Below are 72,089 nucleotides of genomic sequence, written 5' to 3' on the forward strand. Positions count from 1 at the left end.
ACTCAAAATATATTACAAACTTTACAGTGTCAAAAAACACAATGAAAACATTTATACATTTCTTCCTTGAACCAGGTGTTGTTTCTTTACCAGTAATTTAGTTAGATGTAAATGACAAAGCGTGTTTTACATAAATATAGCATCAATTCATCTCGTGACTTGTTTTAATTGGGTTAACATTTGTCTTTTCAGGTTTCTACACAAATCATTCGTTGAGAGCAACGTGAGCGACGCGGCTGTTTCGCTTAGGTGTAGATGAGCAGTTGATTGCTAACACACCCGGTCACAAGAGTAACGCCATTCGCAACTACAAGCGTGTCTGTACTGAACAAGAGGCGACTATGAGCAGGATAGTGCAAGGGGAACCAAGAAAGCGACGAAGTAAAACGGCATCCATGTCATCCAGTTCATGCGAGAAATCTAGAGCTTTACAAAACACCAGTACCGATGGTATCAACATCTCTGTCAACGTTACGGTCGCAAAATGAAACTTTGTGTATGTTCTGTGAATAAATACATTCTGCAGTATGCATTGCTGTTATTGTTTTTATTGTTCCATTAAACCATGACTGTTTTGTTTCAGTTCGTAGTCTAACCAACCCAGATATTAGACTACGACCGGGACTACTGTTTAAATGTTTGCTTTCATGTTGGAATCTGACCAGCTTTACTTCACATCAGCGTTTGCCAATTACAATCATCCAACCAAAACTAGGCGCAGATTGTTGAAAAGGTCTTATGAACAATTATATGCATTGCTGTTATTTTTTCTACAATCTTAGTTAATGACAATCTTAAAATCCGTGAAGATTCGGGTTAGAGTTGATCTTCAGTAACCCATCTTGCTTATCGTAAGAGGCGACGAACGGGATCGGATGGTCAGGCTCGCTGACGTGGTTGACACGTCATGGTATCCCAATTGCGTAGATCGTTGCGCATGCCGTTGATCGCTGGATTGTCTGGTCCAGACTCGACTTTTTACATACCACCGTTGAAAGCGCTCCATATCCGCCGATCAAAATGTTGTCTCCACTATCACAGTTATTCATTAAAAAATACTGTGTATGCGCATGAAAGAGTGGCAAGCACTGTCATAGACTTCAATGGCTGAATAAATGTGAAGCGGTATGTACATTTTGCCAATGTTCTGTTGTTCTTGCTGGTTTCCCAGACAATGAGTGTAGCTTAACAGACATAAAAGCCTCAGTTTACGATGAACAATTGATCAGAATATATTTAACGTTACAATGAGACATTGTAATACTTGCAGTGATTGTACTTTGTATTGATCATACAATGCTTTTATTGAATCCATTTCCTTTATTCTGAGTATCAATTATTTATGAGCCCAGTACAGAGATTCTTCTGCGCTATTCCTTAACGGTGAAGGAGTGAAATAATTACTGGAATTAATTCTTAAAACCCTTCGGAACATTGCATGGTTTAAACAATTAGAAGGCGAATAATTCATAAGCCTTTATGGGCGCAATGTTAGTCTTCACTTGATCGGAGGAATGAATTAGGACTGGACAGTTTCCACACGGAAACTAGCCATGAATACTATGTTTCACATTAGCTTGTTGAATTGTAAGCGCCATTGTCAACATTCGTGTAAATTGCTTCTTGAGATTCGATATTGGGCGTTGGGGTAGCCCAATGGTTAAAGCGTCTTCTAGTCATGCTGAAGACCTGGGTTTGATTCGCCACATGGGTAGATTGTGTGAAGCCCATTTTGGTGTCCCCCGCCGTGATATTTCTGGAATATTGCTAAAAGCGGCGTAAAACCCAGCTCACTGAGATGCGATCATCTTCAGAGCTGGTACCCTTTCACATCCTTTCACATGCTGTAAGTGCATTCGAGTTCTATACAAAATGCATTTAGACTTGATGTTGGGTTCATTACATTAGTTTCTTTCGGTCGATGCTTGTTAGGTATTATGTACCAATACACATCGGCGGCATACATGATATAGTGGAAATATTAGAGTGAGTGAGTTGTGTTTTACGCCGCTTTTAGCAATATTCCAGCAATATCACGGCGGGGGACACCAGAAATGGGATTCACACGCTGTACCCATGTGGGGAATCGAACCCGGGCCTTTGGCGTGACGAGCGAACGCTTTAACCACTAGGCTACCGTCCCTGGAAATATACTAGACACATAAAGAAACTGTGCATACAAAAATTTAAAATCTAAATTTATCAGACCTGTGTAGACACATAAGGATTTAAACTCAGAGACTAGTGACATGTATCCAACATGCATGCACGTGCCACGTTCCGTGACGTCAGTGGGTTCGTCCTTGAGACGTGCAATACGTTGTTGCACGTGCATTCCGGGAAAGAGAAACAGAGCAAATGAATGCCACACAATACTGTCACTTTGGAAAGCTCAACCCCTGCCCTTGCGATCGTTCCAAAAATTAAACGGCTATTGAAACGCATAGCATGCCAAGGCTCACGTCTGCACAACGTCATGAGGCCATTGGGATGGTCCGTGGGGGAATGTCTCAACGACAAGTGGTGGCATTTCCACTGCCACCGGAACACCATTTCTGCACTGGTGAGACGCTACCAGAACACAAATGACGTCATCGAACGGCCACGTTCTGGACGTCCACCTGTAACAACGCCAAGACAGGACAGATGGATAAGGGTGACCCATCTTCGCCATAGGTTTCAGACTGCAGTGATGACTGGCCGAACCATCCCAGGACTTCGCCGTATCCACCCCAACACAGTTCGACAACGTTTACGTCATCACGGGATCAGACCACGACGTCCCGCCATACGGCCTATCCTGACACAACGTCATCGACAAGCTCGCGGAATGTGGTGCCGAAATCATGTCCGCAGACCCTTGTTTTGGTGGAGAAATGTTGTTTTTACAGATGAATCCAGGTTTAACATTTCCCATAGTGATGGACGTCAACGTGCCTATAGACGCGTAGGAGAACGTTATGCACAGGCCTGTGTCTTGGAGAGGAATCGCTTCGGTGGTGGTTCCGTGATGATTTGGGGTGGAATAACAGCACGCTAAAGAACTCCTTTGGTGATTGTTCAGGGCAACTTAACTGGTGTGCGCTACAGGGATCAGATTCTTCGACCTGTGGCAATTCCTTTTCTGCAACGTCATGGCCCTGGGTTAACATTCCAACAGGACAATGCCCGCCCTCATACGGCAAGGGTTGCTATGGATTTCTTGCAACACCACAACGTTGACTTACTGCTTTGGCCTGCAAATTCACCGGATCTCTCCCCGATAGAGCATGTTTGGGACGAGATGGATCGAATTCTACGCCGTCTTCCACATCCGCCAGATAACGTCCTTGACCTTGCAACAGAACTTGAGAGAATCTGGCGTGACATCCCACAAGCCTTCCTTGCACGTTTGATAGGCTCTATGCGTCGTCGATGCACTGCTGTTCTCAATGCCGATGGTGGACATACCCGTTATTGCGCTTGTGACATGGTCGTTTGACCCCTGTCCCGTTTGTGGACTCGTGACGTCACTGTGATTGACTTTTCAATTGAAATTCTCCCGACTTGTTATGGTCTCATGATCCCTCCATTAATGTTTATATGTACCTTTGACATTGTTATCGTACTTATCAACTGGGATAATATTTTGACAATGCACAGTTTCTTTATGTGGCTAGTATATACAAGCATATTGATCGTCATTCTCTGCAAAATTTGACATATTGAGGTAGTATGGTTTACGCCGCTTTTAGCAATATTCCAGCAAAATCACGGCAGGGGACACCAGAAATGGGCTTCACACAATGTAGCCATGTGGGGAATCGAACCCTGGTCTGACGAGCGGACGCTTTAACCATAAGGCTACCCCACCGCCCCAAAAATTATCATAGATGGAGTGTAAACATATAAAAGATGTGTACTGGAATGAGTTTAGATCCTACAAGCAACACACATTCGTAGTGTTCTATATAAACGCGTTATGACCATTTTTTTTAAAAACATTCACCTTCTTTTACAAAACGCGTTCAAATCTTTTCATGACAGTTTTGTTTTTGTTTGCGTTTTGAGGCCACACTCAGCAATATTCCAGCTATATGACGGCGGCCTGTAAATAATCTAGTCTGAACCAGACAGTCCAGTGATCAACATTATCTACACAATTAGCACCTTTGACAACCAAGTCAGCGAATCCATGACTTTAGCTCCCAGAACGGTCTGATATTGAGGTTTTCGTGGCGTCGATCTTCACATCAACGCAATCAACGATCTCTGTTCTTGCGAAGTGTCACACAAATTGCTTGGATTGTAAAGGGTGCTTAGTTTCAACAACACGTTTTATGTCATGTAAGCAAACATCGATTGCCATGCCCTGAATCAACAATGTGCCATATCACAATATTGCGTGTCGCCGGAGAAGCAGAATAGAGAGCTCTTCAAAGAAGAAGACAATGTAAGAAAAGAACAAAACGAACAAAAACAGACGCCCTACATTTATTGATTGTTTTGTGTCTCTGGCAACTGCATTAGCTACAGGAGTGTACACACAACATGTAAATATTACACAAAACTCAATTGAATGATCACTCGAGTATCTACGGATTCCGTCGGTGCTTGAAAGGCATAATATTTCTCATTTCCGGAAATAAGCTAAGATACAAAGTGTTGGCAAATATATATATTTACCGTTACCTGGAAGAAAGATTATCGTTGTGCAAACAGGGCCTTTGGAAGGTTGATCTTTGGAATCCTAAAGCGAATGATTTTTCATTATCGCTTCTACAACAAAGATATAAAGAAAATGGCTAATCGAGTTGAACCAAAGAGCGACACCACCACAATGCGAAATGTGACAAATCGTCCCGTTGTCGCACTGTTGAGTTTTGAGTAATAGTTTGGATTTCCACAAATTAAAGTGAGTGAGTGAGTTTAGTTTTACGCCGCACTCAGCAATATTCCAGCTATATGGCGGAGGTCTGTAAATAATCCAGTCTGGACCAGCCAATCCAGTGATAAACAGCAAGAGCATCGATCTGCGCAATTGGGAACCGATGACATGTGTCAACCAAGCCAGCGAGCCTGACCACCCGATCCCGTTAGTCGCCTCATACGACAAGCATGGGTTACTGGAGGTTCATTCTAACCCGGACCTTCACGGGTTCCACAAAATCGAAAAGAAGGTCTCTTTTTGACTTGAACTCTACCATGGTTCCTCGTCCTATGGATCTGTGTGGGGACTACCCATTTCATAATTTAAGAGTGAGTGAGTGAGTTAAGTTTTACGCTGCGTTTACCAATATTCCAGCAATATCACGACGGGGGGTACACCAGAAAATGTACCCATGTGGGGACGTGACGAGCGAACGCTTTAACCACTGGGCTACCCCGCCGCCCTTTATTTAAGAATGAACCACTAAAGTTTACCTTTCTATTACATTTGTACAGGCAATCATGCATTTATCCAAACCTGCAGAAGTTATCGTACATTTACTTCATCAAATTCATGATATTTGGTCCAAGCCTCTAATTTTCTTTTATTACAATGTTCGACAACTAACGTGAACTGGAGGTGCAAAGACAAAATGATACTCATCTTCTAACCAATGATTCTTATCCTCTTCGTGGTTAGTAAAGGTTAATGTTAATTATTCTTCCCCCTTCAAGTCCCGGGGTAGAATGTCTCCTGAGCACTCCATTGTTGGCGCAAAAGGCGCCTAAATTGTTTGCCCAGACAGCTTGTAAAATGCGACCGGTTACATCAGTTGGCTGGTCACGCCATGCCCTGTGCGTGGGCGACTTGAATTTTTTAACAATGTCACAGTAATGTTTTGAACTCAGTGGCTCATGGGCCAATCTGGCAGAATCGACTTCCGGATTCTATTTGTCTTCAGTGCCTCATGGACCAATCTGGCATAATCAACTTCCGGATTCTATTTGTCTTCAGTGGCTCATGGACCAATCTGGCATAATCAACTTCCGGATTCTATTTGTCTTCAGTGCCTCATGGGCCAATCTGGCATAATCAACTTCCGGATTCTATTTGTCTTCAGTGGCTCATGGGCCAATCTGGCATAATCAACTTCCGGATTCTATTTGTCTTCAGTGGCTCATGGGCCAATCTGGCATAATCAACTTCCGGATTCTATTTGTCTTCAGTGCCTCATGGACCAATCTGGCATAATCAACTTCCGGATTCTATTTGTCTTCAGTGGCTCATGGGCCAATCTGGCATAATCAACTTCCGGATTCTATTTGTCTTCAGTGGCTCATGGGCCAATCTGGCATAATCAACTTCCGGATTCTATTTGTCTTCAGTGGCTCATGGGCCAATCTGGCATAATCAACTTCCGGATTCTATTTGTCTTCAGTGGCTCATGGGCCAATCTGGCAGATTCGACTCCCGGATTCTATTTGTCTACAGTGGCTCAGGGGCCAATCTGGCATAATCAACTTCCGGATTCTATTTGTCTTCAGTTGCGCATGGGCCAATCTGGCATAATCGACTTCCGGATTCTATTTGTCTTCAGGTAACTCTCTTGGGCAGAACCAGCTTGACGTTTCCTCTGTTTGACATCAATAGCAACCTGTGCACTTTTTGTTGAAATATTGCATCCCTGTAGACCTTGTGTTTGATGTCGGCTTCCAGTGAGTGAGTAAGTTTAGGTTTACCCCGCACTCAGCAATATTCCAGCTATATGGTGGCGGTCTGTAAATAATCGAGTGTGGACCAGACAATCCAGTGATCAACAGCATGAGCATCAATCTGTACAATTGGGAACCGATGACATATGTCAACCAAGTCAGCGAGCCTGACCACCCGATCCCGTTAGTTGCCTTTTACGACAAGCATTGGTTACTGAAGATCAATATTCTTACCCGGACCTTCACGGGTTGTCGGCTTCCAATACAACACAGTCCTTGTTCTCGACCCATGGTAGGTGGGGAGCAGTGATTCAGAAATTCTTTTTCTTTCATCATGGCTACCCCTCCAACCACTGGTTCTTGGGATATTGAGGCAGACACTCTGTTGTTTGCAGGTCATTGTTTTCACCTTGGCTCTCGGGCCAAGGTTTATTTGTACGGTTATTCACTTCGTGCTTGGTGAATATCATTAGCATAGTATCAGCGATTTCAGCAACCATTATATTTCATATTATAGGGTCCTGACGTTGAACTTCGTACTGTCACTCTATTGTGTACTGGGGGCGGTGGGGTAGCCTAGTTGTTAAAGCGTTCGCTCGTCACGCCGAAGACCGGGTTCGATTCCCAACATGGATGCAATGTGTGACCCCAATTTCTGGTGTCCCCCCTCCGTGATGTTGCTGGAATATTGCTAAAAGCGGCGTAAACCATAATTATTCACTCACTACTGTGTACTGTCATTATATTTACTTTGCTCTTTTTTGTTGTCAGTTGTAAACCCAGTTAATTAAAAGTACATTGTAAATGGTAAATCATTTCTTAGATATTTGTTGGTTTCACTAATTCTCCTAAAGCTGTTTTAATTATAATATCGATCAACAGAAATGTAGTATGCACAAAGGCAATTACAATGAACCCTTCTTTCATAATGTTATTTTTACTTGAAACAGACTAATAACAATAATGGTGATAAGGGCGAGAAATAACTCATGTTAACGTAAAGCGAACGTCAGAACATTATTAATAATAACACCTAGCAGGGTCCCCGAACTAATGATGACTGTGTAAATGTGTGTTAAATGACAAAAAGGGGAAAGTCGAAAAACCCCAGTGTCGATAACGTCTATGTGTGTTATAACATCAGTTTCTGCAGGCACAATGGAGTCGTATTACAGGAGACATTATGTCCAAGGTATCACTGTTTTGTCATGAAGAGGGTCTGACAAAGAACTGCTGGGTAACGGTGGCTGTTCATGTTCGAGTGGTTTATGAATTGAGACAACATTGGGCGATCTCAAGATCTAATTCCACAATCAATGCTGACGGTATCAGCAACCAATTTCCCTATGCAGCAGCCGATGACATGGCAAAATATCTAATAATTTATGTAGCTGTTCTATTGTGTGCCGTAACTGAACCTACTTCATCATCCGTTTACATCGACGAAGGGAATCGATGCACACAATTGGTTTGCATTTGTCGGAACTTGGCTGATTGTACGCCCGTGACACAACGACGTACACTTCATGAAGTGATATTGATTGAGCTGCAACACTGCCAACTAAGGCGGGCCTTAATGCAAACAATGCGTAACTGGCTATGCGTATCGATGCGTAACAAAACTATACGTATGTGTGCGTGTGTGTGTGCGTGCGTGTGCGTGTATTAATCATGACTAGTCCATTTAGATACCCTTCTGCAGTTATTACTCATTGTGCAGATAATCAGTAATTACCCATTCCGAAGATACATCAGTTGTAACCCATTCAGTAGATACATCAGTTATAAACAATTCAACAAATACACCAGTTAATACTCATTCAGTAGATACATCAGTTAATACCCATTCAGTAGATGCATCAGTTATAAACCATTCAACAAACACATCAGTTAATACTCATTCAGTAGATACATCAGTTATAAACCATTCAGTAGATACTTCAGTTATAAACCATTCAACAAACACATCAGTTAATACTCATTCAGTAGATACATCAGTTATAAACCATTCAGTAGATACATCAGTTATAAACCATTCAGTAGATACTTCAGTTATAAACCATTCAGTAGATACTTCAGTTATAAACCATTCAGTAGATACTTCAGTTATAAACCATTCAGTAGATACTTCAGTTATAAACCATTCAACAAATACATCAGTTAATACCCATTCAGTAGATACTTCAGTTATAAACCATTCAGTAGATACTTCAGTTATATACCATTCAGTAGATACTTCAGTTATAAACCATTCAACAAATACATCAGTTAATACCCATTCAGTAGATACTTCAGTTATAAACCATTCAGTAGATACTTCAGTTTTAAACCATTCAGTAGATACTTCAGTTATATACCATTCAACAAATACATCAGTTAATACCCATTCAGTAGATACATCAGTTATACACCATTCAACAAATACATCGGTTAATACCCATTCATCAGACACATCAGTTAATACCCATTAAGTAGATACATTACATATCACCCTTTTAGTAGATACATCAGCTTTAAACTATTAAAAATACATCAGTTATAACCCTTTCATCAGATACATCAGTTCCAACCCATTCAGCAAATGTATCAGTTATAATCATTCATCACATACAACAGTTATAACCCATTCATCAGATACAACAGTTATGACCCATTAAGTAGATACATTACATATCACCCTTTTAGTAGATACATCAGCTATAAACTATTAAAAATACATCAGTTATAACCCATTCAGCAAATATATCACTTATAATCTTTCATCAGATACAACAGTTATAACTCATTCAGCAAATATATCAGTTATAATCATTCATCAGATACAACAGTTATAACCCATTCATCAGATACAACAGTTATGACCCATTAAGTAGATACATTACATATCACCCTTTTAGTAGATACATCAGCTATAAACTATTAAAAATACATCAGTTATAACCCATTCATCAGATACAACAGTTATAACTCATTCAGCAAATATATCAGTTATAATCATTCATCAGATACAACAGTTATAACCCATTCATCAGATACAACAGTTATAACTCATTCAGCAAATATATCAGTTATAATCTTTCATCAGATACAACAGTTATAACTCATTCAGCAAATATATCAGTTATAATCATTCATCAGATACAACAGTTATAACCCATTCATCAGACACATCAGTTATGACCCATTAAGTAGATACATTACATATCACCCTTTTAGTAGATACATCAGCTATAAACTATTAAAAATACATCAGTTATAACCCTTTCATCAGATACATCAGTTCCAACCCATTCAGCAAATATATCAGTTATAATCTTTCATCAGATACAACAGTTATAACCCATTCATCAGATACAACAGTTTTAACTCATTCAGCAAATATATCAGTTATAATCATTCATCAGATACAACAGTTATAACCTATTCATCAGATACAACAGTTATGACCCATTAAGTAGATACATTACATATCACCCTTTTAGTAGATACATCAGCTATAAACTATTAAAAATACATCAGTTATAACCCATTCATCAGATACAACAGTTATAACTCATTCAGTAAATATATCAGTTATAATCATTCATCAGATACAACAGTTATAACTCATTCATCAGATACAACAGTTATAACCCATTCAGCAAATATATCAGTTATAATCATTCATCAGATACAACAATTATTACTCATTCAGCAAATATATCAGTTATAATCATTCATCGGACATAACAGTTATAACCCATTCATCAGATACAACAGTTATAACTCATGCAGCAAATATATCAGTTATAATCATTCGTCAGATACAACAGTCATAACCCATTCATCAGATACTTCAGTTATAAGTTATAACCCACTGAGCAGACACATACTCCTGACTCTGGGCCGACCAGCCATTGCTGTATCTCCCGACTGCTGAAGCAGAGTAACAATAGGTATTTAGTCACGCCTTTTGGTATGGCAGGAACGGGGATGAACTATCCAGGCTGTATCCGCCGCACCACTGAGACGGTAACATGTTTATAGACCACGTCGTACACCTGTAATACTGCTGAATGCGGCGTCAAATAAACACACATTCATAATATAGAACTGTACAATCGACTCTACCGTTAGAAGAGATTTCCTAAAAATGTGGAAAGGGTTTGTCGTTTCTATTTGCATGTCATAGTGATCGATAACGGCGATCCTTCACATACTATCCTCCATAGTCTAAGTAAACTTAGGCTCAGTATTATTCGTTACACTGCTATACCGAGATTAACAAAACCTAGTAGAAGGCTAGTCAGCTAACCTTTTGGACTGACCAATCAGAACACAGCTTACCAAATCGCGAAAGTTAACATTCGCACATACCGTTTGAACCTTTACCTCAAAACCTCGAACGATTCCGAATGCTATTTTCCGCACGATCGCTTCCGAGTGATACACGCAATGAGTAAACAGTCGCTGAAAATAGCGTTTTTGTCAATATTCAAGGATGTCAACTTGCGAACATATAAGCAAATAGTCATCATGTCATTAGAAACCCATAAGCGTATATACTGCAGGTCAAATATCTGTGTTTTATGCGGATTTTCGTTTGTTGATAGATCAGTGTCAGCGACCAGGGAAAGAGCATATCCCAAAACCGTTTCGTAAGTCCCGCCGAACCCTAACAAGTAGTCGTTGTCTGATTGGTTAAATCCGTTCGGCCGTCTCAAGTTTGATTGGGCGGGCATAGGTCGCTCAAAGGTTAGTTGACGCGACCTTCTACTAGGTCGTGTTAGACTCAGAATAGCAGTGTAACGAATAATACTGAGTTTAAGTTTACTTAGACTGTATCCTCCACGGCTTTATCGGAAACGCTGTTATTTCGGAAGATTGAAAAAGAATAGTGAAGAATGTCGGAAAGATAGATATCTATTTTGATGAAGTAGGTTTTATTGTTGTGGGTAATCTTCCTTACAGTTGATGAAAGCAATCAAAAACACTTGAACGCAAGATGTTTTAAAGGGACGGTGCTCATGCTGTTGATCATTGAATTGTCGGGTCCAGACTCGACTATTTACAGACCGCCGCCATATGGCTGGAATATTGCGGCGTTCAACAACAAACAATCAATCAAACATGAAATAAAGAGCTTCAAAGGGAAGATCTTGAAAGAATAGATCCGTTCCGGAAGCTGAAGTATTGTAAGCCCCACCAGCCCGTCTATGGTATTGAGGAATACCTTTGGTTACTAGTGATCTCTAGACTCTTTGTACTGTTCTATTAAGTGAAGATTTATTATTGTACATGCTTGTAATAGTTTTAAGTAAAATATGTGATAATACAGTTCTGTTGACGAGAGAATACCGTTCAGATATACATGTATAATTTGTTTTGAATGTAAGATTTTCCCCCGTACGATGTGGATGAAATATTGTCCATGTAACTTTATATTTTAACTCACTCACGCACACTTGAACGAACAGCAAGAGAACCACTGATAAACATTGTATGCAGCTGAGTATTCTTCATGCAGAATGCATTACCTTAAATGCATTGTGCGCAGGTGAAGCGAATTGGATTGATGAGAAACTCAGCACAGTCTGGAATGGAATATTTTCATTGGATGACTTTTTAGATTTGAAACATAATATGTTCTGAAGGGATCGCTTTGGAGGTACGGGTTGGGATAAAAGCTGCTGCAACAATATCTATGACTAAGGAGAACTTCAATGATGTGAGGTTCCAAGACCTTGCAAATGGCCGCTTTACCAGCAGTATCTTAATCAGAACAATGTTAATGTGTTACTCTTGTTCGCAGGATACGCTGATTTGCCATCCACTGAACACGTCTGGAATGAAGTGGAGCGACGTTTAAGACGTCATCCGAATCCTCCAACAACACCGCAGAAACCCCGCCAAGCCTTCCTCGGATAAGTAATGATCTTCACCTGGCGTTTCATCGACGTTTAGTGCCTCAGTGAATCGAAGATGCCAGGCTTACATCAATGCAAAAGGCGGATATTTGTGGCAGTACACGTTTAACACTCAACCTGTTTGTTGTTTGTGTGTCAAAATAACCTTTGCCTTGGAGTATATTTCGCCCGAAACAGATGGTCAAACACAAACCGTGGATCGCGAAAACGTATAGATATTTCATGTGTTATGAAATGTATGAAAACGGTAGCTTGCGTGTTGCATTTAACTGTCTTTTTTGGAAATACATTTGCTCAAATGTCTGGGTGTCAGTGACTGATTTTCATCAGCCAGACATTAGAATCCCAATCTGCAACGGGCTGAGGGTGAATGAGCATTAATGCAATGATTGGATATTAAGATAATTCTTGAGTGAGTGGGTATGGTTTTACGCCAATCTTCTGGGTAGACCAGAAACGGGCTTCACACATTGTGCCCATGTGAGGAATCGAACCCGGGTCTACGGCGTGAAGAGCAAACGCTTCAATCACTAGGCTACCCCATCGTCCCACGATGGCTCTGAGGTCAACCAATGTTTATGAGCAGGCGAACATGTACGTAAAACTCTAAAAGCACACAATCTGATTGATAAATACATTTTATTTAACTGTCATAAATCAGTAACATATATTTCCCGAAACTGTTGACCACAATAAAGTAATGTATGCATTGTACACATATTCTAAGTTTGAATGTTTTTTATTAAGGTCACATTAACGTATAATATTCTCTTGCGCATAATTGTGTATATTTTCGTTTATTTGTTCATGAATCCGTCTTCAAACTTCAACCTGTACGCATTTTCTCTCCCAATGAAACTTCTATCCCTCTATTTTGTACAGCATGTCGCCTTTCTGGCTGAACATGTTTTGGTTATTATTTGGTTTCATACCCTCAACTTAAAAAATAAGACTCTTCGTCGTGGTGGGGACAGCTGTGGAAAGGTCAAGGACGACGTTTGTGTTTGAGGCAGGCACAGCACTGAGTGACTGCGATCACGATGAGTTCCACAAACTCCATGAGGGACACGAGACTGAAGCCCATAAACAACCCAATCATTCCACCGATAGAACCTGAAAGAAGAGCAGACTTTGAAAATACATGGCTGGTGCCGGAGGTTCCTTACTGATAGGTCCACCCTGCAGAAAATTGGTACTCGGCGGGAAGTCGTATGACTATTCACCTTCTAGCGCCTCACATGCAGCTTAGGTTATTCCGCGGTAATAACGTCTATTATGTTGCGTGCGCGTATATCAAACATGGTATATGTTCCCCTCTGTTTGTCTATTAGGCTCAGTGGAATCGATAAATAACCGAGACTGGTTGTTCTCCAGCGTCTACTTTTCGATTAACTATTGTCTCTTCCTCTCGCTCGTTAATACAGATCATACTGTAATATTGAAATTTGTACGATAAACCCCTGAACGTCCGGGTTAGAGTTAGTCAACATAAACCCATGCATTTCGTAAAAGACGACTAACGTGAGCGTGTGGTCAGGCTCGCTGACTTAGTTGACACATGTCATCGTATCCCAATTGCTCATGCTGTTGATCACTGGATTGACTGGTCATTACTCAGTTATTTACAGGCCGTCGCTATATAGCTGGAATATTCCTGAGTGTAGCATTAAACAACATCATACCAACAAAAATACCATATCTACTTAAACAGTTTGAAATAAACATATGAAAATCACCTGTGGGAATAATGGATCAGCTGATGACACAACGTCACTTTTGCAAATAAAGAAACAAACGCCACAGTAACAAATCCGTTTACAAGTGCCCATATCTGCTACATCCTCGAGCACGCTGTGGAATAGTAAACATTTCTTTATGTTAAATACATTTGTAGTGTAAATGTAATGTCAAGTTATGGCAGCCTGTAACACGACCACGAATATACCTTTGATGTATACAACACACAAAAGATAAACTCTTCTGTGAAATTAATTTTGGGATTTCAGTTGCTGGTGATCTATAGCCTGTTATTATATTGCAACGTCCTAAATAGTATATATATACTTTTTGAGTCACTCACTAGTTTTAAATCTCTAAATGTGATATTGTAGTTCTTTTACTGTCCTTCGCAGACAGATGTTAAGATATAACCTTACAAATTATTTAAATATGACCCTTTTAAGTCACGATATGGCTGAAATATTGCCAAAGTGCCTATAGAATTTAATTCACTCATTAATTTTTGGATCACAAGAGAGATGAGCAATGAATTAATTTCAGCCAGTTTCCAAAATCTTATGGCACCTTTTGAGCAGATCACTATTGCTTTACGTTCAAAACTGTCATATATTACACCATTTGTGGCATTGTGGAAATGACTTTATGATAATGTTTGTACCGCGTGTAATAAATTCATGTTGTGAGTAGATACTGTTGAGTGCCTATGTGCACCATCTGCCACGGGCAGCAAATGGCTAAAGCGCTCATAAAATATCGAGCGTTGTCGAAGCAAGATCGTGGCGGTAGACACTGACTGCGAAATATTTTGAGTTTCCGCCCCTTGTTGACAAACATGGCAGACTTGATCTTCAAAATGTTTCCATATTGAACAGTTTCTTGTATACATTTCTATTCGGTTCATATTTGAAAGATGGGGTGTGTTCATTTACTGATTTCCTACTTAAGTTAAGCTTTAAGTTTTGATAAGGAAGTCACCTTGCAGCCATGCTATGAGGTGAGGTGAAATGGGGTTTAACGTCGTGCTTGAGAATATTTCGCTCATATGACGACGTGCATGCGTGTGTATGTGTATGTGCGGCTGCTTGTACTAGCCCAGACTGTAGCTGGTTTTATAGTGCTAGCCCACTGAGATACCATGCCGCAGTGAAGCACGAATACCCCACTCACATTATACTGACTCCGAGCCGACCAGTTCTTGTTGTACTCATTAATGCCGAGCGCCAAGCAGGGACCAACAAGTACCATATTTTATCGTCTTTTGGTATGATGCGGTCGGGGATCGAACCCGCGACCCTCCGCTCTCTGGGCGGACGCTCTAACCACTACACCACCCATGCTATGACTGACTGACTGAGTTGAGTTTTACGCCGCTTTTAGCAATATTCCAGCAATATCACGGCGGGGGACACCAGAAATGGGCTTAACACATTGTGCCCATGTGGGGAATCGAACCCGGGTCTTCGGCGTGACGAGCCAACGCTTTAACCACTAGGCTACCCCACCGCCCCCCATGCTATGAACACAAACAGGATTGCAAAATCTAATTCATGTAAATCACGTTCTTATTATGACAGTATATTCAGTAGATGTATACCTTTATAGGTGTATGTAAATGTCGTGTACTATGGCAGGCCGAAAACGAAAAATGCCGCAAGCTTTCTCATATGTTATTCAATAGAGCACAAATCTATCGCATTTCTAATAGTGTTAATTTAATTTGGCACAGATATGTGGAAAACACATTTTCGACATAACTTCTATTGCCATCTTGTTCAGGTTCAGATAATGATGCTTAATAGAAAGCGGGACCGATAACGACATACGAAGGGGCGTAAATGCTGAGTCAGCGTGGACAGTTGTTCATGATGTCAATCACCGGTTCATCTAGTCCAGACTTGATCATATTCAATAGGCTGCTATTCAATGGTAGTGTGGGGCAGTGGGTAGCCTAGAGGTTAAAGCTTTCGCAAGTCACGCCGAAGACCCGGGTTCGATTCCCCACATAGGTACTTTGTGTGAAGCCAATTTCTGGTGTCCCTCGTCGTGATATTACTGGAATATTGCTAAAAGCGGCGTAAAACTAAACTCTAAAACCCACTGTAATGGTTGTGAGTGCTGTACATAGCGTCCTGGCACAAGCTGGACAAGAGGGATTTTATGACTGCTCCAATGCCCATCAGTCCTGTTTAGTCCAGTTAGTCGTCCGTTGTACAACGCCCACAAAATGAGGTGAGGTGAGGTGAAATTGGGTTTAACGTCGTGCTTGAGAATATTTCGCTCATATGACGACGTGCATGCGTGTGTATGTGTATGTGCGGCTGCTTGTACTAGCCCAGACTGAAGCTACTTTTATAGTGCTAGCCCACTGAGATACCATGCTGCAGTGAAGCATGAATACCCCACTCAAACACTTTATACTGACTCCGAGCCGACCAGTCCTTGTTGAACCCATCAATGCCGAGCGCCAGACAGGGACCAAGAAGTACCATATTTTAACGTCTTTTGGTATGACGCGTTCGGGATCGAACCAGCGACCTTCCGCTCTCCTGGCGGACGCTCTAACCACTACACCACGGAGGCGGTCCCCCACAAAATGAAAGGGCCAAACATAATTGACTCCATATTGTCCACAGCGTCACACTAGGATATGCCATCAAAACGCTACCGACTCTCTGCATAAAGTGATACTTATTCATCATGAACATTCTAGGTCTTTGATGGCATTTAGAAGTGACACACATAAGGAAGACAGTTTTTATGGATGTCAACTTCTCCTCAACTGTTCCTCTTAATAAAGAATTTCACATCAATAAAAACTTTCTTCCTTACGAATACGCTATTAATACATTTTTCACTTTTTCATCCATAGTTGGAGTGAGTGAGTGAGTATGGTTTTACACCGCTTTTAGCAATATTCCAGCAATATCACGGCGGGGGACACCAGAAATGGGCTTCACACATTGTACCCATGTGGGGAATCATCCATAGTTGGACAAACTGATATAGACATATGTACAAACCCAGTATTGTCTCCAGGGAGTATACCGGTACTTGGAGGATTTCAGTTTTTACTGCAGCTGCACTCATCAACTCCAGGTGGATCATGTGATACTCTGGCCTGGAAAATAGAGTTTATAACAAGTTATTCATTTAGTACTTGGTTATTTTCATTCACAAGCCACTTGGACCAATGCTCATCGTTAAAGATCTGGCGAGTAGTTGCATATTTGACCAAGCCATGACTCCCGAGAGTGAGTGAGTGAGTATGGTTTCATGCCACTTTTAGCAATATTCCAGCAATGTCATGGCGGGGGACACCAAAAATGGGGTTCTCACAGTGTAACCATATGGGGAATCAAACCGGGTTTTCGGCGTGACGAGCAGTCTTCTAGCAATATGGCGGTTGCTCTGTAAATAATCGAGTATGGACCGGACAATCCAGTGATCATCAGCTTGAGCATCGATTTTCGCAACTGGGAACCGATGACATGTGTCAACCAAGTCAGCGAGCCTGACCACCCGATCCCGTTAGTCGCCTCTTACGACAAGCATGGTTTGCTGAAGACCAATTCTAACAGGGTGTTCAGGGTTTGTAGGAAACATGAAAATTTTAATAGAAATACATGCTCAATGTGAGGGCGGGGTAGACTATTATTGTGTTACAGCGATACAATTCTGTAACAAATGTAATATCTGTGATTACACATTCTCAGTAAAGTACAGATTCTAGTACTTTTGTTAGGTTGAGTCCCATCCGCGATTCGAACCCACACTCTCAGAGTCAGGAACCTAATCGCCAGCACACAATGTCAGCCAGCCATCTAACCTACTCAGCCAGCGCGGCTTCCAAACTTTATGTGCTCTGAGAGTGTGGGTTCGAATCTCGGATGTATACTTTACTGAGAAAGTGTAATTCCAGCCATACAATTTGTTACATCTGACCACTTTCTAAATGGCCTTGTGTATTCACAGATATAATTCTGTTTCGTGTCTTCAGCACTTGTCAAAGGAATCGAAATACACATCTGACAGGTTGGGACCAAATGAAGTCTCCCGGAAGCGTGTGCTCAGTTACACCCACTAATGTGACAAATATGAAAATACACAAATGCTTATCTCCTTAACTAATATCGTATCTCTAGTTATACTGACTTGACTATCTCACTGCTGGAGAGATAGGAATCAAACTCGGTCTCCACACACGGCGCGGTACAGTTACACCTCTTGTTGTGCTGACCAAACAATCCTGAAAAAAATAGAAGTTTCATGTATGTTATTTTCATGTTCACTCACTCACTCACTCACTCACCCACCCACTCACCCACCCACTCACTCACTCACTCACTCACTCACTCACTCACTCACTCACTCACTCACTCACTCACCAGGGTGCGGTTGTTCAAGAGCATGTTGTCAGTGTGTTTGACATTTACTGCTTCTACTCACCACTTGATTCTTCCATACACCTGGGCGTGACCTTCGATGAACACATCTTCTCATCACCTGTTGTGTAAAAATGACACGTGAACACGGACTTAAGCCACATAGTGCTGCTTTTTGCCCGATGGAAATGTAACATTGACACGAGAGGCAGGGTATAGGAGGGCTGTGAAGCTAAAATATGTGGGATATTATATTAAATTTCAAGGCAAAAATCAGCACAATACGTATTCCTCATGAAACAAATTTCTTGGACAAGCAACCTTAAACACAAATTAGCTTTTCCGCACATTTTAATAATTAATAATTAAAATAATTAACATTATTAATATTTTTCAAAGCAAATCCAGAAAATCGTCAGTCTCTACGTGCTACTTAATCGCTGATCTTAGATCCATGAGATGAGTGAGTGAGTGAGTGAATAGTTAACGTCACATCGGCAATATTTCAGCCATATCATGACGATCCATGAGATGAGGTGTATTAGGGTACATACACGGATGCCAGCATGGTTCTCCACAGAAATATTGTATTAGCGTATACAGAACTGGCTCACACTTTGGTCCTTGGGACTGGTTCCACTCATTAATACCCATAGTGTCTTTACAATACTGATTGGAAGTATATAGTATTATTACCCATAACACGCCTTAAACAATTTCATGGGAATAACTGCATATAGAAAACAAATGTGAAAATGGTACTTTCACAATTTATAAGAAAAGATGACAACGTACTACATGAGAACGCACATAACAACGATTTGGATGGCCCTATCCGATATGTAAATTAGTTCTTAGATTCCCTTATCCCCCCTGTTTGTGTAGATGTAGTTTGACTATTTTTGCATCATTATAAACGGAGTACAAGCCATGTCTTCAAATGTAATGAAATTACTGAAAAGATTGCAACAGTTTAGTTAACGTCATTGCTTGTTTTATGCATTTTGCGAGGTCTGAAAAAGACGACATTAGTATGCTGATTAGTATATAGCTCACCTAATTTCCATTAATTGTATAAAAGGGCTTCTGTATCAGAATTTAACACTCTTTAGACAAAACATAAAATGACTGATTTTACCATTACGATTTAAATAATGTCCTGAATATATCGACAATGTAGACTAGATACTAGACAAGATACTGGTTTGACTGTGTATGTTATTGTGAACAACAAGATAGATTTCTCAACACTTGTTCGGCATCAATTTAGCGTAAATGAAAAATAATATTTAAATATGTGTGCATATATTACGTTTCATAAAATGTAGAAATTATTTTCATTGATATTATCAGTTTTACTTATAAGGTTGAATCACTGTTCATTACCCTGTTTTTTATGAAACTGCAATATGAGTCTAATGTATTGAATATTGTACATCATAGGAACTTAAGTACATGTTGCAGTCATGGCTACGTTTAATTTTCTAAACACTTGTGTAAAGGTTTAAAATGTGGTGTACTACACTAAATATGTCAATTTCTTATGTAAATATTATTCAAATAATCAAAAACTTTCAAAGAATAATTAACGTATACCCTATATCCACGTATGACATGATATTTAACAAGGATAAATGTAGATACTGAAATTAGTTTCATGAAAAAATATCTGAACGATACGCAAAATAAACATCATAACACACCAAATAACGCTATGAATCGCGATGTTGTAATGTGTCAAAAATGGCGACATTGACGATGGAGTCTATTTTGAAAGGTCTTTTACAGCACTTTCCTTTTTTCTAAGATAATAGTGGATAGTATCAGGAAATTTCCCACAGCAGGCGCGTAGCAAGCCATTTCTTCCGTGTAAGCCCGATAGGTTGCAAATCTTTATATTTAGATAGTATTGAGGGCTTTACCCAACTTTCACAGCAAACATCATGTGTAAGCCTGGGCGTGTTTTCATTATGGTAGCTACGCCCTTGCACAGAATTCAAAACTGTGATATGTATTTGTTTGTGTGATATATCTAGAATTTTATTGGACTTCAAAGTGAGGGTTGAAGAGGAAGGAAATATATATGTCCCTCTGGAACCATGGGGGTTAAGTCACTGACAACATCGGATTTTTCATTTGTTTGGAGCCTGAGGTTTATCGTCGGAAAGTATCAAATTTGACATCATAGAAAACGGAAATACAGTTCGCAAGCTTCCCCGTGATTTAACTGTAATAATTCAATGCAAAACTGCACTTTATTGCACTGTTCTGGGGTTAGAGCAAATGTGTTCTTAAGTCTATGAATGGTTTACACATGTCAATGAGAATACAATGTCTTTTTTTATAGACACGTAATCAAAGACCCAAGAATTTGTTGAATTGTTGACACATCGACTGATGTCACATCTCGAGAAGACATGAGTGAGTGAGTATGGTTTTAGGCCGCTTTTAGAAATATTCCAGCAATATCACGGCGGGGGACATCAGAAATGAGCTTCACACATTGTGCCCATGTGGGGAATCGAACCCGGTCTTCGGCGTGACGAGCGAACGCTTTAACCACGGGTCTACCCCACCGCCCGAGAAGACATGAAGCCATAAGATCAGGAATAATACGGGTAAAATCCATTCCACATTCGTAAATCTCGTGCGAGTCGAGTTTACAATTGCGTCTGTATAATGAGAGGGGCGGTGGGGTAGCCTAGTGGTTAAAGTATCCGCTCGTCACACCGAATGCCCGGGTTCGATTCCCCCCACATGGGTACAATGTGTGAAGCTCATTTCTGGTGTCCCCAGCCGTGATAATGCTGGAATATTGCTAAAAGCGGCGTAAAACCCAACTCACTCACTCACTCTTTATAATGAGCTTATGTCTAGGACTCACTATCACATGGGTATGATACAAGGGACCCAATCCACAAAGCGTCGTAGCACTACGATATCCGTAAGCCTATTGTTGGTAACGCCAGGAACGCTTTGTGGATTTGGACGCATATGTTCGCGAAAAGGTAAGCGTATCCTGCCTCACCAATGTCACCCTGGTGCTAAAGATATGTAAAAAAGTAAATTTTCTAAATCAAACAATAAATTCGGGCACTTATGGTATGTGTCAAAATAGGGATCTATATTGGACAACGATTCTATCATTGACGCCTCAGATGAGGAAACGCCCTCTGTCATAAAAAATATTTCTGAGGCACCGACGGCTTGAACACCCTCACGGAAGAAAGCTGTAACCTTGAGATAAGACAATACCAGGATTCATGTAACAGTGGGGGTGCAAAATGATCAAATTTACCTGAATAATTATAGTTACCTGGATGAAGATAATACCGACATCCACAATGGGCGATGGTAAAGTTGACAAAACACTCGGCAAGACACGATTCTTCGGTGTATGTGCTGTATCTAGTCAGAGGGTTCACGAAGCTGGGAACTTCCGTGTCTATGCACTGCTCTCCCGTGAACGACTTGTATGGTGTTGTCAGGGCCCTTCTCTGACAGATCAATATAACATTATTCAACCTTTCCTGAACAGAAACTCTGTAATATACATTCGGTTCGTATTTGGTTATCCATTCTGACTGGGAAGCGGATACTATTTAAGTTTCTTTAAGAGCAAGCATAATTATTATGAGTGATCGTAAATAGCAAGTTTGCTGTATATTCTATTCTTATGAGGGGCGGTGGGGTAGCCTAGTGGTTAAAGTGTTCACTAAAAGTATCATTATTGATTGTAACATTATGAACCAAGTTTTAGTTCAAACTGATAGTGAAACACTTTTAGATTACATGTTAAACCGCGGACAAAAGAGAAAGTATACATTTGGAAATTTGTATTTCAGTCTCCTTGTAGAGTGTGAAAAATCTGACACACGTCAATTGTGACGTCATGCGCATGTCACCTACTAACCATTGAAAATATTTATGTAAGATCGCCTGTGAAGTCATTATCAAATACATCATCATGAAATACCAATTGCTTGTTTATTCTACATTCAGCCACCATCATACCATCCTCTTCCAGAGGTTACTTGCCATATCTTCCCACGAACCTCTGTTCTAATACGGTCATATTTCCCGGTTCTCATAAAGTCCCCTAGCGGCAATAAATCTCAACACAAATTATCTCCCTTCTTTCTATCCAATCAGAACACGTCTTACATCGACTTAGATCCAACTTGACTAATACAAGCAAATATGGGGCCACAAATATCCCTTCTCTGTCGGGGACTTATGTTGATGTGACACACAAGACATTTAATGGCTAGCTTGTCCGTTGTCAGCGAGGGCGATGGAGACGCCATTGATCCGCCATTACATGACTGAGTTGTGTCTAGAAGAAACGTTTGCGCATCGCGCAAGGGAAGAAGTTCTAGTTTTCCCAAAGCATACAGAAATTATCGAGGCCTTGCGAATGATCACATTTGAAACAACGTCGCTGATTGCACAACTAAATCTGATTGCAACCAATCACGAATCCTGAACACTCGCACCATGAAAGGGCCGTATTAGAACAGAGGTTCGTAGGAAGATATGACAAGTAACCTCTGTGGGAAGAGGATGTCATCATACATGGGTGAAAACTTTCTTTTGATCGGTAGTTTAAGAAGAGTCTTATAACCAGAAATAGAGAGTGAATGAGTATGGATTTAGGGCCGCTTTTAGCAATATTCCAGCTACATCTCGGCAAGGCAGATAACATTGAACCCAAGTTGGGAATCGAACCCAGGTCTTCAGCGTTACCAGCAAATACTTTAACCACTAGGTTACCTCACCACCACCCCATTAGCAATAATGTAACATTGTCTTTGATGTAAGTTACAACACGTATATGAGTAATGCCAGTTAAAAAGTATTGAAACCTACAATGGTTTTTTTGTACTTGATGCGACAGCTGGTGTTGACGGGTACGAAAACTTTTTTCTTTCTTGGAAACGGTGTTTCATCCTTCGTATGAAGAGTGACCTTGAAAAACACAAACATTCACAAACATTCTCAAGTTGCTGTGGAGTTCGTTTCAATGAAAATAATAGAAAAATGGAACAAACTGACCAATCAGCATAAAGTGAAAGAAAAGTAATAATTTGCCGAAAACCTGCCACTACAACACAACTGGAACCCAGCTGATTTCCGTGCGTGTTACACAAAATACGTCTTTCTGGTACAATTGCTTCTGTGACATCAAGTAAAATATATCAGAATGAAATTTAGAATTGAAGAAAATGTTTGTTGGCAGAATATAATGTACCAGGAGATGATACAGTTGTGTCAGAGGTCACCTCAATGATACAGCTACAGATTGGTAGATGCCATGTTACCTGTAAACCCACTCTGTGTCCCGGGAACGACCAGGTGAAACTAGGTTTCACAGCTAACACGATATCCAACGGCACTTCAGCTGAATCCAAACTGACATTCTTTGCCTCAAGAACCTTCAGAAGCTCCGACGTCTTGAACGTGTTGCAGACGCCCATGTCTGTCACCACCTTCTTGTAAAACTCAGAATCAGGGAAGTTCCAGCCGCCTCTGTCCAGAGATGACGTAAGAAGTCGAGTTCGTTCTGTGCTGTTAGCCTTGTCCAGCAAACACTGGCCAGATTGGTCAGTATCATTACAGCCAGGGGCATTCGACAGCACCAGTGTCTCTGTGTGGACAGCAAGGTTCATCATTCTGAAATCTTGAACTTTATCCTTCCACACGTCACTGTAAAAGGTGAATGCCATTGGTTCCTGGCCACATATCGTCACTTCCGGAATGTCAAAGGCACTCATGGGGGTTTCCTGTATATTGATGACAGTTGGCCACTCATAGTAGCTCTTTAACTGCATGCCTATCACTACACTCAGAGACGCCGCCATTGAGAACACCATGAGAAACCAAAAACATCTGAAAGAATAATATTATATTTTAAAGGCTATATTAATCATGTGGCAAAATGTATCGGTGGTGTATTAAAACAATACCATGCCAATAATGGTTGTCACCCTCTTTCCCCACCCCAACCCCCCACACCCCACACCCCTTCTCCAATTAAAAAATTGAAGGGGGTGACAACAATTATTGGCATGAATATACATAGTGATTAAGTTAGCAGAGAAGCATATTTGTTTTTGTACGTGTGCTACAACTGGTCTAGTAAAAGTGGCGAATTTTATTCCTGGGATTGTAACACACACTTTTTTGTATATATACAGAGTTAATTTTCTCGAAAATATGCAGTTACGTGTCCTTTAAATGGTCACTTAGAAATATTCAAAGGAATTCATCCCGTAGGTGTAATTACGATTGCAGAGTGTACAGAATGTAGACAGACATTATTCCATCCTTCTTCGATGTTTTCGTCAATGACATATCGTCCTAGACTATAGAAAGTGCTAGTTATCATCCAGGAAATCTTTAATGCATAGATATAAAAATGTATAGATATAAAAAACGTACAGACTAATAGAATTAGGAGTAGAAGTGGTAGTAGTAGAAGCAGGAGTAGTAGCAGAAGAAGTTACATTAGTCACAGTAGTATAGTTCCTCCATCAGTACTTGGGCTCACCTTTGACCAGTGTATATGGAATTGGCCACTGTTGAAGGTAGTCCGTGCACGGTTGACTTGGCAGCATACTTGATGGCCAGGTCTCTGATGCTGGTCGTGTCCTCCACGTTGCCCTCTGGCTTGTTGTACGTCACTGACTTCATGCTGATAATACAACACAACTAATAATGTTGTACACGTGTTGTACGTCACTGACTTCATGCTGGAAACAACTATTAATGTTGTACACATGTTGTGCGTCACTGACTTCATGTTGGTAACACAACTAATAATGTTGTACACGTGTTGTACGTCACTGACTTCATGCTGATAACACAACACAACTAATAATGTTGTACACGTGTTGTACGTCACTGACTTCATGTTGGTAACGCAACTAATAAATAATGTTGTACACAAGTTGTACGTCACTGACTTCATGTTGGTAACACAACTAATAATGTTGTACACATGTTGTACGTCACTGACTTCATGCTGGTTACACAACTAATAATGTTGTACACAAGTTGTACGTCACTGACTTCATGCTGGTAACACAACTAATAAATAATGTTGTACACATGTTGTACGTCACTGACTTCATGTTGGTAACACAACTAATAATGGTGTACACGTGTTGTACGTCACTGACTTCATGCTGGTAACACAACTAATAATGTTGTACACAAGTTGTACGTCACTGACTTCATGCTGGTAACACAACTAATAATGTTGTACACATGTTGTACGTCACTGACTTCATGTTGGTAACGCAACTAATAATGTTGTACACAAGTTGTACGTCACTGACTTCATGCTGGTAACACACTAATAATGTTGTGCACATGTTGTACGTCACTGACTTCATGCTGGTAACACAACTAATAAATAATGTTGTACACATGTTGTACGTCACTGACTTCATGCTGGAAACAACTAATAATGTTGTACACATGTTGTACGTTCCTGACTTCATGCTGGTAACACAACTAATAAATAATGTTGTACACATGTTGTACGTCACTGACTTCATGCTGGTAACACAACACAACTAATAATGTTGTACACATGTTGTGCGTCACTGACTTCATGCTGGTTACACAACATAACTAATAATGTTGTACACATGTTGTACGTCACTGACTTCATGCTGATAATACAACATAACTAATAATGTTGTACACATGTTGTACGTCACTGTCTTCATGCTGGTAACACAATACAACGAGTAATGTTGTACACATGTTGTACGTCACTGTCTTCATGCTGGTAACACAATACAACGAGTAATCTGAATATCAAAACCCGTGGTAACGACCAAGGTTATACAGTAATATAATATGTGGAAAACTAACCAATGTTCGTTGTGATGGGTAATTATATAACATTCATAATCGGTTAAACCTACAGGCATGATGAATCTCATGGTAGACAATATGAAGTAAAAGCGACAAATATATTTCCGTTATAAGAGTCCAACTGTTACATAGATGTGTTAGCGAAATGATGAGCAGATCCTTCACCAGCAATTTTAATCGTCACAAACACATGCAAACCAGGTCAAGTGTTCATTTGAACAAACACAAGGACATATAGTAAAGGGAACTTCATCGGACACAATTTTGTTCAGTGTGTGAAATGTAATAATACCTACGCTTGTCTACTATAAAACGTATTGCACTACAAGGACCATATATAATGCAACCCTGATCAAACAACCTTTCCTTCACAGCCGTACGACACTATTTAGAATGGGGCGGTGGGGTAGCCTAGTGGGTAAAGCGTTCGCTCGTCACGCCGAAGGCCCGGGTTCGATTCCCCACATGGGTACAATTTGTGAAGCCTATTTCTGGTGTCCCCCGCCGTGATATTGCTGGAATATTGCTAAAAACGGCGTAAAACCATACTCAGTCAGTATTCAGTCAGTCACTATTTAGAATATTTGTGTTTAGTCATTTCATTAGTTTGAAGCAAAGCGAATTAATTTGCAGTTAATCGTCAATTCCAGTATACAATAATTGACACTTGAAGGTTGTTCTGTGTTATTTGATTTATTGTTAAAGTTGGTTTGGTTTGCCAGTACCATAAACGTGTTTATAGGTTTCTTAACAGTGGAAAATGTCATTTGCGTCTTTCTTCCCACTATAAGCTGACTCAACATGATATACCTGGCAGGAAATACCACATTAGGCGGAGTCGTCAAGGTCGCCTTGTGATTACAGCATTCGCTCGTAACACTTGAGGACTGGGTTCAATTTCCAACATTTATGCAACTTGTGAAGCCAGTTTCCGATGTTCCCAGCTCTGACTATTAATAAACGTTGGCCTTAACATACACCCACTCACTCACTCACTCAAAGCGGCAACTAACACTGCCCGTAAGAAATATTAAGCCTCGTCTGTACTTGGTCGACACGACGAGTCCATTTGTAACACAACGTTAACAGGGGAGAAAAGCTTCATCACAGATGCCACAGCAGTTTTAACGTATGTCACTTGGTACTGTGAATGTTGTAGATAGTTAACATCACCAGCACTGTGTACGTGCATTACCAAGAAGATGACTTAAGATGTCTTCACATAATGTCCATATGTCATCACTGATGCAACGATTTCTTTCAACATATCATTCACCAGTACCGGGCATGTATGTTCACCGAAGGCAGTGTTAACTTGTTACACGATCTCCGCAATAATGTGTAATCTAGTTGAAGTGTTTTAGATAACTTGTAATTCACATTGAATTTTCATCACAAATGTAACCGCCTCCGTGGTGTAGTGATTAGAGCGTCCGCCCGGAGAGCGGAAGGTCGCGGGTTCGATCCCCGACCGCGTCATACCAAAAGACGTTTAAATGCGGTACTTGTTGGTCCCTGCCTGGCGCTCGGCGTTAATGGGTACAACAAGGACTGGTCGGCTCGGAGTCAGTATAATGTGTCTGAGTGGGGTATTCATTCTTCACTGCGGCATGGTATCTCAGTGGGCTGGCACTATAAAACTAGCATAAGTCTGGGCCAGTACAAGCAGCCGCACATACACATACACACACATGCACGTCGTCATATGAGCGAAATATTCTCAAGCACGACGTAAAACCCAATTTCACCTCACCTCATCACAAATGTAAAACAGTCTCGATGAAACCACTACAGCACATGCAGTCTCCTCACATATGGCGTGAAGTAGTCATAACACGGCAACTTGTTCATGGAAATACTCTTCTCCTTGCTATTTTCTTTCTTTATTTGCCAGCTGAATTTTCTTGTTCATTTTAGCTGTCATGTAATTAGTTTAGTGATCATGTAAACGGTGGGTGGGAGGTGATAGTAGCAGGACAGGGCGGGGGATTGGTTGCTGTCCCGTTAAATTTTAATCTCGAACCAAATGCATCCAACAAACTAAAATATTGCAAATTCTTCCAGGATATAGTCAGTCGTAAACTGGTTTCCGAATGGGTAGAATGGCATTCCAATAGACATACACACAGACACCTCTGATGTAGTGAAGCAGTATCCATGTACCACCTCTGATGTCCTGAAGCAGTATGCATGTACCGGCTCAGATGTCGTGAAGCAGTATGCATGTACCACCTCAGATGTCCTGAAGCAGTATGCATGTACCGGCTCAGATGTCGCCAAGCAGTATTCATACACCGCCTCTGATGTCGTGAAGCAGTATGCATGTACCGCCTCTGATGTCGTGAAGCAGCATGTACATGTACCACCTCTGATGTCGTGAAGCAGTATGCATGTACCACCTCTGATGTCATGAAGTAGTATGCATGTACCACCTCTGATGTCATGAAGCAGTATGCATGTACCACCTCTGATGACATGAAGCAGTGTGCATGTACCACCTCTGATGTTGTGAAGCATTGTGCATGCACTGCCTCTGATGTCGTGAAGCAGTATGCATGTACCACCTAGGATGTCGTGAAGCTGTACGCATGTACCACCAATGATGTCGTGAAGCATTGTGCATGCACTGCCTCTGATGTCATGAAGCAGTATGCATGTACCGGCTCAGATGTCCTGAAGCAGAATGCATGTACTGCCTCTGATGTCGTGAAGCAGTATGCATGTACCACCTAGGATGTCGTGAAGCTATACGCATGTACCACCAATGATGTCGTGAAGCATTGTGCATGCACTGCCTCTGATGTCATGAAGCAGTATGCATGTACCGGCTCAGATGTCCTGAAGCAGAATGCATGTACTACCTCTGATGTCGTGAAGCAGTATGCATGTACCACCTCTGATGTCATGAAACAGTATGCATGTACCACCTATGTTGTCGTGAAGCAGTATGCATGTACCACCTAGGATGTCGTGAAGCAGTATGCATGTACCACCTAGGATATCGTGAAGCAGTATGCATGTACCACCTCCGATGTCAAGAAGCAGTATGCATGTACCGCCTGTGATGTCATGAAGCAGTATGCATGTACCACCTCCGATGTCATGAAGCAGTGTTCACGTACCACCTCCGATGTCATGAAGCAGAATGCATGTACTACCTCTGATGTCGTGAAGCAGTATGCATGTACCACCTCTGATGTCATGAAGCAGTATGCATGTACCACCTATGATGTCGTGAAGCAGTATGCATGTACCACCTCTGATGTCATTAAGCAGTATGCATGTACCACCACTGATGTCGCCAAGCAGTATTCATACACCGCCTCTGATGCCGTGAAGCAGCATGTACATGTACCACCTCTGATGCCGTGAAGCAATATGCATGTACCACCTCTGATGTCGTGAATAATCTCCAAGTTATACCTCTGATGTCGTGAAGCAGAATGTACATGCACACACGTGGTTGTCACAGCTGGGCAGGTTTTACCAAACCCGCCATGTGTGTCATCGCGTGTTCAGCATACTTCAGTTCACGGTAACCTCGTGTATAGAAACCTGAGAACAACACATGCTTAAAGTACATGAAGCAAGCCATTATTTTGATGAAAATTAATTTGTATTAGTAAATATATTTTGTCGTTTATTGATTATTTTCGCTGACAATGTTTGAACGATAAGCACAGATGTTTTCAGAATGACTTATACTTGTATGGCATATTTGCTTACTGCTCCCTAATGCCATGTCGTCTATGCTACGTTTACATATCCCTGGAACAGATCTGCTGACCGCGCAGCATGTGCATGGTGCACTATCGGTAGGTAAAGCTTGGATCAATGCGGAAATGTCAGTTTTAGGCAGTGATCATCTGGTGCCAGGAACTTCAAGAGTAAACCAACAAATCAATTCCGTTTGAGAGCAATCATCATCGATATGATGTTAATCATCATAGATCCCAGAGTTCGGTTTGAATAGCAATCGAAAAATTCAATCTCGTTATATGGTAACGTTCCTTTCATAATGAGACAATGCATTATGAGGGGTAAAAAGTGAAGAATGTACAGTTCATTTTTCTGATTGTGAGTGAAGAAATCCTTGAAATTCGCCATGTGTTTTCCTGACACAGTGAACATGGCATGTTATGGCTCACGATCGGCTAGCGATGTATGGTTTGTATCTTCCTATGAAAGAGACAGGATGCTTTATTTAGAAAATGGTTCTGTTTCATTACATTAAACAAACACGACAGGGCTTTTTGCGATGAAACAGCACTGCTATTTTCTGTATTTTTTATGTTTTTGTTATCACCTCGTTATCGCCTATAACGATGTACTAGTATTATCAGCGGCAGGTGACCATTACGACTGATACTGAAAGATACTTGAAACACTCAGGAAGCAGCCAGTGCCTCGCCTGTGGTATTAGTGAGTGCGTTGGTTTTAATGCCACTTTAAACAGTATTCAGCCAGGTCACTTGTACCATAATAATAGTGCTAATTTTTGCGCCTAGAATCCAACACGATGCTGCTCTCTGGTGTTACATTATTACCCTGACGGAATTGTACTTTCAAAGCCGCTACTAAGCGCTTCGCGCGACCGTATAGGTTCGTACATCCGCACGGATATGGTGCTGGCACACCTAGACACATAATATGGTAGAATATGGATTCGACCCCATGATCACAGGTGTCTAGTGTATCAAAGGCACGGAACACTGCACGGGGAATTGCGATGCGTTAGGCGCTGGAGACACCCGTGACGCTGTTATGCATCGACGATAATGACTGGTTCAGTGATGAATCAAGTTGTCATCTCCAACGCCGAGGGGGAAGAAAACAAATTAACCACAGTTCGACAAATTTGGTGGCGAAAGTGTGATGGTGTGGGAGACATATGTCACGCACAGAGATATGGCATTGTGGTGGGACAGGTGAATTACAAAAATATACAGATGGAAAGCACGAAAAACTGCAGTTAATGCTGAGAGGAAAACGGCCAAATGAGCTCTTTTTGTAGTGTTGACAGCTATGAAATACACAATGCAATTTTAGAAAGTGGTCCAATGTAATATATGTTATATTTGGGATTCCACAAAAAAGCCGCGTTGATGAGCGGTCAAGGCGTCTAGATCTGACTTTGTCTGCTGTGCCTGACTCTGAGGGTGTGGGTTCTACTCCCGGATGGGACTCAACCCAAAAAGTACTAGTACAAACTGTACTTTACTACGAAAGTGTAATCCCGAATATAATATATGTTACATTGACAGCTATGGTATATGGTCTTAACAAGTGCGGTTATTTTCAAGATTCTGGCATACAGTCCTCAGAAAATCACATAAGTGTCAATAACCGAGTGGTATGTCAATATCTGGTGTAACCTCCGACAACTGCAATAACATCCCCGATTCTCCTCATTGACTGTATCAGACGTTCAATTTGACGTTGGGGTATTGCGATCCATTCTTGATAGAGGACTTGTTCCAATACATCAGGGTTTTGTACTGGAGGATCTATCTGTCATACTCTGTGACACAATATGTCCCAGACATGCTCTATGTGATTGAGATGTGGGCTCATGGCGGTACAAGGTATGGTTGCTCTCGCCACTTGTAAGAAATAACCAATGGCACGATGTGGTTTAGTTTTGTCGTCCATGCAAGACTGGCTTTGTTTTCAGAGAATGGTCATCAAAATGTGGTACAACAACCCTGTCTAGGATGTCAGTGATGTTCCGCTGTCTGATCGTCACCAGGTCAAGTTTACAGTCATGTGAGTTTACCATCAGTGAACACTCGCTAAACGGTACTTCCCTCAAGATAGTCTGTTCTGCACATGCAGTATTTCGGCCGTCAGTCATAAACAAAAGAAATCGGCTCTCGTCCGACCACTGGACCTTTCACCATGACGTCAAATTCCAGTCAGGTCGAGTTTGATACCAAAACAGGCACGCTGCATTCTGCTATGGAGATAAGAAAAGATAGCTCGACAGATCAGGCAGTCGAGGGAGGACAAGCTAGTCGTGTTGCCTCGTGCCCTGAAGATAACAAAGGACGTCTAATAGATCGTCGGGCTCGATACCCGGCCGATTATAGGCGATTTTGGACCGGTCTGTTGGACAAGCAACGACGTGGAAGCACTCTGTTTGTAACACGACACTTGACATGAACGGATGAAGTCTTGTGATTCTGAGAGGGCATGTATCCTCCCTTGGAGTTGCCACTCATGGTGGAACAGTCCTTAACGTTATTAATTTGCTCATGTTTTCTGACAACCAACACCTTTTCGGTACAGTCTTCATTTACATGCCAGCATTGTGCATACCAATAACTTGCCATTCCTGAGCTGTTGTCAGCTGAGTAGATCCCATATTTGCTCATCAAAAAAGAAATCAATTGATTTTTAAAATTATCGAGCCGAAAGAACAGCTTACTGAAACTTGGTATTTGCTTAATGATGGTCTCAATTATTGCTCGATGCCCGTCTGATCATAGCACATGCTTATCTAAAATCAATGTATGTTGCGCCCGAAGACGGATTTTATTTTTACATTTTATTTTATTGTATATCCAAAACCCCTTAATTTCTGTGGAAATTTATACTTTTCTCCGATAGAAAATCAAAACTTAGAAGTGTGAAAAATTTGCATTTTCTCTAGTGTAAAAAAATATAAAAAATGTTAGGCTCGGGTCGAATTTTTGGTTCGGGAGGCAATGACAAACAAGAATATTTTTATACATGGCCTTAGCGGAAAGCCCGATGAGAATCCCCATCAGGAGGACTGACCTTGATATAACTGGAATACCGTTCAGTTCCGCGTGTAATCCAACTTTCTCAGTCGCACTCCAGGCGGAACGCTGTTTGTAGCAGTGTGTTCTGAAGTACCTCTCCAACTGCTGCTGATAATGCTCTGCGTGATGTTTCAGGTATTTCGTGCTTTGGATAACGATGTGTATAAATTCTTTCCAAAAGCACACGATGCTATCACATCGCAACAAGTCCTATCATATTTGTTTCAATGTAATGAATGAGAAACATTTTGTAAATAAAGCATGCAGTTATTTCTAGAGCAGACAGAAACCATCCGGTGGACATCCCTAGCCAGAACACGTCATGTTCTCTTTGTCAAGAAAACACATGAATTTCAAGAATTTCCTGATACAAAATCGGAACAATTAATTTTCCATTTTTCATAATACGAAGTCGACTTTGTTGATAAATGTAACTCACCCGACTATGAAACGGTATTTTACGTTTATCTCAGTACCCAGTCTGTGTCGATAAACAAAGCCGTATCTCTTGTCATCCCTAGTTCTCGACAAGTAAAGCGTGAATATTGACTATAGCACTGAAAGGTTTTGACCAAACAGTTATACTATTAGCCTAGTTTGGGACAACCAGAATTTGGATATCAGACCATTGTGTTGACTAGTCAGTCGGGACCAGAGTGAGTGAGTGAGTAGGTGAGTGAGTGAGCGAGTGATATGGGTTTTACGCTACATGTGACAATATTACAGTTATCACTGTAGGGGATTCCAGGAATGAGTTTTCGCATTGTACCCAAGTGGGGAATCAAACGTGGGAAATCGGTGTGACGAACGAACGTTTTAACCACTAAGCTACCTCGCCGCCTCTACTGGGACCAGAAAGCTGTACCATGAATATAGTTCGGAACACGTGGACCATGATCCTGACGGATCAGCTGGGAACAAACAGTAATAAGGTAATGGTTGCTTGTTTGTTTGTTTGATTGATGCTTAACGCTTCTCTCGTTAAAATTCCAGATATATCGCGGCGGTCGGTAAATACTCGTGTCTGGACCAGACAATCCAGTGATCAACAGCACGAGCATTGATCTATGCAACTGGGATACGATGACATGTGTCAACCAAGTCAGCCAGTCTGACCACCCGATCCCGTTAGTCGCCTCTTACGACGAGCATGGTTTGCTAAAGACCAATTCGAACCCGGATCTTCACGGGTCGGGTCCGGACTAAACGGGTTCCACTTTATATTGTGTGTGAACCTTGGTCTTCATCTTCATTAAAGAATATGTGTCATCACAATGATATTGCTAAGCCAAGAATATCCGGAATCATTTGTCAAAACCTGGTCAAAATAACAGTCTTTTCAAAGTGTCTTTGAAACACATGTCAAACAGCCAGGTCAGACAGAATGTTAAATGTCCATTATGGCCATACAGAACGCATGTAATTGTTCTCGAGAAGATGGTCGGCCTTCATCACGAGTCTGCAGTGTGCTTATCAATTGCAAACTTCTGATGTCATCGGCCAAGCACCGATTGGCTGACGATGGCTATCAGTTCAAATTAAACATGGTGCTTGTGTGCATGTGTGCATTTCTCAGTGAGGCACCAATAGTTCCAATTAGTGGGTCGGTTACAGATTACAAATGGCTCAACCATTCGTTGTTGCGCAGTTCAGAGAACAGCTTTAAAGTGACGAGGAAAAACAATCTGTGTGTTGACACACGAGTTGGTCTTCTAACAAACATTTTTTAGAAGAAAAATATTTTGACTTGTGTTTTATTTTTCATTACACCGCTGTTTGCTTTAAAATAATGTTAAACATTACCTGTCCAGTTCCATATACATGGCTGAACCATCCGTTGTTGCACAGTCTCCAGTCAGAGACTAGTGATAACAAGCTCGGAAAAAAAAACAAACAAAACAACACCAACAAAACAAGCTGTCTGTCGTTTCTTCTGGTTTGGGTTCCTGACACTTAAGTACTAACATTAAATAATTCCATATACTATCATTGTCAAAAATGTGAAAACGTATGTTCAGTCTAGCATAGCAGGAAACAACCTTTGTCAACCTTTTGTTCAAATGGTGAAATGCTGTGAATTTGTGAGCTGATAAACAAGTTATGATCTCATAAACCATTGTTCTTAATGATGCTGGAATATTAAGAGGTGTTTGTTGAGCTGAACAGATGCCTGTTTGGGAAAGATCGCTGATATTGTTTAACAATATGAGCTGTTTGCCAACCGTTCCACTGGTACTATTTTTTTTTCAAAATGACATTAACGTACTTTCATTCATAACCATTATAGAAAATATACAATAAAACCTTCCACCATAATCATTTTGACTGTAAAAAAAATATATGTTATCCACGGTTTATCCAGGACGGATATACAGTTACACTTTAAACGATTCCTCAAACAAAGGACGCTAACTTTGCTATGTATTGATAACAATCTGTGAATCTAAACATGAAACCATGCCTGTGTGGCATACGTTTACCGTGAACACAACACAAACATTATGCATGGCTTATGATACAATGCCACATAGCATTAGTGATAGACGTCTTAGCGATGGAGTCGGATTGATACAGCGGCCTATAGAAATACTTTACAATTATGGAAATGGTTGTTGTGATTCTGTATACATTTCAAAAACATAAACAACATAAACAAACTGACACATGTTCAATACGCTCTCTGAATTATAGATAAACTGTCAAAGCCGTGATGTTGCAGGAATATTGCTAAAAGCGGCGTAAAACCATACTCACTAACTTTCAAACCTTAATGCATGAAATCATTTGTAGACATGAAATGCTAAGAGAACACAGGCTGCACACGAAATAACCGTCGGGTTTATGTGTTCATTTTATTGACAAATTTATGCAAATTACCTTCGACATTGCCAAATTGAAAATCGTTGCTACACATGATTGTTGTTTTGCTTCAAATAGCGATGACGATCTACATTAAAATATGTAATACTATGAGCTATACCTGTCTTCAGAATTAAGAATCTAACGTCTCTTACCTCTGCATCTCAGTCCGCTCCTTAGCATTGGCGTCTGGAACGTAGGCTTCGTTATCAGCAACTCCCTCGACGACGGCCGTCTCGGCGACTCCCCTTCCCCCCTCAGGGTCCGCCCTGTCTGACAGCACCGGACTCGAGTCGCTCTTGTCTGCGTGTACACTCATTCTGTGGCAAATACAATGTGTTGACACAGAGAGTTGAACACTTCATGCTCTTCCTGTATCGTGGTCACCAATGATTGTCAACAGCCATCGACCATCTGTCTGGCTTCACGAGTCTGGACAACTCATGGCGTTAAAGGAGGAAAACGAATTAATAATTCACGCGTTGTGTTGTTATCGGGTTTGACAAAATACATGTAAATGTTACGAGGGTGAAGTTGTTATGATAATAGACGGATTTAAATCAGTGATATCATGGCTCTCTTGTTAAACGAAACACGTGTAGTTAATTATGCGACTGTCTATTTTTGTGAAGTGTATGTTCAAGTGAATTGCGTGTTCATGTTGGCTGATGATTTAATGGTGAGTTCCGGAGGATGTCGGGGATGAGTACAGATAGTTTGGGTTTGGAACGGGGTTTGGTTGTAGTGGACCTTAGTTGGAACGGGGTTTGGTTGTAGTGGGCCTTAGTTCGAACACGGCTTGGTTGTAGCGGACCTTAGTTGGAACGGGGCTTAGTTGTAGTGGGCCCTAGATAGAACGGGGCTTGGTTGTAGTGGACCTTAGTTCGAACGGGGCTTGGTTGTAGTGGGCTTTAGATGGAACGGGGCTTTTATTGTAGTGGGCCTTAGTTGGAACGGGGTTTGGTTGTAGTGGGCCTTAATTCGAACACGGCTTGGTTGTAGCGGACCTTAGTTGGAACGGGGCTTGGTTGTAGTGGGCCCTAGATGGAACGGGGCTTGGTTGTAGTGGACCTTAGTTCGAACGGGGCTTGGTTGTAGTGGGCCTTAGATGGAACGGGGCTTTTATTGTAGTGGGCCTTAGTTGGAACGGGGTTTGGTTGTAGTGTGCCTTAGTTGGAACGAGGTTTAGTTGTAGTGGGCCTTAGTTGGAACGGGGCTTGGTTGTAGTGGACCTCAGTTGGAACGGGTCTTGGTTGTAGTGGGCCTTAGTTGGAACGGGGTTTGGTTGTAGCGGACCTTAGTTGGAACGGGGTTTGGTTGTAGTGGGCCTTAGATGGAACGGGGCTTGGTTGTTGTGGACCTTAGTTGGAAGGGGGTTTGGTTGTAGTGGGCCTTAGTTGGAACGGGGCTTGGTTGTAGTGGGCCTTAGTTGGAACGGGGTTTGGTTGTCGTGGGCCTTAGTTGGAACGGGGTTTGGTTGTAGCGGACCTAAGTTGGAACGGGGTTTGGTTGTAGTAAAACCTTAGTTGGAACGGGTCTTGGTTGTCGTGGGCATTAGTTGGAACGGGGTTTGGTTGTAGAGGGCCTTAGTTGGAACGGGGTTTGGTTGGAGTGGGCCTTAGTTCTAGCGGGGTTTGGTTGTAGTGGGCCTATATTCGAGCAGGGTTTGGTTGTAGTGGGCCTTAGTTCGAGCGGGGTTTGGTTGTAGTGGGGCTTAGTTCTAGCGGGGTTTGGTTGTAGTGGGCCTATATTCGAGCAGGGTTTGGTTTTAGTGGGCCGTAGTTCGAGCGGGGTTTGATTGGAGCGTTATTGGTAGGACCGGATATGGTTGGAATGGGGTTTGTTTTGAGTGCTGCTGGTTTGGACTGTGGTTTGGTTGGAGCGTTGCTTGTTTCGGGGTGGGTTTGGTTGAAGTGGGGTTTAAATGAGGTTTGCGCATGGAGTGGTGTTTGCTGGAGAAAAAAGTGGGACGACTGACTGGTGCTCACGGCTGCTGAGGTATTTGGTAGAAGCGAATGTTTGGATAGTTGGGTAAAAATCGATGTTGGTGTTCGTTTGGGTAATTTGGTAGAAGAGGAATTTGGTGGAGGAATGACTTGGTTTTTAAGGCCACTTCGGACAGAATTCCTCTTACATCACGACGTGCCACATAAATGTGCCATTGAGTAGCAAATTGTTTGGTACACAAAAACTGAAATTGTTATCTACAATGTTTTTAAAGCTTCAGTAAGGGGTGTATGTTAGGGGTGGATTGTGTCAACATCTAATTCCCATTCTATAATGTATTGTGTATTCAAAACTTGGAGCCATGTTAGTTACGTTTGTCACAGAGGCACACTGACTACTAATTTTGTGGAAGCAGCGGTAGCTGATGAGTGGGTCAGATGGCTGACTTTGTATGCTGGCGATCAGGGTGCCGTTGTACAAAACAACCTTAGCGCTAAGGCTACCTTAAGTCTATGTTAAAGTTTGGGAGTTACGGTCACCTCTGCGCTAAGATCGCTTTGTACAACGGCACCCAGATGCCTAACTCTGAGAGAGTTGGTCCGAATCCCGGGTGGGACAAAAATACCAAATCCTGTACTATACTGAGAAAATGTAATTCCAAATATAACATACATTACATTTAGATTCGTTTTAAAACAGTTTATGTTATTTATTGATGCATTGTGTCACATTACTCATTACCTCATATTACTCAGACGATAATATGTGACAATTTTACATTAAGTTTTATTTTCTTTAGATAAAAAAAATCAACTAGTGGAATAAATATTGAGAATATCTGCAATCTTGTATTCTTGTTGTTTTAAAACCCCTGATGTTAAAACGAGCAAGTCCATAAAATTTATATTCAACATGTGAAATCGACGTTAGGGATAAGGCCGTCACAACATGACTTTTGTAAATATCTTTACACTGAAGAATTCGGGGAGAATAAAGTGGCAAGGTATTGGTCCAGTTGGGTAAACGTTCATGCGATCTTGTTGAAAACAGCAGAATATCTATTGGACTACGCTGAATAAAAAATGAAATACCCGCGAAACATAACGCCAAAACATCACCTGTAATATTAAAGTTAATTGGCTATAAATAATGTATATTGGGGGCGGCGGGCGGTGGAGTAGCCTAATGGTTAAAGCGCCCGCTCGTCACGCCGAAGACCCGGGTTCGATTCCCCACATGGGTACAATGTGAGAAGCCCATTTCTGGTGTCCCCCGCCGTGATATTGCTGGAATATTGCTAAAGGCGGCGTAACAATACTCACTCACTAATGTATATTGTTTTGAAACTCGCGGTTAGCTCAGTTACTTAAAAAATATTTATCATATTTTAGTACATCAATAAAATGTTCAAAATCGACATCAAACTTAAATACATTTGGAAATCCAAATAGAGAGTAAGAGAACAACCGCAACGGGAAAACATGTTACGTAAACATAAAAGTGTGTGAACCTGTCACCGTAGATGTTTTTATCGGTATTAACAGCTGCAATTCATGCTACACAACAGTGTTATCGATGTACTTTGACATGTCAGCATATAGGCTAATAGCTATATATATTTCACCATTTTTCAAACGTTAAAATAATGCCATGCTTTCCTTTAAGTACTCGAGATTATTGTCATCAATATACTTCACTCGCTACGCGCATTCGGATTGGTTTGTCGTATTTTAGCACTGAAGATTCATTGATAAGGGGACGGGGCTGGTGGCAGGTTACGGAAAGAAGCAAGTAGTGACGAATGAAGGAGTGAGTGTACACTATAGTATTTCGGTGAAGTAGTGTGCTGTTGTGGAACTCTTTGTGGAGATTGCTTGGAACGTGAGTGGTGGCTTGAAGCCGATGTGAAGGTGGGTTAGTCATAATCATGTGAGTCAGGATGACTATCTGTTTTGGTGCTAACGTTTACTGCAGTATTTAGACGGCTCTTTGATGTTTGAAAGGTGCGTTAGTGAGTGAAAAATGTTTTACACGCGTTTAGCCATATTCCAGCAATATCACTGCGGCTGACACCAGAAATGGACTTGACATACCATACCCATTTGCGGAATCGAACCTGGGTCTTCGTCTTCAAGAGCGGACGTTTTAACCACTGGGTTACCATACTGACCTGTTAGAAAGGATAACTTCTGAGGGACCCGTGAAAAGCCGGGTAAAAAACCCACGCTTAAGAGGCGACTAACGGGATCGGGTGGTCAGGCTCGCTGACTTGGTTGACACATGCCATCGTTCCCCATTTGCGTAGATCGATGCTCATGATTTTGATCACTGGATTATCTGGTTAACTTACAGACCGCCTCCGTGTAGCTGAAATATTGTTGATTGCGGCGTAAAACGACAGACAAATATAAACAAAAACTTATAAGGAAATAGAGAAAGTTTGACTACTGAAGTTTTCATTTAACTTTTACCACTGGGGTGAGGATGTGAACGGGTCTGACAGTTACAGCTAGCAGTTGTTTCAAATACTAGTCAGGAGGCTGCTCTTCATGGGGTTTGGGTGATAACTAGTGAATTGATAAGGCATAAGGTATTTTAAAATTGCTTTCACTATTTCTGTATGAAAGATGAGTTGATGAGATAGTTGTTGAAAGTGTGTAACACACTAGCATGTATCGATGGTTCGCCTGGCTGTATTCTTTCTCTAAACGTTGAAATTGTTAAAGTGACTGATGGCTATCCAAACTTTGAATCACCACCTGCCCATCTCACATATAACAGTTACGACAAAAGATCAAAGAATCTATGTCGAGTACATCCAGTGAAACTGTATAAAACACAATGCAATAACGAACGGTATTACTCAAAATACGTGATGGCAATCACGTATATACCTACAAAATAAACAAATGTAACAAATTTAAAATAACTTAAATCTCAGATCTAATGTATTTTAGACATGGCCGCCCGCACGTTGAGCGAAAGCAGAAAATTGGATGTTTGAATAGGTCTTGTCGTTAGAAGCTACTGAGATCGGGAGGCCAGACTTGCTTACTTGGTTTATGCAAGTCCTTATTGCGTAGACTGATGCTCATGGTATCAGTCACTGCATCACATGGTACCAACTCGATTAGTTATTACCATCATCTGTCAGATAGCTAGCATATTGATTGTAATTTAACTTACAAAGTAACAATGATATTTGTTTTGTTTGTTGTTTAACGACGCACTCAGCAATATTCCAGCTATATGACGGCGGTCTGTAAATAATCCACTTTGGACCGGACAATCAAGTGATCAACATCATGAACATCGATCTACGCAACTGGGATCCGATGACAAGTCAGCGAGCCTGTAGCCTCTTACGACAAGCATGGGTTGCTGAAGACCAATTCTAACCCGGATCTTCACGGTGGAGACAAGCATGGGTTGCTGAAGACCAATTCTAACCGGATCTTCAAGGGTATATTAACAAAGAAACAAATAAACAATGCAATGATATAAGGAATTTCCCCGAGCCAGGTTACGTGTCCTGTGATGAAGCAGTGATACCGCTGTGTCAGGCAAGCAACTCATATTCTCTAACGGTATCTGCAATGTGTGTCGGAGGTTTCAGTCTGCAATAAACTACTTGAGGCGGGAATGCCATGTTTCAACAAACTGTCGCTCATGACTAAAAAGCCGAAGAATGAGGGTTGCGTGAGTTATTTAGGAGATAAACCTCCTGTGTTTGGAAATTAGATGAATGTTAGACCGAATTGATAGTCTCTAAATTTCATTTGAAGCCGAACGCGATTTAACATCGAACTTCCTCGTCCCGCGGAATACACTGCGTAATCCGGCATGGGACGAGAGGCGAATTGAACTCGTCTGTGAAGGGAGTGGTAGGTTCCGTTCGTATTCCCTCGGTATATGGTCTCTGGTTGATATTAGTCATGTTGGTGGCCAAGCTGAAGTAGTGCGGCAGTGTTGTATACGTGCGCAGTGAAGCGCAGTGAAATCAGACGCATATTCAATCCAAATTGATACCGTCTGATTTTATGGATTGACCAATCAAATTCGAGCATTTCTCGTAGCCATGGTAGAATTGAATGTAAAACTAATTGCTGAATGACTGGAATTTCTTTCGTCAAACAACAGGAATATTCATCAATTGTAGCATGTGTTTAATGAACTCTAATTCATAGTCATAGAAATATTGATGTTATTTTGCATCTCACTGGCCTAAATCAAGAGTCACAGATACATCTTTGATGGCTCGGATTGTTTAATGCAATTTCCAGTGAGATGAAAATGTTACGTTTGATTGAAACATATTTTATTCAATTAAGAAACGGATTGGGCACAAGTTATCCAACTTAAATAAGCCCTCTCCACATAGTTACAAGTGTATATTACAACAAGAGGCAGACAAAGGGTATAGATATGTACAGACAGAGTTATTTAAATCGTTTAGTGTTATGGATGTAGATATGTACACTTTTTAAAAACATTTTGATTTTCGCTAAGCGAGAGACCTGCATTGCCATTTAAGATGAGATTAATATCAATACATGCTCTATTATTCACTATATTTTCTAAAGAGGTTAACATTTGTTCTCTTTGAATTATATATAATGGACATTCAAGAAAATAATGAAAAGCATTTTCACAATTATGGCCACACTGACAAAGTGCATCATTTCTAACATTAATTCTGAATAAATCATAATTAAGTGTACTTGTCATATATCTTAATCTTGTATGCAAAACATTTAGTTTCCTTTTCCCATATGAGAAATATACGGGTGCACATTTTTGTTTCACTTGAACTGCAGTTTTAAAAGACACAACAGATTTACAGTTTCTGATAGCTAAGGTGATGTTATTCCACAGTTTAATTGTTGATGGAAAAAAAGGATAGAGTCGAATATCGTAGTCTTGTACAGGGTTGAGTGTAATTACTGGAGTTTCTTAATTCATAATTTGTTCGACTACCTACTACAGGAGGGAGTAAATCATAAAGAAAACTTGGAGCAAGGCCTGTATGAATCTTATAAAATAACGATAATTTTTAATGTTACGTTCATACAGGTTCATGTGCACGAAGGGAGGCGACCTATCTTGCTGTATGGAGTGGCCCTTAGTTGTGAAAGATCTCGATGACTGTGAGTTTGAATCCCAATTCTCCCTGATAATATGTTTCTTGAATTATCATGCATGATCTTGGTGATCTCACTAAAAGCTCCAGATTTGTATTCATATAGGCATGCTACCCATAGCATTGCAACACTTAAATAACAAACTTACTGCTTGTCTTGTGCTAGCAACTCAGACATCAGAATGATATTAGGATGTATTATGTGACTAACCTTCCCAACTCCCTGATACAGACGAAATCAAAAACATTTTGCACAACCATTAATGAGAGGGCGTATGTATACAATAATGAAACACTTTCCAGTATATGAAAATATCAGCTTAGCCAAAGAACAAACAAAGACGCTGAAAATGCTTGCATGCCTAAATTTACTTTCGTTGGACTGTTCTTAGACTATTATACATTGATTTTGCCCCATGAATAGGCATGTTCTCCTGTATGAAAAAAAGACAATATTTTATCGAATAGTAGTTATGATTTTCAAAATATATATATATATATATTTTTCAAAATATTGGCAGAGTGCACAGTATGAGATATAAGATTCAGCTTAAGCTATGGCACTGCAGCACAATCGTGACAAACAGATCCACTTACCTGAATAGTCTCATCTGTTCAGACAGTAGTTTCAGTAAGTCAAAGAAATATCAGATGTTTACAGTTTTAAAGAATATCGCAGAACAGTTGCTTTACGCTCCGTGCACAGGGACGTCTGAAATGCATGCTACCGACAACGACACAGCGCATGCCGTCGCATCATCACGCACGACATGTGAAAGACTCGTCTGTCAGTGACAGTGGAATGGTTACACGATATCGGCCATGTCCCGAAGAGTGCCACCATGACTGTTTAGCAATTACAAGATGACAGGCATTGTTCATGTTCCATCATGTCAAGAGTCTGTGGAAGCGGAACTTGTGTCATTGGCTTGTTTGGACTGTATGACAGAGAAGGTCTGTCTGAGATGTTATACTGACGGTGCAGTATTGAGATATTAGCATATAATGTGTCATTGAGTTGAAAGAAACTTATAGTCACACACGTGACTACACCCCGTCATGTGTATACAGGTAATTATGTTGTATTATTAACCGAGCACATAAACAAGAACTGGAGACAAAGATACCGAGATACAGCAGAATACAGAGATACAACAAGATGCAGAGATACAACAGGATACAGAGATACATCATGACGCAAAGATACAACAGGATACAGCAGGATACAGAGATACAACAGGATATAGAGATACAGCAGTATACGCAAATACAGCAAGATACGCATACACCAAGATACATAGATAGAATATGATACACAGATACAACACGATACATAGATACAACATGATAAACAGATACAACATGGTACAGATATACAACATGATACACAGATACAACAGGATACGGAAATACAGCAAGATACGCAGATATACCAAGATACATAGTTAGAACATGATACACAGATACAGCATGATACAGAGATACAACAGGATATCGAAATACAGCAACATACGCAGATACACCAAGATACATAGATAGAACATGATACACAGATACAACATGATACGCACATACACCAAGATACATAGATAGAACATGATACAGAGATACAACATGATACAGAGATACAACATGATACAGAGATACAGTAAGATACAGAGATACAACAGGATACGCAGATACACCAAGATACATAGATAAAACATGATACACAGATACAACAGGATACGGAGATACAGCAGGGTACGGAGATACAACATGATACGGAGATACGGCTGGATACGGAGATACAGCAGGATACAGAGATACGGTAGGATACGGAGATACAACAGGATACGGAGATACAGCAGGATACAGAGATACGGCAGGATACGAAGATACAACAGATACGAAGATACAACAGGATACAGAGATACGGTAGGATACAGAGATACAACGTAGTACGGAGATACAACATGATACGGAGATACAACAGGATACGGAGATACAGCAGGGTACGGAGATACAACATGATACGGAGATACAACAGAATACGGAGATACAGCAGGGTACGGAGATACAGCAGGATACAGAGATACGGCTGGATACGGAGATACAGCAGGATACATAGATACGGTAGGATACAGAGATACAACGTAGTACGGTGATACAACATGATACGGAGATACAACAGGATACGGAGATACAGCAGGATACAGAGATACGGCAGGATACGAAGATACAACAGGATACAGAGATACAGCAGGATACAGAGACACAGTCAAATACGGAGATACAATATGATGCACAGATACAAAATGATACACAGATACGGCAGGATACTGAGATACAGCAGGATACAGACAGAGATACAGAAAGATACAAAGATACAACTGAATACGGAGATACAGTCGAATACGGAGATACAACAGGATAGAGATACAGAAGGAACGGAAATACAGCAAGATACTGAGATACAAAAGGATACTGGGTTACAAAGAATACGGAGATACAAAAGGATACTGAGATGCAGCAAGATCCTGAGATACATGCTACTGGGCTACTGCAGGGTACGTGGTATAGCAGGATACTGACATACAATATGATACAGATGTACAACATTATATTACGGATATACAACAGGATACGCAAATACAGCAAGATTCGGATATACGGCAGGACCCAGGCACATAGCTGCAGCAGGATACAGGCACAGACATATACACATATACGGAAGGACGGGGAGATACAAAAGGATATAGCAATGCGGCCCGATACAGAGATACAAGTCACAGACATATATTACACATACATATATAATAATTTCATTATCGTCTTCATAAATTTATGATACGATATGTTGTGTACATTAGCCGATACCCAATTATGTATTCAGGGTTAAACAAGGTTTCCAACAATCTATATTTGCCTAAGTCTCGATGTTAATGGGTAGGGAAGGGTTTATCGAGCTAATCGTGGATAAAAAAATATCATCACTGGAATACCCAGACGGAAAAAATATATCATGATTTCTTAGCAGCACATACCTCTTCCCCTTGGTGATTGAAGATGTTTGAGGAAATCAGATCAAGTTTTTAATTTTAACAAAAATCGTATTCCTCCTTGCAACCTGTGTGTTCATACCATGATAGGTCATGGTGACATTCCTTCTAATTAAAGAAGTATGCTACTTATCAATTCCACTATAGTGGGAATAAAAACAATATACCTTCAGTGAGTGAGTGAGTTTAGTTTTATGCCGCTTTTAGCAATATTCCAGCAATATCACGGCGGGGAACACTAGAAATGGGCTTCACACATTGAGCCCATGTGAGGAATCGAACCCGGGTCTTCGGCGTGACAGGCGAACGCTTTATCCACTAGGCTACCCCAGTGCTCTCAGTACTACTGTGTTTGTCGTGTTCACAATCCGCGCACCGCGTAGTGTGTGCAAACCTCAACATACACAGCTTGCCACATGGGGTTTGTATTCACCGAGAAAATCTGTTTCAAAGTAAGAATGAACATTTTTGCAGACTGAGCGATGATTGGTCATTACAGACACCAGCTCAGTTTTACGTTAAGTTGTAGGAAAGAGCCAGTGGTGATTCCATGCCACCATTTTCTTACACACTTTTATTTAAAGTGGCTAAATGTTGATAGGTAGTCACATAGCAGCTGGGTAGTCATAATATTTAGATGGATGCCCGTCACAACGGTTACGTGGTCCTGTTGATATAGGGCCTGCCGGGAAATCGGGTTGTTACTTACCCGTTCCGTGCGCGGCACTAACAGAATAACACTGGTCGTCTAGGAGTCGGCACACAGCTGGGTTAAACTGCCGGACTGTATTATGAAACTGACCCACACAAAGACACATCTACATATGTAAGTGCAAGACTCTTGAACATTTAAACAAACATCACCACCACACCGCTCCTTCGTTTTAAGACACACCGGCCGCGCCTTTATTATGATTATGTTAATATCAATGTCTACTGGGTGTCTGTATAGTCGATTGCTGGCAATTACGCAAGAAGACCAACTTTTGGACTTGGTTGATTAAATCAGTCATGTTGGATGATTTTCACATGTGCCTCTCACTATCACGGTGAGAGCAAACCCAGCAGTCAAGGACGGTGTAAACTGATCTACTGGTTGTACTTGTACAAGCCTCCGCGACATTAAGATGGCGGCTATTGCTACAGGAAATTGTGCAATCAATCAAGTGAGTTGTTGATTGAGCATCACTTGCCCTTCACGTTAGATCCTAGTGCACGACAATAGCTCTCAGCAAAGACAAATGTTTGAGGAAGAATATAATTGTTGCCATCCGATCCTCAATTTATTCTTGCAAAATGCTCAGCTGACTTCGTTAAGAATTCCTGTAACGTCAGTCATATAATTATTGTAACTTGTAACCAGTGTACATAATACTACCCGTCGGGAATGTAGTCAGCTGACTTGGTTGACACATGTCATCGTATCCCAATTGCGTAGATCGATGTTCATGCTGTTGGTCACTGGGTTGTCTGGTCCAGTAACGATTATTTACAGACCGCCGCCATATAGCTGGGATATTGCTGGGTGCGGCGTAAAACTAAACTCACTTATTCGTTAGTAATCGTTACACGGAAGGAATGCGTGTAAAATATAATGACGAGGTGAATTAACGCCATTCAGCATATGTGCGTTAAAATGAGTGAGTGAGTGAATTCGGTTTGACGCTGCTTTGAACAGCATACCTTACATGGTAAATTAGTCGATTCAGTGTATGGTGCTGACAAAACTAGAACGGGACAAAACAGGATTCGAACCAACAAGTAATGGTTTCTTGTGATCCAAAGGGACGCAACACTTAACAGCGCCTCGTGGCGGTTCAGATGTATGCCGCCATGTACGCGTGTGTGTGTGCATGTGTGTGCGTGAGTACGTATGCGTGCGCATGTGGGTGATTACCAACCACTCGTAAACAGCAGATCCTGGACCAGACAATTTAGTGATTGATTTTTAAAGCAATAGTTGGGGTACAGTGATCAACCAGATCACCGAGCTGCTTACCACAGCATATGTGGCTGGCATTCTAACCTTGAAAACACACTGAGAACATGTCCGTGCGTGCGTGCAATATTATACCGTCTTGGACGTAGTGAATCTTTACCGGTATACCCTACAAAACGTATATCATATCAAGTCAAATACTGTTTCATTTTGGAAATGCCATACGCTATTTGTACTGTAGTTCACATAGCATGCTAGACAACATAAATCAATGCCTAAATGTGTCTTTAAAAACTGATCATAACAGCATGTTCAAGTGACAGAGGAATTCACATACCCTCCTAGATAGCCATAACTATGTAATCCGAGTAGGGACATTGTCGCGTTGTCGCATTGTCGCCCTCTCAAAACCAAGTAAAATGAGGCAAAATATACCAAAACGCAACACGCGACATCGCGACAATGCGACAAATGGGCGAAATGTCGCGATGTTGCGTGTCGCTTTTTGGTTAATTTTGCCTCATTTTGCTTGTTTTTGAGAGGGCGACAATGCGACAACGCGACAATGTCCCTTCCAGGTTTCCATACATAACTGCAGTCCCAACATCTTTCTCGAAGAATAGGGTCTGTAAGTCCAATAAGTAAGGAAGAGAGGGTTCGTTTTAATTTTTTATAGATGTCAACATAGGAAATACTCCGAAACATAGTGTTCCTCATAATACATTACTCCTTCATCAGGTGAATGGATGGTACGAGGAAGAGAGCACATATATGTGCATGTAAGAACAACAAAAGTAACAAGACAACAAAGATGCAGGTTAAACAATGGAAGCCAGCACTTAACAGTTAATTAGCGCCGAATATAGACGCACATATACATATACTAGTATATATTCCCTGCCCATCCACAGTATGAAGGAGTAAGGATATACTCCGCAACGCTGTGTTCCTCATAAAAAAGATGTTGCCATAAATACTCTCTTCCTTATGTGTATCACTTCTAATTGCCATTCAAAGACTTCAAATAGCCAGTTCCACATATTCCTATTGTATACATATAACAGCACATCTGGTATGTCCCAGTAGCAGATCCAGAGTGTCATAAGTCCATACCGAACGCAGCTATAAACACATCTGGTATGTCCCGGTAGCAGATCCAGAGTGTCATAACTCCATACCGAACGCAGCTATAAACACATCTGGTATGTCCCAGTAGCAGATCCAGAGTGTCATAACTCCATACCGAACGCAGCTATAAACACATTGGTGATGGTTATTCCGAGGATGAGTCCCACCGTGGAGTTGTTGAGTCGGTGTGCCCGGATGTGAGCGGCTTCGTCATGGACGTCCATGGAGCCGAGGACAGCAATGATGACACCGGTGATAATCTGTAGTATTATTGACACGGCGATGAGGAACACAAGACCGATGAACGTGGCGTCATGGGGGACGGTTTTAGACTTCAGCAGGGCCTTCAGCTGGGATGCGTTCGCCATTAGAAGAGCAAAGTCCAGCATGCCTTGCGCCACAGTCTTCCGGGTGGCGTATGCCGTTCTTGACGTCCCTGACACTACTGGCTGAAATAAAATTGAGAATAAGTGTTAGTTTGTGTATCTGGATGTTGTTTTACGTCGCACAAAGCAATATTTCGACTATATGGCGGCAGTCTGTAAATAATCGAGTCCAGACAATCCAGTGATCTAACATATGTTATATTTGGGATTACACTTTCTTAGTAAAGTACAGATTCTAGTACGTTTGTTGGGTTGAGTCCCAACCGGGATTCGAACCCACAGCCTCAGAATCAGGCACCTAATCGCCAGCACACAAAGTCAACCGCCTAACGCGCTCAGCCTTTGCGGCTAAAATGGAAGCCGGACAACTGCTAGTCTATACTGCGGACTTTGTGTACCGCTCTGATAAGTGTAAATTGCCACGGCTCCCACTACCGAAAGCTATGAATACACACTGCAACTTAGCATGCTTCCAACAAAAGTACTAGAATCTGTACTTTACTAAGAAAGTTTAATCCCAAATATAACTTAGGTTACATTTGACCTTTTTCTAAATGGCATTGTGTATTCATTCCAGTGATCAATATCATGATCATCCATCTACGCAATAGGGATGCAATGATATGTGTCGACCAAGTCAGACGCCTCTTACGACAAGCACGGTTGTTGAAAATCCCGGATCTTCACGGGTGACGAGAGTGAGTGAGTGAGGGAAGGATTGAATTACAAAGTGAAATTAGTATGCCAACCCCTTCCCCCAAACATCCAGCTACAGATTGAACTGTCTTGGCATCCAGTTTAAACCTCTTAAACCATATTAGACTAATTTCTACTCATCTGGATAGAATAGGTGAGTGAGTTTAGTTTTACGCCGCACTCAGCAATATTCCAGCTATGTGGCGGCGGTTCGTAAATAATCGAGTCTGGACCAGACAATCCAGTAATTAACAGCATGAGTATCCAACTACCCAACTTGTATACGATGATATGTTATTTTGACAGAAACAAATAAGTTAGCTCTCTAAAAATTAAAAAGAGCCCCAGGCAGAGAGTCCTGAGGCAGTGAAGGTCCGGGTTAGAATTGATCTTCAGCAACCAACTACTGTCGAAAGAGGCGACTAACGGGATTGGGTGGTCAGGGTCGCTGACTTGGTTGACACATGTCATCGTATCCCATTGCAGTACATTTAAAAGTACAGTTATATACAACACATCAGTATTTACCAACCTGAGTAGCCTCTACCCTGTTCATACTCCACGTACTAGTCATCCTGGGTGCTTGGTCTGCCATCTTCTTGTTTCTAGATCATTACCAATTCATATGCGAAGTATGAAGTCCTTGAGAGGTAACAATCTATTCTTGTTTCCGTAAGTTCATGTATATGTTTAACGTCTGTTTTTATAGCCTACCATACCTGTGTTACTATATGAACCTGTTACTGTATTACATCGGACAGTGGTTTACACTATCACGGCTCTGATCCTACGGTGAGCGGTAAATTTAAACCTAACCTTACTCACATGGCATCTACGCCTTTCACCCCGTACCTACAAGTTAGAGTTCTTATCTGACAAATGACGTACCGTTATATGCAAAAGATCAATCAAGATTTATCGATCGAGGGTAAACATTGTTTAGTATAGGGGTAGTGAACGGCGAAGTGTTATCGGAATATGTATCGTGAACGCGCCTTAACTACGGTGTGTACACTGGTAAATCTATTTCCTTCTCTCTCTCTCTCTCTCTCTCTCTCTCTCTCTCTCTCTCTCTCTCTCTCTCTCTCTCTCTCTCTCTTACTCTCTCTCTCACACACACATATACACACACGTCTCACTGGCGAGTGTATTTTACAGTATTGTTATGAAGTACAATAGGGCCCTGAACTATTTTACTTAAGCCACGAGGCCACTTTGACATTGCCACTAAAGTGGATTACTTAAGGTTAACTGTGTCTAATTCCATTTACTTGCGTTGATCGGTGTGTCATATCTGTAATCCGTGCCAGTAAGGATTTATGTTCAATTTTGTTGATACGTTGCTTCAGTTAAAATGTTCCTCATAACATTACCTCAGTGTATTGCAAGGCCGGTTGAGCCATGTAAACGTTAACATAGCAGAAGTTTGGTGTCGCTAGTTGTATTGTGAGTGAGTGAGCGTAGTTTTACGCCGCACTCAGCAATATTCCAGCTATATGGCCGCGGTCGATAAATAATCGTGTCTGGACCAGACAATCCAGTGATCAACAGCATGAGCATCAAACTATGCAAATGGGATACGATGACATGTGTCAACCAAGTCAGCGAGCCAGACCACCCGATCCCGTTAGTCTCCTCTTACGACAAGCATGGGTTACTGAAGATCAGTTCTAACCCGGACCTTTACGGGTTGTATTGTGACTTGGGGTATTTTCGTTGTCAAGGTTGTATCTTTCTTGCCATCATTACTGACGACAAAGAACATACTATTAGTCATTGAAGTGGATATTCAGAGCATCCTAAATCTCAGATTGTGTACCATTCACTCGAGCACTTGAAAGTGTTGTTGTACTGACAACTGCTGTGAATTCCGGGACAGTACCACTGTGGTCAATTCTGGAGACTAGGAGGTGGCAATAAGTGCTGGTTTGGGTGCTTTTCACGAACTGCAGTATATGTGTAATACAAAATATTTGTTAAGGAAAGCAAGATTTATGAATGTCAACTTCTTTATTGTGAATAACACGACGTTTCGACGTTTCGACGTTTCGGAGCGTATGCGTGCTCATTCATCACCTGATGAAGGAGCAAGCGTACACTCCGAAACGTCGTGTTATTCAAAAGAAAGAAGTTGACATGCATAAATCGTGCTTTTCTTATGTATTCCACTTCTAAAACGCCTTTCAAAGATTTCAATTATTTTTTCCTTTTTAGTTCATTTGGTTTTTCAAGCCAGTCGGTGTATGAAATGATTGTGGACAAACTATTATCTGCCCTTCACCTGTCTGTCAATAGGAATTTCTCTTGGAGTGCCAAATGGAGTGCAAAACTGATTTACCACTAATTCGAATGTTTCAACACAAATGCAATTTTTTTATGAGTTTAGAGTTTTAAGAGTTTTAGTAACAAGAATGTTTACCCCATTTGTGGACAAATTGTTACATATACATATTCGGGCATATGTGAAATCAATTTATCTCATCAATAGCTTTCCAATGATATAAAGTTTGTTCTTGTTGCTCAATCCTTTTTGTAGGTCAAGCTATGTCCTGCTCTGTCACACACAAACAAATGGAATCAGTGTCACATTTACTGCCGCTAATGAACTGTTATCACATGGAAAGAAAAGGTATGCTAACGACCATCAGTCCATAAGAACGACGCATCTGACACATGTAATTGGACATCAACACAAGAGTGAACATTAATGGCCATTTATCTCGAATATGCCATGCTTCTTGAATATGTCGAGCAAATCGAACAACGATTGCTTGGTTGCATTTCTTCGACCATTTTAGAAACTGAGTAACTCTTATTTCTGGTTCAAATCTTAACATCCATTCACAAGACTACCGTCGACAAAAAAATCCATGTAATTGCTGCCTTTGAGTATAATTTGTTTACTGAGTTTGTCGATCTATCTGATACCATAAACGAAGTGAATCGACGGCCAGGGCCGTGAAATGGCGTCCTCATGGGATATGACGAGGAGGAAACTGAGCGACAGCGATCGTTTAGTTTGACAGCATTCTCCGCCAACTGCCGTAATTTTAGCAACATGTACATGTGAGGCTTAAACTCTTCAGGGATCGCTCACACCTGTTTCCAGAGGAGTCAATAATTCCCAGGGCACCGACGCCGATATCGTTATGGCTGCTGTGGTTGGAATATGTTTGGAAAACCCCTTGTATGAGCTAGGGTTGACATCACCTTGCCACCTTTCTTCAGTTATTCCACAAGCTGATAGAAATCATGTAACCGGCCCATATTGAAGTGGATGATCCATCTTGCTTGGTACTAACCCTTGAAGGATGTTCCCAATGATATATTAGGTCGTGCGGAAGTAAACTGAACAACGCTCAATGTAAAAAACATCCTAAATTTCATCACCCCATCCTCGATAATCTCCAGGGTATACATTACGATCACACTCCACTATACCCTGGATGCATCCACGGCTTGACCCCATAATTATATTACCTCCCTTGGTCGGCTTTTTATCTAATCAGCTAAGCCGCCGTTACATCCGAGCTTGCCAGTGTCAACAAAGATAGCGGTCGCAGTCGTGAAGGTTTGTTCGCAGTGCCACTCAGATTGTTTGGGAAATATACAGACAAATTGACAGATCTGAAACTTTAAAAAATATATGAAAGAACTCCTTCTACCTCTTTGAGAGTACCTCTGCATCAATTGTGTTGCCAAGTTTAAACGGTTAGATAATTTAAGAAGCGAAAGTGAGTTGTGATTGGTTCGCTCAACTTCCCAGCGTAGACACCTGATTGGATAAAAAGCCGGCCAAGGGAGGTAATATAATTATGGGACCAAGCTGTGGATGCATCCAGGGTATAGTGGAGAGTGATCGTAACGTATACCCTGGAGATTATCGAGGATGTCCTCATCAATAACTAGCCTCCACAGGAAACATTGCTTGGACTATAAGCTATCGCTGCAACGAAACAGACAACATTACACGAGCGTGTCTGATACCATGCATCTTACAACGAGTTCCATGATAAATGGTGTCTGACAGACACGAGTAGTGCTGTTTCGTACACACCCTAAAATCGCACATACATATTTATGGCGAATGTGCGCACAGTGGTGCATGAATACATGCCACAATGTTTATTTGTGACGTCACCCGACCCACTGCTTTTCACTCATGCCACCGCCTCCGTGGTGTAGTCGTTAGAGCGTCCGTCCGAAGAGCGGAAGGTCGCGGGTTCCATCCCCGGCCGAATCATACCTAAAAATATGGTACTCGTTGGTCCCTGCCTGGCGCTCGGCATTAATGGGTACAACAAGGACTGGTTGGCTCGGAGTCAGTATAATGTGTCTGAGTGGGCTATTCATGCTTAACTGCGACATGGTATCTCAGTGGGCTAGCATTATAAAACCAGCTTAAGTTTAGGCTAGTACAAGCAGACACATATACACACGCATATACACGTCGTCATATGAGCGAAATATTCTCAAGTACGACGTTAAACCCCATTTCACCTCACCTCACCTCACCTCACCTCACCTCACCTCACCTCACTCATGCCAAGTGTGCCCCTCCACACAAACGTGTCCGTCGCACCTGTGACTTATCGAGGCGAATATGTAGTGAAGACTGATTGAGATCTAAGAGCATGTATAAAAAATGTGAAACCATTTGTACATTTTCGACAAAGGTGTAATCGGGACTATCTTATCAATAAGTTGCAGTGAGGAAAGTAGCCCGTCATAATCTGACCTTACGTCATCACATGGAGTCGCCATGGATGGAACCGAAATTCAGTCTCTCACACATATTGATACCAGCTGTCTCACATGGATGTCTCAAGCACAGATGTGTAAGGAATTGAAGCACCAATGCCTTACAGACACGTGACGTGATCGGCCACCGTGATGTCACAAGCAGGTCAGAATACTCAAATATTCTGCCACTCATGTTGGTTAGAGCTCCGTGGTACTACGCTGAAGACAATGGTGATTACTCTTTGCAAACTGAATAAAGGAATGACAGTGGGTGGCAAATATAGTTCCACCCTTGTGTCTTTTGATACGGAGTTGATAAAGTTTACTGGACTCTAGGGCTGGGACGGGTAGGAAAAAATGGAATCGAGTACTTGCATGTACTTACCCGAATCGGAATCGAGGACCCGGAACTGTAAGGAATAAAGCGCTTCTGTCAACTTTCTGAATATCCAATCACGAGTTGACAGAGATTTTTATAGAAAAACTTGAAATGCTGTCAATAAGACACTGAAACTGAACATAGGCTGTTTATTTTACGTCTGTTTAACCAGGGAGACTATATGTGTTGTAGATTATCCCTGGTTTAACCAGGGAGACTATATGTGTTGTAGATTATCCCTGGTTTAACCAGGGAGACTATATGTGTTGTAGATTATCCCTGGTTTAACCAGGGAGACTATATGTGTTGTAGATTATCCCTGGTTTAACCAATATAGCGAGTAACACCATTGCCGCTGTTTAACCAGGGAGACTATATGTGTTGTAGATTATACCTGGTTTAACCAGGGAGACTATATGTGTTGTAGATTATCCCTGGTTTAACCAGGGAGACTATATGTGTTGTAGATTATCCCTGGTTTAACCAGGGAGACTATATGTGTTGTAGATTATACCTGGTTTAACCAGGGAGACTATATGTGTTGTAGATTATCCCTGGTTTAACCAGGGAGACTATATGTGTTGTAGATTATCCCTGGTTTAACCAGGGAGACTATATGTGTTGTAGATTATCCCTGGTTTAACCAGGGAGACTATATGTGTTGTAGATTATCCCTGGTTTAACCAGGGAGACTATATGTGTTGTAGATTATCCCTGGTTTAACCAATATAGAGAGTAACACCATTGCCGCTGTTTAACCAGGGAGACACATGTGTTGTAGATTATCCCTGGTTTAACCAGGGAGACTATATGTGTTGTAGATTATACCTGGTTTAACCAATATAGAGAATAACACCATTGCCGCTGTTTAACCAGAGAGACTATATGTGTTGTAGATTATCCCTGGTTTAACCAGGGAGACTATATGTGTTGTAGATTATCCCTGGTTTAACCAGGGAGACTATATGTGTTGTAGATTATCCCTGGTTTAACCAGGGAGACTATATGTGTTGTAGATTATCCCTGGTTTAACCAGGGAGACTATATGTGTTGTAGATTATCCCTGGTTTAACCAATATAGAGAGTAACACCATTGCCGCTGTTTAACCAGGGAGACTATATGTGTTGTAGATTATCCCTGGTTTAACCAGGGAGACTATATGTGTTGTAGATTATCCCCGGTTTAACCAATATAGAGAGTAACACCATTGCCGCTGTTTAACCAGGGAGACTATATGTGTTGTAGATTATCCCTGGTTTAACCAGGGAGACTATATGTGTTGTAGATTATCCCCGGTTTAACCAATATAGAGAGTAACACCATTGCCGCTGTTTAACCAGGGAGACTATATGTGTTGTAGATTATCCCTGGTTTAACCAATATAGAGAGTAACACCATTGCCGCTGTTTAACCAGGGAGACTATATGTGTTGTAGATTATCCCTGGTTTAACCAATATAGAGAGTAACACCATTGCCGCTGTTTAACCAGGGAGACTATATGTGTTGTAGATTATCCCTGGTTTAACCAGGGAGACTATATGTGTTGTAGATTATCCCTGGTTTAACCAGGGAGACTATATGTGTTGTAGATTATCCCTGGTTTAACCAATATAGAGAGTAACACCATTGCCGCTGTTTAACCAGGAGACTATATGTGTTGTAGATTATCCCTGGTTTAACCAGGGAGACTATATGTGTTGTAGATTATCCCTGGTTTAACCAGGGAGACTATATGTGTTGTAGATTATCCCTGGTTTAACCAGGGAGACTATATGTGTTGTAGATTATCCCTGGTTTAACCAATATAGAGAGTAACACCATTGCCGCTGTTTAACCAGGGAGACTATATGTGTTGTAGATTATCCCTGGTTTAACCAATATAGAGAGTAACACCATTGCCGCTGTTTAACCAGGGAGACTATATGTGTTGTAGATTATCCCCGGTTTAACCAGGGAGACTATATGTGTTGTAGATTATCCCTGGTTTAACCAATATAGAGAGTAACACCATTGCCGCTGTTTAACCAGGGAGACTATATGTGTTGTAGATTATCCCTGGTTTAACCAATATAGAGAGTAACACCATTGCCGCTGTTTAACCAGGGAGACTATATGTGTTGTAGATTATCCCTGGTTTAACCAATATAGAGAGTAACACCATTGCCGCTGTTTAACCAGGAGACTATATGTGTTGTAGATTATCCCTGGTTTAACCAATATAGAGAGTAACACCATTGCCGCTGTTTAACCAGGGAGACTATATGTGTTGTAGATTATCCCTGGTTTAACCAATATAGAGAGTAACACCATTGCCGCTGTTTAACCAGGGAGACTATATGTGTTGTAGATTATCCCTGGTTTAACCAATATAGAGAGTAACACCATTGCCGCTGTTTAACCAGGGAGACTATATGTGTTGTAGATTATCCCTGGTTTAACCAATATAGAGAGTAACACCATTGCCGCTGTTTAACCAGGAGACTATATGTGTTGTAGATTATCCCTGGTTTAACCAATATAGAGAGTAACACCATTGCCGCTGTTTAACCAGGGAGACTATATGTGTTGTAGATTATCCCTGGTTTAACCAGGGAGACTATATGTGTTGTAGATTATCCCTGGTTTAACCAATATAGAGAGTAACACCATTGCCGCTGTTTAACCAGGGAGACTATATGTGTTGTAGATTATCCCTGGTTTAACCAATATAGAGAGTAACACCATTGCCGCTGTTTAACCAGGGAGACTATATGTGTTGTAGATTATCCCTGGTTTAACCAATATAGAGAGTAACACCATTGCCGCTGTTTAACCAGGGAGACTATATGTGTTGTAGATTATCCCTGGTTTAACCAATATAGAGAGTAACACCATTGCCGCTGTTTAACCAGGGAGACTATATGTGTTGTAGATTATCCCTGGTTTAACCAGGGAGACTATATGTGTTGTAGATTATCCCTGGTTTAACCAATATAGAGAGTAACACCATTGCCGCTGTTTAACCAGGGAGACTATATGTGTTGTAGATTATCCCTGGTTTAACCAATATAGAGAGTAACACCATTGCCGCTGTTTAACCAGGGAGACTATATGTGTTGTAGATTATCCCTGGTTTAACCAATATAGAGAGTAACACCATTGCCGCTGTTTAACCAGGGAGACTATATGTGTTGTAGATTATCCCTGGTTTAACCAATATAGAGAGTAACACCATTGCCGCTGTTTAACCAGGAGACTATATGTGTTGTAGATTATCCCTGGTTTAACCAATATAGAGAGTAACACCATTGCCGCTGTTTAACCAGGAGACTATATGTGTTGTAGATTATCCCTGGTTTAACCAATATAGAGAGTAACACCATTGCCGCTGTTTAACCAGGAGACTATATGTGTTGTAGATTATCCCTGGTTTAACCAATATAGAGAGTAACACCATTGCCGCTGTTTAACCAGGGAGACTATATGTGTTGTAGATTATCCCTGGTTTAACCAATATAGAGAGTAACACCATTGCCGCTGTTTAACCAGGAGACTATATGTGTGTAGTAGATTATCCCTGGTTTAACCAATATAGAGAGTTAACACCATTGCCGCTGTTTAACCAGGGAGACTATATGTGTTGTAGATTATCCCTGGTTTAACCAATATAGAGAGTAACACCATTGCCGCTGTTTAACCAGGGAGACTATATGTGTTGTAGATTATCCCTGGTTTAACCAATATAGAGAGTAACACCATTGCCGCTGTTTAACCAGGGAGACTATATGTGTTGTAGATTATCCCTGGTTTAACCAATATAGAGAATAAAACCATTGACGCTGTTACTGTAACTTGACTCCTCACTGCTCATGCTCAGATATATTACAGTCGTTAATGATAACCTCCATTAATCGGACAATGCCAATGATGCAAATGTGTTACGTCAATAATGAAAAAGACAAGTTATTGTCTGCCCATTACAGATTCTCTCCTTTTCCGGGTACTCGATTCCTAGAAATAGGACTCGATTCCAGCTGTACCCGACCCGGATTCCACGAGTATCCCTACTGGAGTTGGTCATTATGGTCACGTAAAACAGTTCGTGGGATTTATAAACCGGATTCCACCATGGACAGTGTTTGACTTGACCAGTACTGTTGGCGCTCGATGAATGTATGCTTGTCGCAAGTCGACTTATAAGGATTGAGTCCAGTGTTTGATTCCGGTCCAGGAAAGTCAGTGTTTGACTTGATCAGTATGTTGATGCTCGATGGAATGTTGCTTGCCTGATGATTCTATATGCTTGTCGCAAGTCGACTTATAAGGATTGAGTCAGTGTTTGACTTGACCAGTACTGTTGTGCCTCGATGAATGTATGCTTGTCGCAAGTCGACTTATAAGGATTGAGTCAGTGTTTGACTTGACCAGTACTGTTGTGCCTCGATGAATGTATGCTTGTCGCAAGTCGACTTATAAGGATTGAGTCAGTGTTTGACTTGATCAGTACTGTTGTGCCTCGATGAATGTATGCTTGTCGCAAGTCGACTTATAAGGATTGAGTCAGTGTTTGACTTGACCAGTACTGTTGTGCCTCGATGAATGTATGCTTGTCGCAAGTTGACTTATAAGGATTGGGTCGCTTCAGTGTTTGACTTGATCAGTACTGTTGTGCCTCGATGGATGTATGGTTGTCGCAAGTCGACTTATAAGGATTGGGTCGCTTCAGTGTTTGACTTGATCAGTACTGTTGTGCCTCGATGGATGTATGGTTGTCGCAAGTCGACTTATAAGGATTGAGTCGCATCAGTGTTTGATTTGATCAGTACTGTTGTGCCTCGATGACTGTATGGTTGTTCGTATTGTCAACTACTAATTTGTCGGGTCCCGAACAGAATTTTAGTTCACGGCAATACTGACTGCCGTAAACCACATTTGATCACCCACTCCATGGTCAGTGGGATGACAGCTGATTTTCTGAAAGGAATTGCCGATTAGGTTATTGGATGGCTGTTACACCCCCATCACACTAAACACGTTTTCAGTAAGTTCTTGAAAAATGTTCGGATCGGGCTCGAACTGTGTGCGAACGGACTGTACGCAGTGGCACCTGTTTGCAGTCTGTTTAAGAACTTTATGGACGGGCTCGTTCGGAGTAGGGACGGAAGGATGCTCCAGAACGTTGAACATGTCCAACGTTCTACCCATTCTAAAATGGGACGGAGTGAAAACGTACTTAAACTAGATACGAGTACTTACTACGAACAGAATGACCGTGTTTCAATCAATTGCGGTACGTTTGTATTCAGTTTCCACCACGTCCATCCCGTTCGTAGACAGGCATTACTCGACCGCAGTACGTCCTTAGTTGCTAGTCCGTGCAGATATGTTCAAAACAAAATGAATTGTTCTGAAGAAGTTCGTTTCTGCAAGGTTCTAAAAGTTGGCAATGTTCTATAACAACGCAGTCCATGCTCTAAAATACTCACTGACTGTTGTGCATATTATGGGTGAGTGAGTGAGTGAGTGAGTAACACCGCTTTGATAAGTATTACAGTTATGTAAAAGCGTGGCAACTTGGTGTGGGACGAAAGTCTCAAGTAATACAGACACTTGACGTTTACCGCTTTGGTGAAACCAACAAATATAGGTAAATCCGAAAACAGTTGGGGCACCCCACAATTTACCCAAGGGCAACATTGCACAATGTATCACGGCTTCTTAGACAACTGGGCCGCCTGTACACCCTTTGATTGTCACTTAGCTTGTTGTCCACATCGTTAGACCAACCTGTGCTATACACAGTAATTCATGGTGTGACAATGTATTGATCAATTTGATGTTCACGCTATCAAACACTCGCCCCATGCTTGTTGTAAGAGACGACTAAAGGGGTCGGGTGGTCAGGCTCGCTGACTTGGTTGACACATGTCATCGTCTCCCAGTTGCGTAGATCGATGCACATGATGTTGATCACTGGATTGTCTGGTCTTGATTCGATTGTTTACATATCGCTGCCTCATAGCTGGATTATTGTTGTGTGCAACAAACAAACAAAATAAACAAACATCGTCTTCATGCCCTAGACACATATAGCCCAACCCCCAACTATAGCCCCACCCCATCACCTTAACGAGACTCACCACTATAAGGCGATAAATACACCGTTAACTGAGTCTGACCGGAACATATTTTCGATGAAGTATTAAGTATTACGATGACTTCTATGGCCCTAATGATGAGTGTGTGAGTATCATGTTACGCCACGTTAAGCATTTATTTCAGCAATAACACGGCGAGGGATACCAGAAATGGGTTTCACACGTTATACCATCGAACCCTGGTCTACTGCGTGACGAACGAATGCTTTGCCCACAGTTCTACCCCCATATCCTCCTCAGCGGGAAGAAAGGTCACTGTCAGATACCAACAGACTTTCCAGGGTGAGATTTTACAACGCTTTCAGCAGTATTACAGAAGTATTAACCCAGGAAACCTGAAGACCAGCCAGCAAGCAAGGGGCAAAACATTAACAATCCCAATAATCTTATCACGAATATTGACTATTGTTGTCATTGTTACTTGTGTTCGCAATAGCTTCTGAGACGGTTTACTTTTTCCCAGTAAGGTTTCACTTTTCCCCGAAAGACCTTATGCTGAATAGGTTTCACTTTGTCCAGTAAGACCTCATCCTGGGTAGGTTTCCCTTTTCCCAGTAAGACCTTATGCTGAATAGGTTTCACTTTGTCCAGTAAGACCTTATTAGCTGACGTGAAGGAATTGAACATTTTCAATATAAAGGGCAATCTACTGATAAACATATTTCACTATTAGACCCCATAAGTAGCTGAATATAAACTTTAGATGTTCAAAGAATGTTTCCTTCCCAGATACATTTTACGAGCGTTTCTTTAGATAACAGTAACGCATTATCTCATTCAAAAATGTCTTCTCGGTTGTCATTGACTATGTAGAATCCAGGTACAGGGAGAACCCAAGCGTCAGCGCTGTTACCTCACCCGTGGTTTTGCAATTTCGACCCAAACCTCGAAAACGTTTTAATCCCACACTTGGAAGATCCGGGTGTAATATCAGCTACCTGATGCCTTTGTGTATACAACCACCCGTGATTGTACAAGGCGCGGGGTCTCGTTCTCTAGGCCAACTCAGCTGGAGTTCTAGTTTGGGTTCGGTTTGCTTTACGCCGCACACAGTTTTGGGGCGGCGGCCTGTAATTAATCGAGTCTGGACCAGACAATCCAATGATCAACATCATGAGCATCGTTCTACGCAACTGAGATACGATGACACGTGCCAATCAGGTCAGCGAGCCTGACCACCCAATCCCGTTAGTCGCCTCTTACGACAAGCATGGGTTACTGAAAATCAATTCTAACCCAGACCTTCACGGGTCTCCCATATTATATATATATCTTTTCGGGTCAGCTGGAATTGTATCATTTTACCGTATTAGGTCACTATTCGATCGTTGTCTAATCAGTGTGTAACGACATGTAAATTAGTGAATTGTGGACAAACTTCGTTTTGAATTCACAAAAATGAAACCGATGGATGTGAACATTTGAATCTAAATATGAAATATTCTTTTCAGGCAAAGTTGAAAGATCTCTTTTTCCAACTCATTTACATGACATTGTCTTCATGCCCTATATGTTCATCTAGCAGTAAATGGGTACCGGTGACATAAGTCATATGACTATTAACCATCTAGCGCCTCCCAGGCAGCATGCGATAACCGGGGTAATGCTATCCATTATGTAGTATGTGCTTAGAGCATGCGGCGTGGAGGTAGTGGCCATATTATTATGTTAATATAGAGTGTTTTTATCTTAATTACGTATACAATGTGCAAAACTGTAATAATACTATCAAGGCCATTTTGAATAATTCCCATGCATCCTGCTACAGCGGTTTTAATAATAGAGTTCAAGCTCCTGACAGCGAAACGGCGTCACATGAGATATAATACATTGGCTTTAAATGTACCCGACGCTGGGAACCTAAACATTAATGTGACATCCAGAGCTCACCTGACAATATTGTGAGAAATTGAAATGATGGTGAAGAAATTCTATTCACAGTTTGTGTTTTCATGACAAGAAGATAAATCGGGTGTGTATCCTACATACAGGAATACGGTTCAACCACCCTCGGTGTTACTGTGTCTATTCACTCAGGCACAGGCAGAGTGTACTAAATCGTTGTCCCGTCATGATAAACCTACTACCTATAATATTCTACTTTAAATAACACGGGCATGACCACTAGCATAATTTCTGTAGTAAAACAAAAGATGAAGGGATTTATTTGCATAATTTGCGATAATCCAAAGGTACAAATGAAAAAGAACACATTTATTATCGTTAAAATTTCGAAACAAATCACCTCGGCCATTGAATCAGTTCGAGGAACATGATATACGTGCTTTTAAAAAACATTCAAAAATGTACATTACAGTATCATGAATCAGTCCAATAATTGTTCCAGATGAGATACAACATCTTGTTGGTGTCCTACATGGCCATGTTAACACAGTGGAGGTAGGTAGCAGCATCTGTCAAGGCATCTGGGCTGTAGTAATGAAGAAGACGACCCTTCCAAGTAGCCCACGATGCTGCATCCGTAAGTTTTGGGATTGGTCTGTTGAGGAGGGTGATGGGTGTCCCCGTCTTGTAGTGGTCAGCAACCCAATGGACAGCTTTATTGATACCGTTCCCTCTTGTGTCCAGGAGACAGCGACAGATAGAATGGGACGGTGGAGTCTTCTCCATGGTCCTGTAGACGTCTAGAATCTTAGTCCAGAGGTCCCACATGTGGAAGTTGTGCACGACCCTCTCAATTGGTGACCAGTTGTCCCCTAGTCCGTCAGTTGGCTTGCCGAGGTTTGAAAGGATCTTGTCGATGGTGTTCATGGTGTGCGTTCTGAAGTCTGTACCAAGAGGATCATTGGGGGCGTATGGAAGTACCTTTTTCACGCCTCTGAGGTCGTGGTTGACGGTGGGGATGGCGTTGTCCCCGGAGGCGTGTTTGATGAACATACTGAGACCCTGGACTGTCATAGAGTGAATGGCATGAGCCACAGTCTCGTTGAACTTCTCAGACAAGCCGCCGGACATAAGAGTATTCTTGCAATGGATGGAACCAGCATGTGTCGATGCCGCAACAGCAACGACACACAATATCACACGCATCATCATCATCACAGTGATCCACACAGACTGAACGTTTCCGCTGAACACACAAGTATTCATATAAGCTGGAGCTGTGTCAGGGACAACATCACCGTATGGTCTCACGTCACCCTCGTCATGTTTCATAGGCCTTTGGTTTCTGATGTTGACAATAGTCACTGATCTAGAATTGTTTGTTTACAAAACCAACCATAACGTTTACTAAACGATTTAGCTGTTAGAATTGACCCTTACGATGCTGTCTCATATTGACCTCAAAGCTTCAGTGGACGTTGTTTAAATGTGTGTGAGCATGTTATCGCCAAGGTCATGTATCCGTTAATGTTCACGAGTGGTGTTGTACTGAATAACTTAAAAAGGTTTCGGCCAACTTATACATATTCTCACGAAAGTCGCCAGGCTATTTTTTTTTATGAGAATTGATTTTTCCACGGAACACTTAGTTCGTTGATACACCCGTAGTGCTTTGTTGACTTAAAATCAGGTGATTGGCATGCGACGTTCCCAGTGCTAGTAAACATTACCTCAGACAAATGATCATTTACAGTTGATTCTCGTCATGTTTAATCTACTGCGTGTCAGAAGTTATTGTTCATTTACCTTTGTTTCTTAGAAACGACAACATAACGTGCACGTTGATCCTTGAAGAAATGGTGTTATTTCGGCATTACGACGTGACAGCATGAGGATGGGTCCACGTGGACCTCAATTTCCAGCAGCTCAGGGAAAGCACACGCGGACGTCAGCAACGTCACAAATGTAGTGTTAGCTTTTTTGACATAAAAGTAGTGGATTTGCCAGGTTTGGATATGTTGTCTAGTAACGGAAGTATAATTAAATGGGTGGCCTTGTTGTCTGAGGTACGCGACATGGTGAGCAGCGGGCATACCAGAAACCTGCGATCGTGGGTTCGAATCCCAAATTTGCCTGGGGACAGATGTGTCAACCAAGTCCGGGAGCCCCCGATCCCGATACTTTCGACAAGCCTAGGTAACACCAATTTTAAGCCGCATCTTCACAGGTTCACAGCTAGTCAATAAACGTAGAATGCCTATCGAAGTGTACTAATATGGTTGTGGTATTTTCATACTAGTTGATTTAAAATCAGAGTGATTTTTTTCAGTTTGCAACAATACCAATATTTGTCAATTTATTTATTTCTACAATTTACAATCTTATGATTAAAAAAAAATATTGACATTGAAATAGTTTCCTGAGTGGAGGAGGGTGCAAATGTAATATTTATGAGTTAAGGAAAAACAGACTCGGACGAAACTGATCAACTTGTGTCGGAGAAAGTTGACTTGCCGAGCTCTACCGAGGTCAAACAGTAGTGAAACCCTCTTCGGCAGATCACTGTGAAACGTGAATAACTCACAATGAACTACGGAGCGTATCACCTGATTACAGGGTAACACAAGGGGCTTTGTTAAGTCTTATTATCATTGCTTTGTCGTGACTCATGCTGGTTGAAAACATGCGGAGAACAAACCCCATTCGCCAGCTTCTACCTTGGGAATTAAAGTATTTCACTCGTCATTGTCACGGAGGAGTTATCGGTATTTGATCTCTCGGTAGGGGGCGCTCCTCACTGGCTTCTCGGATTGACAGATGGCCAGATAATCTCGTGTAACTCTCACTGCCGTCCACGGAAACCAAGTGAAAACAATTCATGTTTCTTGGTAACATAGAGACATGTGAAGGATAATAGGCTTGCAAAATCAAACCGTGCATACTCGTACAGTAAAATACAGGTTAGTTTGGGAGGGTCGTGAAATATAGAATCTTGTTTTGATTTCAACAACGTTTTAATAACAATGTAATGAAAGTGGGATAGACTCCTTCCTCATGTTGTGACGTGAATATAGTTTTACGCCGCTCTAGAGCTTTCAGCAGTAATCCATCTGTGCCAAGCAATTCACGTCACGGTTTGAAGGTCTTAGTTTGAAGAGGAGTGACGAGTGTGACTCCATAAGATTTAAAATTTGACAAAAGGAATTTCATCTTAAAAAATTGACGGAATTCAAACATCTAATATAGTTATTAGTCTGAGAACAGAATAAATATTTCATACACAATGCCATTTTAGAAAGTGGTCAAATGTAAAGTACAGATTCTAGTACTGTTTGGGTTGAGTCCCATCCGGGATTCGAACCACTAGTGGTGGAAGCCGCGGTGGCTGAGCGGTCTAGGCGTCTGACTGTGTGTGCTGGCGATTAGGTGCCTGACTCTGAGGGTGTGGGTTCGAATCCCGGATGGGACTCAACCCCAAAAGTACTAGAATCTGTACTTTACTGAGAAAGTGTAATCCAAAATATAACATATGTTAGAATAAATATTCATTATCATTGACTGGCTGATGTATGTAGTTTTAAATACAGTTTAGCCGTGAACGTGGATGTCAGCTTTAGAATAACTCATTTCAATCTTGAAGACGAATACTTCGGGTGATTCAGATTCTAAAGGTAGAATTACGGGGCTATACACAATTCAAATATGTACAATATGAATTACAGGCAGCGAGTGACAATCTGAATAGATCGTCTCGCAAACAATGTGAGAATATACCGCACAAAGAAGTATTGTTCATACGAATACACCCAGAGTATAACAACTGCAAGTCAATATTTGTATGTCGACATGCAGTGTTTATACTGAACATAATCCCACCGGAGCCCCGGTTTAGTTATTGTGAAACAGAATTACCACAACCACGTGGTTTTGTCAATCTGATGACTAGAAGTTATTTTTCTATAGAAACTAGTTGACAAAATAGCGACCCTGGCCGTAAGACACCGCCGGTCTGTCAAGAATTTCTAGCTGGCCATTCAGTGTTGATGCAGCCAGTGGTCAGTGGTCGTGTTCTTGCAAGAACCGTGATACTTAACTTAATGGAACTGGTTCCGCTTTAAGAAAGCCGTGTTTGGGTGCTACATCGCTACCTTGGAGCTTCTGGTGTAATTATTATTGTCGTTGCTCTTATTTGTAGAATCGGGGCGGTGGGGTAGCCTAGTGGTTAAAGCGTTCGCTCGTCACGCCGAAGACCCGGGTTCGATTCCCCACATGGGTACAATGTGTGACGCCCATTTCTGGTGTCCCCCGCCGTGATATTGCTGTAACATTGCTAAAAGCGGCGTAAAACCCAACTCACTCACTCATTATTTGTAGAATCTTTTAGTAATCAGTAACATTAGCGGTGTATTACTGACATTGTGTTACTTAATACGTTGTATGAAGTACTCTCGTTCCTTAGGACATCTTAATGCTAGCATCGTGTTAAGTTATACGTCGTAAGTAATGCTTGCTGTCATAATTGATGATATTGTGGACCCCTGAAGATCCGGTTAGAATTGGTCTTCAGCAACCCATGCATGCTTGTCGTAAGAGGTGACTAACGAAATCGGTTGGTCAGCAGTGATCGAAATAACGGCCTGCCCTCGGCTGGCAACTTTCGTGTCGGGCTGCCTGAAAAAAATCTCCGCAAGCCCGATTTTCTGGCTGATATTTTAAATACCTCCCTTTTGGAAGCTTAGTATGAATAACACGCGAGAAATATATATTTGAGGAGGGTATCGCTCTAAACTTTCGCTATTATTTTTTTTCTAAAAAAATATATCATTTTGATAATGTAAACCGATAAGGGGAATTGAAAGTTTAACAGGCTCGTTCCAAAAATGATAGGCTGGGGATGTGAATGAGTAATTAATTCACATTTGAAACAATGATAAATGCAATTTATGAGTCAAAAGTGCGGGCAGGCAACTTTCCAGACGGGCAGGCAACATTTATTGGTCACCTACCCGACTGTCTGGTTGAGTTTGAAAATTATTTCGATCACTGGTGGTCAGACTGGTGTTGGTTGACACATGGCAAAAAGTGACATTCACGATGCGCTACTCAATGTACATATGAAGAAATGCAAACTGTAAACGGCCAGGTTCAGTTGTGTGTTACTAAGGAATGGAAATATTTACAGTCACCATTCAAGATCCAGGTACACGTGGGTCGTGGGTGCGAGTGTAGTTTTACGCCGCATTAAGCGATATTCTGTGATATCACAACTGATAGGACACCAGCAATAGGCTTTACACAATGGACCTTTGCAGGCATTCAAACTGGCTTCCCAACAGCTCTGGGTTAGAATGATCTGGTGAGTTTTGGAACATTATTCCAGTTACATCATGGAGGGGCGGTGGGATAGCCTAGTGTTCAACGCGTTTGCTCGTCATACCGAAGACCCGGGTTCGATTCCCCACATGGGTACAATGTCGGAAACCCATTTCTCGTGTCCCCCGCCGTGATATTGCTGGAATATTGCTAAAAGCGGCGCAAAACTAAACTCACTCAGTTACATCACGGCGAGACAAGTATTAGGAAAGACCGATGTGATGCAGGGATATTTACCACTTTGGTAAAACCCAACACCCAGAATAAGCTGATATACCTAGACACTTTTAGGGTAAACCATCATTCGAACCCACGATCAGAGGTTTCAGTCTTGCCCAAGGGACGCAACTCTTTGACAAATCCCGGCGCCTTACTTGACTGTGTCACCCGTTTTCCGTGTGCAAAGTAGTCTGCAGTTATTATTCCACAGGAAAAAACAAATCTCGGCGTCTTAGACGGGGTCAGACAGAAGTCAACTTAGATTACTTTGCAGATCGACATTTTGATAAGGATGATAAAGTGAAGTGGGGGCTTTAATAATGTCGACATGATGTGTCATCTATACTTCAACCACAACCCATTGGGTGTATCTCGACATGTGTGATATCAATTGATAGCACTGTCACAAGCATATGATATATTACTTTAATTATTTCCTGTGTCAAACAACAAACCATTCACTGAAAGATAAATTATCATAAACATACACAAGTATCAATGGTATGAATATCGAAACTCGTTTCAAGGTGACATAGCAGTTCATATGCTCATATACAATACACAGTGCGTGGAGCTTTTCAATAGCCGTATTTCATTACAGATATAGCACGCGCTGACAGGAGTATTGGAATTGAAACTATGAGTGCCAGAAGTATTAATGGTGGCGACTGACCGGCAGGGTGGTCGGGTCTGACATGTGATTTATCTTGTGTGATCTGCTGCACAGGGGTCTCGCTGTGGGGCAGAGTGACACATACACTCTTTTCACGCAGGGTGAGATGTCACGCCGGAGGCAGTGTCGTTGTCATGCTGTAGGCGGCGTGTGACGCCGGCAGTGTTGACAAGCCGTACTGTGATAATTCCCAGGTCGATGAATGTGCATCGGCAGCAAGGAGGGGAATACTTACACGTAGTGGACGATAACACATCGACAGCAAGGAGGGAATACTTCCACGTAGTGGACGATAACACATCGGCAGCAAGGAGGGAATACTTCTACGTAGTGGACGATAACACATCGGCAGGTAAATAGTTGTGTTCAATGTGCATTTACATGTTCTTTAGTATGTAAGAGTTCTTTTTGTGGGGTGCAGGGGTGATTCATTTGTATATGTTTAATAACTGATGCGTTAGGAACATGTGTTGAAATATGATTCCTCTGTAGCAACATTTTTTATACTGATAGTGACATACAGAAATATGTTGTAGAATTGAGTTCATATGCATGAAACTGTAAACCCTCTTGTTTGTATTTATATTGTCTGTAAGTAGTTATTGAAGTTTGAAATGTGAACAGATCAATATCTATAGTTAGTAAGAATGGAATTAGTAGAATTCATACTTCATGGTGCTGCCGATGTCTATATATCTTCAGGAGTCGCACAGATAAACTCACATTATGAAAATACAGTGCCTTTTCAAGGGACAAAAGTACGTATGTCCTTGAAGTTAAGCCACCGATACGGGGAAGCATAAATGTTAACCAAACTCCAACAATACTCTCCCTATCCCCACCCCTACTTTCCCCATCACCACCCCTACTAACCCCATCACCACCCCTACTAACCCCATCACCACCCCTACTAACCCCATCACCATCCTACTTTCCCTATCTCCACCCCATACTTTCCCCATCACCACCCCTACTAACCCCATCACCACCAATACTTTCCCTATCTCCACCCCATACTTTCCCCATCACCACCCCTACTAACCCCATCACCACCCATACTTTCCCTATCTCCACCCCTACTAACCCCATCACCACCCATACTTTCCCCATCACCCCATACTTTCCCCATCACCACCAATACTTTCCCCATCCCCACCCCTACTTTCACGATCCCCACCCTACTTTCCCCCAACACCACCCTTCACCCAACCTCACCCCATACTTTCCCCATCCCCACCCTACTTTCCCCATCCCCACCCCTACTTTCCCCATCCCCCCACTTTACTTTCCCCATTCCCACCCCTACTTTCCCCATTCCCACCTATGGCTACTATAACTCGTACACTGAGTTTCCAGTGTTGCGTGACAAGGGCACTTTCAGAGCATCACCTTGTACGAGCTCTCCCGCAATGACGATATGAAACGCCGTTGAAATGCCAGTGATATTAATCACCATTGCTTTGTAATGCACCCGACCTGCATTTCTGTGTACGTATTTTAACCGAAAGCAAGCACTGTTGACGACAATAGCCCGACATTTCCTGTAGATGGTAGTGTATAAAAGATTATGAGAAAATACGCATTATGGGAAAATATTGACATGTGTGCTTTCTCAAATAAGCCGAATTTAATTTGAAGCTGTCTCGTGCGGCGTTACGGGAGAGGCGTGGATAGAATGTCCGGTGGTCTCTTGGCTTAGTGGGGGATTTACAACACCTGCTGAGAGTATGTCTCTCACTTACTTCTGATTTTTTCTGATACCAAAAGAGCACCTGGCTGAGGTAAGACTTATTTTCTGACTGGACAAATAGATTTCTTTCTTACTCTGGACACGAGATTGGACATGAGACAACTTGTGTCAAATTGGACACTACACGACTTGTCTCAGACTGGACACTACACGACATGTGTCACCCTGGATACTACACGACTTGTCTCAGACTGGACACTACACGGCTTGTCTCAGACTGGACACTACACGACTTGTCTCAGACTGGACACTACACGACTTGTCTCCGACTGGACACTACACGACTTGTCTCCGACTGGACACTACACGGCTTGTCTCCGACTGGACACTACACGACTTGTCTCCGACTGGACACTACACGACTTGTCTCCGACTGGACACTACACGACTTGTCTCCGACTGGACACTACACGACTTGTCTCCGACTGGACACTACACGGCTTGTCTCAGACTGGACACTACACGACCTGCCTCAGACTGGACACTACACGGCTTGTTTCAGACTGGACAC

General features: G+C 41.5%; 4 protein-coding genes across 5 annotated transcripts in view; 1 reads left to right on the forward strand and 3 right to left on the reverse strand.

The window, feature by feature from the left end:
• Positions 1-13,149: 13,149 nt before the first annotated feature.
• Positions 13,150-36,532, reverse strand: LOC124270093 (acid-sensing ion channel 1-like). The gene is made up of 9 exons (XM_046705112.1): positions 36,336-36,532; positions 25,200-25,343; positions 23,971-24,538; positions 23,519-23,617; positions 21,966-22,146; positions 18,714-18,770; positions 18,420-18,513; positions 17,288-17,385; positions 13,150-13,640 (listed from the first exon to the last, which is right to left on the reverse strand). The coding sequence occupies exons 1-9, from the start codon at positions 36,497-36,499 to the stop codon at positions 13,513-13,515; spliced, it is 1,533 nt and encodes a 510-aa protein (XP_046561068.1). The 5' UTR covers positions 36,500-36,532; the 3' UTR covers positions 13,150-13,512.
• Positions 36,533-48,912: 12,380 nt separating this feature from the next.
• Positions 48,913-51,293, reverse strand: LOC124270094 (ninjurin-1-like). Its single transcript, XM_046705113.1, has 2 exons — positions 50,990-51,293; positions 48,913-49,824 (listed from the first exon to the last, which is right to left on the reverse strand). Exons 1-2 carry the CDS (start codon positions 51,050-51,052, stop codon positions 49,477-49,479), a joined length of 411 nt encoding a protein of 136 aa, XP_046561069.1. The 5' UTR covers positions 51,053-51,293; the 3' UTR covers positions 48,913-49,476.
• A 12,627-nt stretch (positions 51,294-63,920) lies between these two features.
• LOC124270095 lies at positions 63,921-64,916 on the reverse strand. Its single transcript, XM_046705114.1, has one exon. The coding sequence runs from the start codon at positions 64,893-64,895 to the stop codon at positions 64,092-64,094; it is 804 nt and encodes a 267-aa protein (XP_046561070.1). The 5' UTR covers positions 64,896-64,916; the 3' UTR covers positions 63,921-64,091.
• Positions 64,917-70,154: 5,238 nt separating this feature from the next.
• Positions 70,155-72,089, forward strand: part of LOC124270132 — an 11,582-nt gene continuing 9,647 nt past the window's right edge. Inside the window, exon 1 of one of the 2 annotated variants that reach the window (XM_046705150.1) lies at positions 70,155-70,180. The gene's annotated coding sequence lies outside the window, so the exon portion shown is untranslated. Of the gene's footprint in view, positions 70,181-71,415; positions 71,610-72,089 lie in introns of those variants that run through there. The other variant, XM_046705149.1, reaches the window with a different exon arrangement.

Source organism: Haliotis rubra, unplaced genomic scaffold (assembly GCF_003918875.1).
Source record: "Haliotis rubra isolate DU_JTF1 unplaced genomic scaffold, ASM391887v1 Scf15, whole genome shotgun sequence".
Taxonomy (NCBI): domain Eukaryota; kingdom Metazoa; phylum Mollusca; class Gastropoda; order Lepetellida; family Haliotidae; genus Haliotis; species Haliotis rubra.

Bases quoted from the DNA above. Each gene is read 5' to 3' on its own strand.
- LOC124270093 (XM_046705112.1), bottom strand. From the start codon at position 36,499: ATGAGTGTACACGCAGACAAGAGCGACTCGAGTCCGGTGCTGTCAGAC. The intron at 23,618-23,970 runs GTAACATGGCAT...GTGTTTTTCAAG, and splicing joins GACACAGAGTGGGTTTACAG to GTCACTCTTCATACGAAGGA. The intron at 18,514-18,713 runs GTGAGTAGAAGC...TATTTTTTTCAG, and splicing joins GTGTATGGAAGAATCAAGTG to GATTGTTTGGTCAGCACAAC.
- LOC124270094 (XM_046705113.1), bottom strand. From the start codon at position 51,052: ATGGCAGACCAAGCACCCAGGATGACTAGTACGTGGAGTATGAACAGG. The intron at 49,825-50,989 runs GTTGGTAAATAC...ATTTTATTTCAG, and splicing joins ACAGGGTAGAGGCTACTCAG to CCAGTAGTGTCAGGGACGTC.
- LOC124270095 (XM_046705114.1), bottom strand. From the start codon at position 64,895: ATGAAACATGACGAGGGTGACGTGAGACCATACGGTGATGTTGTCCCT.